This window comes from Coturnix japonica, chromosome 1 (assembly GCF_001577835.2).
Source record: "Coturnix japonica isolate 7356 chromosome 1, Coturnix japonica 2.1, whole genome shotgun sequence".
Classification (NCBI taxonomy): Eukaryota; Metazoa; Chordata; class Aves; order Galliformes; family Phasianidae; genus Coturnix; species Coturnix japonica.
The window spans coordinates 88,040,857-88,112,945 of NC_029516.1; positions in this window are offsets into that span (position 1 = coordinate 88,040,857).

Consider the following 72,089-nt stretch of genomic DNA (forward strand, 5'->3'; position numbering starts at 1 on the left):
ACAGTAAATCTAATTATCCAAAAGATAAAGACAAGATACTGATGACTGCAGATGTAACTAACGTACAATACCAGGTAGGCAATTTGATTCCCAGGGTACTCTCAGTCGCCTCAGGTTACACTCACAAGAAGTGAAAGTCACTTTAAGTATTTAAGAAAGCCACGTTCCTTCACTGTATGCATCTACCTAACAGAAGGGAATCGTTTTTATCTCGGATTCCCAAGGGAACAAGAGATCAGGATTCACACACTTTGCAAGACTTTTTGGTACAGTCAGGAGTGGTCTATCCCCACCTCAAATTCTTCAGCTTTTGAGCAACTTTTAAAACAGCAACCCTTTGCAGCGCTAAAAGGCTAAAACCATGTAGCTTTATGTACTTTAATAAAACTAAGTACTAGTGAAAGATCTACACTCCTTCTCAGAAGGAACTTAATTAGCTTGACTGCCCAGAGAACTAACTACAAAGAGAAATAAAATACTGAATTCTACAGCTCTCATAAAGCAAGTAACAGTCTTTAAGCACCTTTAGGGGAAAAAGAAGTGACTGAAATTCATTAGATTGCTAAGACTTGACCCAACAAAGAAAAAGGCTATTCCTGAATCAAAATGAAGACATAAAGATATCGGGCTGGGGAGGATAGGGGGAGGGGGGGATAGGAGGATAGGGGAGAAAAAAAAAAAGAAAAAAAAAGTATTCTAAAAATAAATATGGAATTCAAGAGCAATAACCAAAATCATAAAACTGTGACAAATACTTAGATTCATAATTTGTACTCACATGAAGGAAATACATATTTCAGTTTATAGCAAAACACTAAGAATACTATCCAGTTTTCAATGGGTTTATAAAATGATTTCTCTTGTGTTCACTTCTTTTTTGGTCTGGTTAACAATAAGCATTAATTTACTCTTTAGTGTCAATTCACCCTATGTTTCTTGGAAAATCAATGCAAGAGACAATCCTGGAGCAAGGAGTGGATTCTTTGGCACATATATCACATGGCATAAATTTTATGAAACATTTTCTGGGCTTTGGTACCACTCAAAATCTCTCTTAGCAAAGTCTGTGAGTCTTAGTGAGAATTCAAGGTGAAACTTGTTATTTGAAAAACACAGTTCTCTTTTATGAGACATTTCACAAAGCCTACAGTTTGGTTTCGATTATTCTACCAGTATTGATATACTAAAACTTATTATGAAGTGTTCTAAAAAGTTTATTAAAAAAACAACAAACCCACCATGTCGTTTTTATTAAAACATATTTAGACCACAAAAATTATTGCAGAAGTTAATGCTACCTAATTAAAAAATACATCTTGGGGCACATCTGAAAGAACGCAATTGAAGTTCCTCGCTAAGCACAGTTTCAGCATCATCTTTCTCGTGACCACTGAACCATACTTTCTGAATAACTATTTCTAAGGAATGAGCTGCATTTCAAAAAACAAACAGAGCAAAAAAATACAATAATTCTGTAATCTGAGCATAATTGCTGTATAAAATCTGCTAACTAAAAAACCAAAATAAGGCTTAAGCAGGACTTCAGGGAACCATAAGGCATATATGCTGGCTCTCTGAACCAAGATTAATTTTATCTTAAAGACTATATAGGTCATTGTCGTTAACAACTTGAATTAGAAAATCGAATTAGGGGGCTGCTACTTAACTCATAATGCTAACAGCAGTCCTTACCACTTATTGCTGTAATAAAAAGTAGCCCTCAAACTAGAGAGGGTATATGGAAGAGGTTAATAGCGCAATCATCTAAATGTACAGTTAGTACTCTGCCAAATTCACTGCATTAGATTTTATTTAGTGTTACTCAACTGCATCCTGCTTTACCAAGTGTAAAATAAATTGTGCTTTTATTGCACGCTGTAATTGTTTTTATGACTACTGCTTATTAGAAATACTTTTATTGTTTTCAGAGTAAAATATATAAAAATACTCAAAAAGTACATCTTGTTAGTCTGTTAGCTTCCTAAATATTTTGTAATAAAATGTACTTTGAAGAAGTTGAAAATTAGCTTTGCTTGCTGTACTGCACACATGTATCGGATTATAACAGTATGTAAATCAACAAATTTGACCTTCCAATTTCATTGTGTTACTATAGAAATCCATGTGATTTTCTTTTCAAGAAGCTTTTAGGTTTCTTTTCTGTAAGAAAATGTCAAATAGCTATGTTTTATACACTTTTTGTCAAATAGTCAGCGTATCTGATGGATTAAACAACCCCACCGTCAGAGCTCACCTTCAGCTAAAGGTCAGAACATGCTCAGCTTCAAGGGAAGCTGAAAGCCCCATTCATGTTCATGTTGTGGACCTTATGCTTATTGCTTTGGTTTACAGCAACCTTAGTCATTATGCTCCAGAGACCCATTTCTGTAGGGAAGTGGACCCTTACTGTGAGGATGCACAACAAATTGCAACAGAATCTAACGTTTCTGCAGTAGTGATCTGAGCAAGAATGAAGGGAGGAAACTGGAGCGTAGACATTTCTACTTCAGAATATTAATCAGATTTTCATAATATTTAGAAACTGATGTAGACCATTCTCAGACTGCCCAATACAGAATTCTATGCTCTACACCTAAAGCAAATAAACTGGCCATATCCCAGTTCCCACACCCTCTTCTCTTAGGCCCTTAAAATAAAAAGTCCAAATTTCTTTCAGCACTGTTTTCTGAGTTACCTGTGTATTCAAGACTATAATCAAGTTGAGGGTGAGAGGGAGAGGTGCAAGACTTTTTTCCTCCCTCATTAACACTGTGACAAAATAATTTTAATTCATAGGACTATAACCATCAAATACTTATAAGGAAACAAAGTCTAAGAAAGTCTTCTCTTTCCCCAAAATTTGAAGGCTTGCACAGACTTCCACTGGGCTTAGTTCATTTTCAGCCATTGTTTGACCCTCCTGCATGCTCTCTGGGTGTTATGCGACCATAAATGCACAGAATGACTTTAACCTGACAGTTTAACTTTGGAAGACGTTACTGAAATGTCCTTGTTCATCAGTCCATGGCAGTCATTTACCTGGGGAGATACAGTCTGAGAACTACAGGTCACGTTACTACACAAAGGCATAACATCCACAAAATACAAAGCATGCAGACAAAGTTACCAATGCATACAGTGAAAGATAACCTTCTTCCCCTGTCTCCAAATGAGAAACCCTGAGCAAGTGACAGATGACTGACAGGTTGGATCATGAAGCATATATTTTAGCACTCATGCCCCCTCCGCCCCCCCCTCCTTCCCATCTCCAGCAGCAAACAGCTTTGAAGTACTTACAGTGAAGCCCTAAAGATTTTCAAAAGAAAGCAACAGCTAAAAGAACAAACAACAACAACAACAACAAAAAAAACAAACAAAAAACATCAAATCAATTCAAGCAACATAGATTCTTGGTAATTTGAGTATGCAAGAATTGTAAAATTGATCTATTGTCACTCAAAACATTTTTTTGTTTTGTTTTGCTTTTAAAGTATCATGAAAGAAGAAACACCATACCCAGCAGCCCACTGCAGGCTTCATTTCAAAGCAGGGATGCTATCCTTGCAATCCCAACATGTGCTCAGGTGGTAAAGCTGTTGTGAGATACCTAACTCATTCTGATATCCACATATAATTGCAATGACTTACACCATAAGAATTTTCTGTACTAAGTATTGTTATTTTCTGCTGAGTTTTAACCTGCTAGTTGGTTTGAGGGCAAGGGGTTGTTAACACGTAGAAAGCTAAAGCAAGAATGAACTTAGGAGAAGCTCAGAGAATCTTGTTTGAGGGGCTTTAGTCCCTGCAGAAACTGCTTCACAGACTTGAAGAGAGATAAAACAACAAGCTCAGGTTTATACTCCATCATTTGCTTTCACATCTGAATAACCGTTGTACTCATAATCAGGAGGGAAATTCGGTCCTAACTAGGGAGGAGAAAGAATGTGCCGTTTTCTACTAAGGAAGTAGAAAATGTGCTATAAACAGAGGCAATCTGGGGTGGGTAGAGTAGTGACCTTATATTTTCTGAGAGACTAAATCCTGCCTGATAATGCTTATTCATGAGTATCAGCCACTGCTCGATAAATTGAGTTATGAGTACTTCCAGGTAGCAATAACATGAGTGAGAACAGCTGCCCAGTACATACGGTGGGAGGGGAACTTGGGCCTGGGAGCCTGGACCACCCCACAGTCCCATTTTGGGCTTGCTGAAGCCCAGCCATCGAGCACCCCACACCTCAGCCCTGCCTCAGTTGCTGAGAAAGCCTGGCAACCCCACATCAGGGCACCTCAATGTGGACACCTACTGCCTTGTTTTTGCGTACTGCCCATCACAAAATCTGCTTCAGTTACAGTAACACAAACATCTCCAAGGACACAACTTTGTTTTCTTAAGCTGTTCCTGAATTAATCTGAAAATGACCTAGCAAAATGGCATGATCCTTGTGAAGTTTCCAGGCAGAATATAGTTTTTTAAGCTAAAACTACAGCAAGACTTAAATGTTCATCTCCAGAGGTCCCACATGTAGTGCAGTGTTATGACAGCAAGCACCACATCCAACCACTTAAAGCAAAAGGCACGAGGAAGAAAGCCCATAGCCACATAGCCATAATACTACATTAACTCCAAACTTAATTTTGAAAGGGGGGGGGGAAACAACAGACCAACTTCTGCCTTAATTACTGAAATTCTTTCTTTCGTTTTAATTAATTAGAGGAATTGAAACATGAATTCTTAAAAGCCTCTAGCCCAATATCTCCCAAAGCGAGAGGTTTTTGTTGTTTTTTCTTTCTTTTTTTTTCCCAAGGAACATTAAATCTTGAAAACCTCCCGGCTACATAATCTGTTGGTTAATATCACTGCATAGTGCATCGTTCATATACAGCCTCGTGACTTACATGATATTTCAGGTCTCTTTTCCAACTCTGATTGCTCCAAATAAAATAACTGAACTACAGATTGCAAAAGAAAAAACATCCTCTTCTTGATAGTTTCTAAATTGACAGAAGTAAGTTACGTGCAAGCAGAAAATTTCTCTGCTTCAGATTTGTTTGATTTTGTAATATATTTTTAAAAGCAGAAACTAATGGCACCGTTAATAAAAGCTTTTTACCTTAGGAACATATTTCAGTCACATACAGAAAGGTTTTTCCAATTCTGTTTAAGTATGTAAAATGAAATGGTTCCATCCAGTGGTTATTTTTAGCACTGCAGACATGAGATCACAAAGCAAAATCCAAATCTTTGCACTGGACTAATTGTAAATAAATGACCGAACAGCATGGGAAAAAGCAGGATTTAAACTGTAGATAATTAAGAATATAATAGCACCATTAGATCACAGCTATAAAACATCTGTATAATACTTACCAGTTGAAAACATTTACTTAACATGAGCAATTTCAAACAACACAAAATGAAACTTACTGAATTTCATAATTGATTTGCAAAAAAAAAAAAAAAAAAAGTGAACCCAAATTATTCTAATGACATTCTTTTGTTTCAATTTAATTACTATCTGAGTGATAAAAAAAAAAAAAAAAAAAAAAGTATCACTGTGCTGTAAAATTATGAATATCTCAGTTTCAAAACCTGATTTTCTCTGTCCTGCAATTTATAAAGTGCAGCATCCAGAGCTCACTATGCTAAAAAAATACAAACACAGAGACAAAGAGCTTTTCTCCTAGGAGCCTCCAGCATTGATTATATTTCCTCAGTGTTTAAACTGAAAGCATCACCTCCAGATGTACTGGTTACAGATGACTGCCAGCAACTTCTGTAGCACGGATACAAGTCAGGAAAAACCCCCCTCCCTCCCCCCCCCTTTCTTTTACTTCTTTTGTTTTAAATCATTACTATGACCACTCTTCCACTGCTCTTCCAGCATTTGAAAAATATGTAACTAATGTGCCAATGGAATCTGTTTGGCATCTTAAATGAATGAGCAAATATTTCTCACACACGCACACAATGCAGGTAGTCACAAAAAGAGCCAGTGGATTTTGTTCACTTGCCCTCAAATTAGAAACATACACCAGGAACAAACTACAAGGTGCAGCAGCCATGCCACATTCCATTTAAGTAATGCACTGCAGATTTTTATGTCATGTCAGCAACTTCACCACTGTATTCATAAATATTAGATGCTGTTAACTCTTTCTGGTGTTTTGAATAACTTTCTTCTGACAGCAACAGTTCCGGCTTGCCTGTTTCAGGTCATTAAGATCAGTCAAATTCACAAGACACACAGATCATGACCTTGTCAAATCCATTCACTCAAAAGACAGCTTCAGTTAGAGAAAAAGCAGGATATGAACTGTTATTTTCTTGTTCCTTACTGTCACAGATACAGGGTCTTTGTTATTAAATAGGCAAAACATTCCCCATCCACAACTTCTCTATTCCAGCAACGCATATGGTACCACAGATCTCTTCTTCCTGCCCTGTCCTTTTCTTATACTGTTCCAAGCTGAAATTCAGAGGATTCAAGCACAGAATGAATAATGAATAAAACTTCCTTTGCATTCACTTCTTCCTATGAGCCCAGTCACCAACCTTAAAAGCTGTTTCACTAATTAGAGATCAGCAAGGAAAATCTCCCAGATGTAATGGCACTAGTGTGAGTGTTTCATAGTAGCAGCTCAGCTTTCTGAGCAGTGACAGACCACACATGGCACGTAAACAAGTCTAGAAGTATTTCTTTCAGAAGATACTCAGATAAACAGCACAGTTTGCCACAAACCACAAACCACAAACTACAACCCAAAATGTAGCCAAAGTTTCATATTTTACATTAGGACATATGGCAGATCAGAGCAGGGAAAAATTCAAGGTTGCTCAAGAGCAAGTTCAGTGTGTCCTTGCAATTTAAATGAGGATTTGTCAAGTTCAGCCACTGGGAGGTGTACATCAGTGCAGGTTTTTGCATCAGGGAGATGGAGAGAGCAAACGAAACTGCTGAAGAAACAAAACTGTACCGTAAAAGCCATTAGAAAATTAGTGGTTGTCTCCTCCAGGAGCAGGAGCTTGTCTGGGATATGGACAAACGTGAAGTCTATGCCAAAACACCCAAACTCCTAACAACAAGGCAAGGCACTCTTGTCTGTTCAGGATTGAACAAGGAGCATTTTAGGACTTGGATTATCCTGACAGCAGTAGATCTATCAAGGAGGACCTGCTGACACAATTTTTCCTTTCCACATTAATAAAAAACTCTATTACATAAGCATTAAAGTCACAACAACTACAGCTACTGTGAAACTGTAAAAATAGCCAACCAAAGACCAACATTAACCCAAATTTAGTCCCCTCATTGTATAAGCAGGTTGAATAACAAAGTTATTTACAATTCCTTGTAAGAAATTCCATAGGAGGGCTTGAGTTGGAGTGGATCTTAAAGATCATCAAGTTCCAGTCCTCCTTGAGGTGGGCAGGGCTGCCAACCACTAGATTAAGCTACCCAGCTTCCCATGCAACCTGGCCTTGGCTGTCCCCAGAGAAGGTGTACATAACAGTTCTGAGCAGCCTATGCCAGTGCCTCACCACCCTCTGAGTAAAAAAATTCTTCCTAACATTGTACTTAATCTCCCCTCTCTTTGTTTAAAGCCATTTCCCATTGTCCTATCACTATCAGACCATGTAAGACATCAGCTCCCCTCCCACAACAGCTTGCAAGCTCCAGGACCTCGCAATTCCTTCTCTACAGTGCTTGTCTAAATGAGTTTTTCTGAGTCTGTACTCATATCTCTGATTGCCCCAACCCAATCACAGCACCTTGCACATGGCCTTGTTAAACCTCATTAAGTTCACATGGGCTCACTTTCAGAGTGCATCCAGAATAGGCACTCTGAAAAATAGAGGAGATACTTGATTTCCTTCTGCTTTTACTGCTTGCTTGTAAAACTTGTGCAGCTGAAGAGTGTTGCAAAGGTAAACTAATTATTTTTGGAGAAGCTATTCAGATATTACAGTGATGAGCAATGTGAAAAACCCCCAAGGAAATGAATAATTTTTTTTTTTACTTCAGATTACAGATCTGAACATAATGCAGGAAAATAAGGCCTAAGGCCACATGTTATACAAAATAGTGAACATCTGCTCATTAAGCAAGCCCTGTCCATCTCACAAACTGAATAATGCAAGAATACTTCAGAGAAAAAAAAATTGCACGGGATAATGTAATTAAGGACTGGTGTATATCATACAGCTGAAGACAAAATTCTGCTGCAAGACATTATACTTGCTTATTAACACCACATTTTTCTCTCTCTCTCTTTTTTTTTTTTTTTTTAATATTTATTTTTAAACTGCCTGTAGCATCCCTGTATTGCTCTCAGGATCAAAACAAATCCTATAAACTTTGTCTCAATCTTGTCACAACATTTGAAACTCTAATACAATATATAGACCTCTGTCCAGTGTGGCTCCTAGGGCTTTTAGGAAGAGTTGGTAGGGAACCTCCCACACTTTAGCTAGCAAAGAGTCAAGAATGGGCAGTGTCATTCCAGGCTGTGAAAGAACACGTGCTCCTTTGGCAAGTGACTTCTCAAATTGTTCAAATCTCCCCCCACTGAACTCTGTCAAATGTGTTAGTTGTATGCTTTTCCCTCACCAAATTTCATTCTTTCCAATTTTCTGTTTCTCGTTAAAATTGCACCATCAACTCTTAGACTATCCAACCTCATCCCACTCTTCTGACATACCTAGATCTTCTACGCAAGTTTTTAGTTCCCCCTCCTGCTTTCCCTAGCCTGGACACCTTATGTCCATCTTTTTCATCCCCAGCAATACCTATCCTAAGCACCAGTTAACACTGATGCTTCCTTCGAAGACCAGTACTCCCAGCACTCGGCTCCCAAAGTGTTCCTATCTAACCAGACTTATACTGAAATATCAAGACATACTTCACCTTTTGCCCAGCTGCTGTATCACTGTGTTACCTTCTTATCACAGGTATGTTTGACAGAGTACTTTGTCTCACATTCTCTACATCTGGGTAGGGTCCAGTTCAAAATCAGTTTCAAACTCTGTTTTTACCCAGCTTTTCCTCTCCTTCCTCAAGATCTGTATTTAACATAGTCTGTGTACAGTTTAGGTTATCTCATAGGTTGCAAAACATTTACAGAAGCAAGCAATAACTAAAAAAAACACGTCTTCCAGCACACTACTGAAATCAAATATTATTTTTTAACTTAAATATTTAATAAAACTTCTAACTTCCTCCTTGAATTGAACAACTAGGGAAATTCTCACCCTCCCCCCTATGTTTTAAGACACCAAATGGCTTTAAGATATTTCAAATCATTCTCATATGCATGGCACTTAATTACCAAAACACATAAAATATGAACTTCATTGACAGATGTCAAAGAGGAAACTCCAAGTCTCAGAATGGACTACCAGTATTGCATAGAAAAGATGCATAATCCCTTGCATGGTAGTAAACAAAGCAATATGCTTTATCCCAGATGCAATGGAAACAAGTCAGAACAGCATCATGATGCTAATAGGCCTCAGAAAGAAAATGATTTTAAAAAGAAAAAGAGATGAAGCTTCTCCTCAGGTACTCTGCTTCTTACTGACATGTCTGAAATTCTGCAAGTCTTTAAAGCAGCTAATCTGAACGTTCATGTGGTGCACAGCACAAGTAAAGGAATCAGCCTGAAAACACGTGCACAAGACACACTGCATTAAAGAATAAAAAGTGAAATGATAAAAGCTGATGGGGGAACAAAGATGGAGAAAAGGACTTGAGCTCTGCCTCTCCCAAAAGGAGATTTTTCTCTATACAGGGAGGTAAAGAAAAGCATGGCAGGGATAGTAGCCTCACTAAAAGGTCCCAACCAAGCCATGGGCTCCTGTCCTCCTTAGGACAATCCTCGCTTAAATTTCAACATCCACTTTTAGAGTAAAGTGCCTCATTTTCTTAAGTAGCAGAGTCTTCAAGCACTCCATTCACCAGATGGCTGTTTGATCCCAGTACTACCTGGGACAGAGGGAAAACCTTGCTGCTCATCACTGCGACAGGCAGTGGCTCCAGCAAAGGGCCTTGGGGAAAAAGAAACAAAAAACCTAAGCTCCTAAAGACAGTTTTAACTGGTGCAACAGAAACATCTTGTTACAGTGTACTGGTGCCAGCTGCCCACCCTTGGCCACTGCAGAGGCAACAGATAGTGTCACCCTCGGGAAATCCTACTGATGGATCTGTTGGGTTTCTGTATCTCAGGGCACTTAACTTGTAGCAGAGATACACATGGTTAAGAGAGATTAACACGAGGCTTCATAATCATAGCAGCTAAGTATCTTGCATGTTTACCTTTTAAAACAAAGACCTGAATAACCGGGAAGTTATTCAGAGCATGACTGTTCAACAAACCTAGTCAAGGAAAGTGGCATTCTGCAGATCATGCAATGAAGCTGCCTGCTTCCCTCTTCTGCTTTGCTCAGTACTTCAGATTCAAACTCAAATAAAACAATCCCCTATTCCTTTTCAAGATTTCAAGCCAGAAGGCTCATAAAGTATTGTTTTTCCCTAACATGCAACTCGAAAACATCAAGTGTGTTTTTTTTGTCAGACATTCGAACACAACAGCCTGAAATCAAGACAGATACTTCAAAGAAGTGAAGAAAAAATGAATTGACTTATACTCAATATTAGACTTGAAGTTTACAATGGCCCTTATTTATCACAAGATTAGTTCATTGAAGAAAAACATTGATTCCAAACTTAGCTTTAAAACTACAGTCTTCAATAAGTTGTTGGAGCTGGGTTTCTTATTTCTATTTTTTCCCTTTCTTCAAAAGTATTCTTAAAAAAAAAAAAAAAAAAAAAAAAAAAAAAAAAAAAAAAAATTGGCTGGGAAAGCTGTCCTAATTAATATTCAGTTCAGTGATTATGCACACTCCCAAGCGACCTATCTGTGTAATAGCATCAAGTACCACCTGCTCAAACTGTTGTTTCGCAGCGAAATATTAATCCCTTGTACCTTCTGTTACCAAGCTTGGATGCCATCTGAAACTCAAAAGGGAATGATTCACCGTAGACGCTTTGTAAACTCACCAAAAATTGTAGCCTCCCCCCTCCCCCCCCCCCCCCCCCCCCCCAAAAAAAAAAAGTAGCAATTGTGTACAAATAGCTTCAAATAATGCAGTACAGAATTTGGTAGTCTCTCCCATTATGAATTTCATTTCAAAACAATAAAAACAACATTTGTGTCAGTATGAATGAAGCTGCTCCATGTTTGTTTCTTTTTTTTTTTAAAATAAAACTTTTTTTTTTTCATTAGAAAAACAGAAGGAACACAGCTACATCAAATTGCCTGCATTTTCCTTAATGAAGCAGCATTAAGATAATAGTTCATAAAAATCTATTACTTCATAAGTGTTAGAAAGGTGCATTAATTCCTTCCTTCTGCAAAAGTGTGGATTTTTTCACTAGCACAAAATACTCAACTATCTCAATTGAATACTTTCATATCAACTGCAGGTGCAAAAACGTGTGGATTTCTGCCAGCCTAGTATGAAAGCAACACCGCAAACAATACTTTGGACAACACATTTGGAGCTGCTGATGGCAGGCAAGCAGAAGGGGGGGAAAAAAAAGAAACAGTCAGATAATTGGCAGTACAACAAATCCAAAGGTCAACATCTGACTTGACTGGCTTCAGTCAAGAATCTTCCTATTTCAAACAAGACTTTTCTTGTTTGTTTGTTATAAATAAAATGCCCTCATATGCTTTCTGTCTTCTGACTACATATGTGACAGAGACCTTTAGTTCTTACTTTCAGTACATGCTGTAAGCAAATGATCTTACAGGGAGACCTGAAGACAGGAAACAAAGCAATGAAGTTGAGTGCAAAGGAAATTTTGCAAGCAAGCAAGCTACTCAGCTGCTTATATAGGAAAAAGAAAGGCAATTTAAGTTATTCTCGGTATATTCCTAAACATTTACTAAATAAAGCAACTTTCCCTCATCCCTTTTAAGCTAGTACCAGTTTGATGACAATGAACCCTACACAAATTATAAGCAAAGGATTTTACCAAAGACAATTTCTATACTTGTATTGGGCTTACATAGCAAGGTTTTGGCAGCAGAAAGGCTGCAGAGGGGCTCTTTGAGCACAGCACAACCCTACCACATATCCGACCAGAGCAGCTCCAGAGGCACTGGAGCCGTGCGCGACGCCGGGTGCGCTGTGGGAGGCCGGAGCAGAGGAAAGAAAACTGCCGTGCAACCGAGCAGGGACAGGGGTGCGAGATGAGGGAGGAAATGAGGGAGGCACCGAGAGCAGTGCAGAAGGAGCACCAAGTGCACGGCAGCAGCTTCGCGCAGCCCAGGACCCCGCAGGAACGCGGTCACAGCACGGAGCAGAGCTCCCCGTGTGGCCATAGGCGGACCTGCAGACAAACACATTAAGGATTGTGACCGTTTGCAGTATTATAATAGATGCAATATAAGTAACTACAGTATGTGGTATAAATTCAGTATATCAAAGGAATTGTTTTGTTTAAAAAGCCCTACCTGTTACACCTAATCTTTGTTCATACAAAAGCCAAACACACAAATCTTGAAAAGCAGAACCAATAAAGAAAGCAAAGAATTGAGTGCCTTTACTAACAGGATTTTTCTCCTCCCCCACAACCAAACTCCAGTATATTGCGTTCTGTGGTCCTTAGACTCCCATTTCATTTAAACGACTATTACAGCAGATTGCAGGTTAGTTGTAAAATGCACACAAAATGAAGCTGTACATTAAGATATGGCTTTATGATTTTGAGTAGAAGCAACGAAATCCAATTAATGCTACGCATAAAGCCCCTTTTTTTTTTTTTTTTCCTTTTTCCAGAAGACATAAATGGGAATTACATAGCTCTCAAAGGTTAATTGCAGTTGAATCTTTAACTGTTTCACATCTGAGCTGTGAAGGGTGGAGTTCACAAGCTAAACATACAAAGGAAAGAGAGGCTCTCACTTGCCTATGACTTGATTTAATGACTGATGGAGGGAAATAATCAGTTGTGTGCTCTCTCTCTGTGAAGTGCAAGGAAAACCACTCATGAGCAGCTCTCTCATTTTCACAGCTTCTGTCTCAAGCATTCAGGGTAAAACAGACCAGTTTCAACCTGTTGTAAATATCTTAATGTCTTAAAGCACAAAGACCGAGGGAGATGATGAAGAGGCCTTAATACCCACAGCTGTCCCATCAGAAGGGGCAGAACGGTGCAACTCAGATTTGTTCCACAATCAGTAAGGAATTGATATCAATAGTGTAATTTCTATTATCATTTGCAGATTTGGTTACTAAAAAGCCAATATCCTACACCCATATATATAGTACAGCAAATTCTGATTTGCATATTAGAATAGCTATGTTTATTTACTTTCACAGAAACATTATCAAGTCTCAAGGCAGTACTGCATTGTGGAAGGAGAAAAAGATTCAATCTGAAGTAATCTTCGAGCAAGAAAACTATTGAAATGTTCCTCTTAGCTCAGAGAAATAAAAATATTTAATATTTATTCAACAGGTTAAAATTAATTTTCCACCAAGTTTCCACTAAGATGTGTAAATGGAGTACAAGCTCTGACCTTTCAAAGCTATTCTAATAAAAACTAGAAGTTGCAAACCGAGACTTTAATAGAATAACATTAAAAGAAACTCTAGAAAAGAAATTAAATCAGTTCATATGTATTTGTTTATGCTAATTCATTCTTTTCTTTTCAGTTTTGTCTGACAATCTAATTTTAAAACTCATTTAATACTTATTGGTTCTCTGCTAATAAAAATCTTTGAAGATATTTTATGGAAATTAATTCAAGTGGAATGTTTCATTTTCAATGAAATCTTCTGTTCTCTTTGAAATTCCAGCTATCTAAGTAGAAATAGGAGTCCAGTCTGATTTGAAAATGGGAATTGTTGAGTATTTTGCCAGCACTGATAACATGACAGTTCAGGAGCTCATCATTTGAACCCACACACATGAAACACATCAAATATTGAAAGGAGTGTCTCCCTATTCCTGTACATTGCAAGCACCCACGTATTTCAATTACTTATCTGGAGAGCACTAAGCTATCTTAGTGATAGTATTGAATGTATAAGACAGTATAGAGCATAATTTTGCTGTTTGCATTTCAGTTATAGCAATTACAGTGGCAATCGTGTTTTCAGTGAACAGGTGTTCTTATACAAGCATCATCATTGTCCACCCAGTAGAGAAGAGCAGAGAACTGCTACTCATCTGTATGAAAGCTGTATTTGCTTAAAGGAGTGCCAACTTAAAGTAGCAGAAGCCATTTTACATTTAATTAATCTGCACAGTTGGATTTACATACCTCTTTTAAGAGTTTTAAACAGCTGCCCACCACCTCAGCATCTGAGCACCTGTCACATGTAAATCTACATGTAAATGTAAACGTAATGTAAATGTACTGTGGGGATCACACAGCCAAGTTCAATGCATAATTATTATGAACTAGCCTTCTGATCAGATATATTGCTGTGGTCCTTAAGATTGCTAGTGGTAAAATGATTAGGTTTGCTTTAGCTGCTTCCAAAGCAGGTCAGAGAATACAGTATCTAACCTTTCTAGCATTGAAGGTGATTTCTGTAGGATGTGTTTTCAAATTGGAAAGTATTTCAATCAAAACACATGCTAGATGAAAGTAATTTTATCACTCTTAAAGTAACCCTTGAACATCACTTATAATGGTCACAAGGACCTCTTCTTTACTTTAATCTAAAATTCCAGGTAATGCACATATTAGAAGTGCATTAAAAAGCTCTTAAGCTGATTGGATTTTTAAAGGGGCTAAAAGGTGAATAAATTGGTAGGTGTGTTACAGAGAAGTCTGAAAATTGAAGTTTCCATTTCTGAATTATTTATGAAAAGGAGCATAGTAAACATGTTGAATAGCATTTATTTTTTAACTCGTGGCATGAAATTTTTCAGCAATTTTCTCAATATAAATTCAAGCCTACCTTTCCATCAAAGCAACTTCTCACACATGTACTTTCGACAGCTCTAAAGCAAGACAAAAATATTATGCATAACACAATGCACTGTCTTTTTATCTTGGCATTACAATTAGGTAGAGCAGGGATGGAGGTCCCTGTATTATGAGCAGCACTGCCACAGATGGATGTAGTCCTTGAGACGCTCATGAAGATAACTGCCCAGAGATCCTTGGGGTGTCATACCAGATATAGTTGCTGCTAATAAAGATTGGACTGTTGACTGATACAATAAGTCACAAATGGTATTGATTAAAAAAATAATAGTCAGGAAGTGGATCTAGAAAACTTCTAGTTTTTGAAGATGTGGTACTAGATAGACATATCTCCTATGTAGTACCTTCAAAGGAAAAAAAAAAAAAAAAAAAAAAAAAAAAAAAACACTTAAAAAAAGAAAATCAACAAGCAAGACACTATCCAGAATAGTATTTCTAAAATACAAAATTGCCTTAAATGTTATGCGTTGGGTAGCACTGTTTGGTATTTATTAACTACAGAAGCTTCAGTACTTATATTTTTATTCAGTGGTTTAGTAATTGTCTTGCTTACTTGATTTAATGATTCTACTCCAACTTTTAAGCCTTGATATACTCCTGAAATACCTAATAAGACTTGAAAGCTCTTCATAGCAGTTGTCTAACAGCAACAAAGCTTTATCAAATGTCCTCACATATTACAGCTCAGCAACAGTATATCTCAGAGTCATGCTTCTAAAATGTCTGCTCCTACTCTCCAGGCTGACCAAACCCCCAGCTTTCCAATGGGAAAGCCAAAACATATGAAAAACATTAATATACTGATCTGATATGTCTAGGTTGCTTACATGCATGGGATACTCATCAAGGATGTACAAAGGCTGATTTTAAATAATCATCCCCTTGATGAGACAGGTGCAAGAATAAGGTAAGCAAACTCTCCACAGAAATACTCCACTGGAAGAGTAAGAACAATAAAGAATTGCCAATATTAAAGGTGGAAAATAAGCCATGTGAAATGATTAAGACAGTAGTCTAGATACTGCATTAAAAAAAAAAAAAAAAAAAAAAAAAAAAAAAAAAAAGCTTAAACTGATTTGGAAATAAATTCTGATAGAAAATGAATTTCATTGTTTATATGCATACACACACACATATACGTACACATATATATAGGCAATTAAATTGAAACCTGAAATACCATAGCAGACAGCAAAAAATGTTACGGAGATGTCTGTAGAATGACAGGATAATACAGTACTTATGTGCTGTACAGCATCCATTTGTGTGTATATGTATATATACATGTATATGTACACATAAATATACTACACCATGAAGAGGACACAAAATGATAGCAAGATGAAAACAGAGCAGATATATTGCCACAGATTTTAAAAGTTCACATAAAGGGCTTCTGGGATAGTTAAATAGAATAAAGAGGGGGAAATAATTTATCATTTTACTGAAAAAAACAAAAAAAAAAAAAACAAAAAAAAAAACAAAAAAAACCACTTTTGCAAATTTAAGAAAAAATACTGCTTTTTAAATTTTGGATCTGGAAGTTAAGAAACCAATGAAATTATTATTTTTTTAATTAACTGGAAACAACTGGATTCTCCAAAGTGTGTTACTAGTAAAACTCAGAAATAACTGCAAGAAAAAAAAACCCAACACTGAATGCTGTAGACCACATAGCAAGTGATTTTAAATCATGCATTCAGAAGAAAAAGCTTACTCACTATTCCAATAACAAGTGAATGGGGAATAACATTGCAAGTAGTATAATATAAGTAAAATATTTTAATCAAGAACATAAATGTTTGGGGGTGAGGCTCTCTGTTGAAACACAAGTATACAAGTTGGTTTCTCTGTTTTGCTTCAGGAGTAAAAACTGAAAAATATATGAAGAAAGTGATTACTACTTACGTCATAAGGAAATACAATAACATCTATATGCTACAAATCTACGTGTTAGAAGAGGCATTATTTTTGGAAAAGTCTTCCTACTAGGGAATAACACACAGAGAATGACTGGAAAAAAACACATGATTCAGGATAAGTGGATTCAATTTTCCTCAAAAAACAGGTTTTGGTTTTGAAAAGATATCTTCTGAATTCTAACTGGCTTAGTAGTGCCCTCATATGTATAAAACTCTATTTTCTACTGTATTTTAAGTACAAAACAGTAAAAGGAGATCACCTTAAAGGAAGGCTATAGAGTCAACTGCATTTCATCAACTAATGCAACAAACTAAGTAAAAGCTGAGTTAAATAAATGGATTTTCAATATTTGCAGCTAGAGATCTCTGAATTAGAAAACCTCAGAAATTAGCTCAGATGAAATTTAATTACTCACAGAATTACCAATGCCTTCATTAGTAACTGGCTCTTTGGTATGGATTATCACATAAATCTTTTCCCATATTATATCTAATTGAAAGTAAACTAGCCAAACCTTGGTGTAAACCCATTCAACATATACATATTAAGCCAATATTTATGCTAGATCTTATTTTCTCTGAACTCCAATATCCATTTGCAGTCTCTAATAAAGAATCAAATGCGACAGTAATGCTTGGCTGGTCTACTGCCAAAGCACTTGATGCTGAGTCCCTGCCTACCTTAAGTGTATAAATTGATGTAGCAGATCCTCTAACCCCAAATCTGAGGCAGCTACTTTTCTCTAATCACAACTTTTATGTTATGAATTAAACATTAATCTCAAGATGCATGTTTGTGAGCACAAAAGAAGACAGTGAGGAAGGTAACTCCATGGATGTGCTGGGCACACGGCAGGGGAAAATCCACACACATGTAGGACATCCCAGCAGGGTTGCAGTATGGGCTGAGCTACTGCTATGTGGTTTTGGTCACCTCAAAGACGGGCAACTTTGAACTGCTTCCAGAAACAAACTGCAGCACCAAAAGATACAAATAATTTCATGTCTTTGCATCTCTTTATTTCTCACAAACAAAGGAGCAAGAACTCTGTACAGCCACGTGTAACTGTTAGAGATGGCAGCTGCATAGAACAATAGTGACATCCCAATCTCAGGTACCACAGCAGGACAACAAGCAAGATGTTTCTACTTAAGGATACAGCCTTAGTAGCACACCTTAAGTAAGGAGCTGCTGCTTTCAGACTGAGCTGGCTTGAAAGTCCATCAGACACAAATGCTGAGCTTTATACACCGCGTGGGCAAGCAGCTACAACAGGTACTGACTTTGAGACCAGAGGTGGGAAAATAAAGAAAAATAACCAAAGCCAGCAAGGGAGGCTGAAGTTGCATCTTATTGACAGAAGGGTTATAAAACCACATGGCATCCCTCTCTCCTTGAATGCCTTTGTAAGACCTTCTCACTGTCAGAGAAAGATACTACACATTGATTGGAGCAACATCAGCTCTGGAAATTATAAAGATGCTATCAGATAATTTTCTAGTGATTTTCCACTCTAAGTGTGAGGACTCACTGGATTAAAGTGGATTAATTACAAGCAATTAATTGAAACTGATAATTTATATAGTTCATATAGAACATACAAAAATACAGTAACAAATCAGAATTTATGGTTGCGAAGTTTGTGTACTTGCACAGGAATTTTTCTAGGCATCAAATTGAAAATGGTTATGTTGGTGTTTTTTGGTTTTTTTTGGAGAAAAAGAAATCACCATCCTTAGCATACATCTGTACAAACTTTTGTTTACTTACATGGTACTTGCATTTCCTTTAATTTTTTATCCTCGTTCTCGGATCAAAGTGATTATTACCTCTCAATAAGCTAAGCTAACCTAATACAACCTCTCTAATGGACAGATTCATTTTAACCTATGACAGTTATTACTGTGAAAACAAGCAACAAGAAGAATTATAACCATTTGTTTTCATGCTTTTACAGTGTGAAGAGACTGCTGCCTTCAGAGAGCTTGCAAAGCTTTCTTACAGAAATGCTTTCTGGACTTCTCCGTAGAACTTAATTAGAATGCTTTACTTCCCAGTATAACATTTGCGGGAATCACCTTTCCAGGAATCATCTCTTCTAAACTGCTGTCTACAACATTTTCACAGTATTAACATATTTATATTACTGTATCCTGGTTCACTGAGGAAAAAAAAAACATGCCTACTGTAGGGAATCTACTTCAGCCAGGAGTTGGACGAGATGATCTCCAAAGGTCCCTGTGATTCTTGTTGTTTTCATTCTTCTTTTTCACAGAAATAAAGACACAACCTGACACAAGCTGCAGAGTTTTAAATTTGGACAGTCCTGAAGAAACATTCTCGGTGCTTCTGTCTTTGTGTTTAAGCCTAAGAATTAATAGTTCTTATCAGTTCTGGACAATACTAAAGAGCATGTAGTCTTCCCACCCCACTCCAAAACAAGAGCAGAGCACTTCAAACTTCTGTAATCTCTAATTAGAAAGTCACAGGCCTCCTCAATGACTGATCTCATGAAGGACCAGAGCATCTATCAGACAGGATTTAAGACCGGTAAGATTTATAAACTGATGGTGCTGTAGAGCATAGTACTGCAACACTCTGTTCTGCAGCGGGGTGATGGACAGCCCACTAAAACAGTCAATACACACTGATGTTGCCTGCTATATACATGCTTAAATTAACCAAAATCTTCATCTAGCACTGAAAATGCCCTCCTCATCTTTTTGAGATCATCTAAATGTGACATGTCTTACACACAACGCCCCTGAACCTTTAATTTCAGGTAGAAATTGCTATCATCATTGTGAAACTTGAAGCCTCACACATCTCACCAAGTTCTCCATGGAAGTTTACGCTACTTTAAATTAATGAGCAGTAAAAGTTTCCTGCCAGATTTATTGATCTTGTTATTGAAGGCAAATTCCACATGCACTTCAGGAACAGACATTGCATGTAAACAAGGTATTTCTTAATTTCAAACATCTAAAATGTAGTAAACCAAACTATCAGGCAATAACTGGTAAGTGCTTGGCACATACATATACACGTTTAACTGCAGTGTTACAATGAACATAATAAAATTTCCCTAGACAGCTACTTTATTATAAAGAAAGTGCTTGGGATTTATTACTAGCAATGATTGATGCCAGATGTTTTGAACACAAATTGCAGACAGAACATAAAGAGGATAAGCCTGCTTTAGACTTCAACTATGCAATTCAGTATTTCTGAGAGAAAAAGGGAAAAAAACAAAACAAAACAAAACAACAACCTACATTCTACTTAGTAATCTTTTTTTAAACTTTCACAGTTCAGACACACATGATACTATTTGCATAATCTGGGCCAAAAATAATAATAATAATAATAATAAATAAGTAAATAAGTAAAAGCAAGTAGAGACGATTTATTCACTATATTTAACACAGGCTGAGAGAACAACATCTTTCCCAGCAGCATATTAAAACAGACAATAAATCTGCATTTCCTACTTTGTACTAGGTATCTTCATACATGTATTTTTAATGCTGTGATCCTGTAAGTATCAAGTATGGAGTGCGGAACACTGTTAAATAAGATGAAAAAGCTATGAGTTACATGCATCTGAGCCAGAAATAAGCTCTCAAAGTTAAATTTTCATGTAATTAATTGTGCATATACTGGCAATTTTTAAACTGTGAATGCAAGTCTGTACTGAAATCGTGCATCATTGCACAATTATCTAATACATTTGAGACAGCTCTTTGAAAATCACTTTACCTGAACAGAGTGCTAATGAGAAGCACCTTGTTTTAATAAACTGCAAGCAAATAATGTAATTTTCATCTAATAATCTTGATTAAATGGCTACCACTGGACAGGTTCCATAACTAGTGCTGAGACAAAGATTCAAGAAATAATTCATCTCCAGAATGAGCACTGAAATGGACTACATGGGTGCAAACTTGAGTTAATGGATTTACATGCAGTTAAACAGTTCTCAGCTCCTCTTTATTCAAAGGGGGTCTAGGTTAGTTACCAACAACCTTTTAATCTTATGTCACTCGTTATCTCTATGAAGCCATTCCCATTCCTCCCTCTTCCTCTCTTCTCCTCTTCCCATACAATTCATTACGTACTAAACATATTTTGGGGAGATATCTTTCAACAGAAAAAGTAACCATACATATTCCTAGCATTATTCTGTCAGTAGAAGAGCTAACACTGTGGAAATGGGCAAACACTGAACTTGTAGCAAAGTAGTGATGATAGAACCCATGATAGGCCCACTGTTCTTATTTATTAAAGCTTTCACGCGACTTGTCTGCAGAGAGTTCTGTTTTTGAAGAGACTAAAATTGACTTCACTCTTATGTTTTCATTTATTTAAATGTTGGAAGTAAATCCTAAACAGCAGCTGAAAACTGAAAGAAACCTCACTTAAAAACAAATCTAGTTCAGCTATCCAACATATTAAACAAGCTTGTTTGAACGATGAGCATCAATGCCAGAATATCCTTTCACACATGCATTTCAGCTCACCAAGATTCAATAGCTTATGAACACGGTAACTTTTTAAAAATAAATTACATACACAAAAGTAAGACAACTCAATCCTGAAATGCTTAAATTAAAATGCAACATAAATAAGAATCCAAGATGTATTTCAATAAATATACATTAGGACACTTAGTACTTGTACAGGTTCCAGAATCAAGTGCTTTATGTGGCATGCATTCTATCATTCTTCTGACTGCCAATTTTCATTACTTTTTATGAAGCTTACTACCACGGTGACTGCCAAGAACATTTTTGAATCCTCACATTCTGTTTAAAACATCAATAACACCATATTTTTTAGATGAAAGTTATACTTAAAATATAACTTTTATTTTATTATGTATCAAGTAAATGGAGTTTTCAACTGTGCCCTGTTTTCTAATATGCAAATTTAACATTTCTAAAGAAAAAAATGGAAATTGTTATTTGTTTGTTTTTAACCACCCCTTTGAAATTAAAGGTTAATATGTTAATGAAAGAATCAATGAAAGCAATCACACTTTCCACTTCTCAAGTAAGTTTTGTAGCATCTCTCTACTAATCTTTGACTGACTACTGGATATGAGATTCAAAAGACTGCAAGCACAGAGCACAACTGCTCTTTTAATAATACAGAAGTAAAAAGATCTTATTGGAAGTTCTACTTCCATCTTAAAAAACAACATGTGGACAGGTGAATAACTGGTGAATAACAGGACAATAACTGCAGTAAGAACACATACAAGAATACCTCAAAGAAGCTATTGTTCTCTCAATCCATGGGAAGTAATTGCTAAATGTGTTGCTTAGTTAAATGAAGTCAGAAGGCCTGTTTACAAAAACATAAATTATTAGCTAGCTTTCTTTTTTTAAAGGAAAGAGACGACTTGCCATTTTTAAAGTGACTAAGGTTAACCATTCAATTAAAAACAAACAAAACAAATCCTCCTTTCAAAATGTAGTGTTGCTATCCATTAGCAAAGCAGCATAATGTCTAAGAGGCAAAGGTTAAGGACTAAATCATGTTCAATTGCTTTAAAAACAAACAAACAAAAAAACAAAAACAAAAAAACACAGTACTTTCATAGGGCAAAGCAACACACTGATAGTGTATTTTCAAAATTTATTTTAAGAACTTTATTATGAGGCCTGCATTAGTCACTTTGCATTAAGGCCAAAGCTTCAGTTCTTTCATGAAGTCTGTTTCAACTCTCCAACAAAGACAGCTAAACAAAAAGTAAGATTCTTCCTGTCAGTTCTGGGAAATTACACAGACAAAAAACATATACACATGCAAACCTCCTTTCTCTTTCACCTATGAAGTGTAATTTACTGGATTTATATAAGCAAAAGTAAGAACATCATTTCTTGATATATCATCCATGCTCATGCCTCCTAGTCTTACAAGCAAGGTACAACTTGGTCTTGAGGACAGAGGCTTTGGGCTTCTTGTTTCTATAGAAACCACTCAAGTGTCTCTAAATGCCTTTAAAGGATTCAGAAAGCAGAGCTAACCCACAGATCACTTAGTTACTTCAACACAAGTTAACTCAAGATCTGCTTGAGATGCCCAGTGAGGAAGATGTAAGAGCAGAGGAGCAACTGCAGTGCTACGCAGCATGCCTGAACACTTTTAGTTGTCCTATGTCAGTTTTTCTTTCAGACTAGGCACAGAACCTCAAATGAATGCTCTCCAGCTCTCTGCAAAAGGACATTTCACATGAGAGCAATACAGATCAGATTTATTTTACTGGAATGAGCTTCAGTTTCATTTAAAGGATATGAACTGATTACCTTAAAACAATTTAATGCATTGCACAATGCATTCTTCAAATCCCTAGAGAGATATTAAAAGTAGATAGATATTTCGTTAGTGCCTACATATTTGAAGGGGATATGAGATGTAGGAGATTTGATTCAAGTGTAAATTTTTAAGTACATAAGTGGAGTTAGTAGTATGCACTAAGAGTACAGAGTGATCCAGAAACTGATATAGGAGTTCCTGAACATAACATGTCCCCATTTTTCCCCTCCTCCCCCAGTCTCACATGTTTGCTCTCAAAAAAAAAAAAAAAAAAAAAAAAAAGAAAGTTTCCTGCATGAGAAACAGAATACAGTGATAAGACTTGTACTTAGATGCTGCTTTTGCAGACACTGACTTTGCATGTGATTTTTTCCTACTTCTGATAGCCCAGTTAATAACATGTCAATCACGTTAAATCTATCCTTGTATGTATTCTCGAAAACACTACACATTCCTGAAATGCATATACAATGATATATGCATATCAGTGCGTGCTTGTATGGTTTTTAAACAATAAGCTGCAACTTTCTGCATTTACACTGTCAGACAAAAGGACAGGTGTTTCTTTGATGGGGATTGTTTGGTTGGTTTTTTTTTGGAGTGCCACCATACTGAGATGCTCACAAATAAGGAATAGCTATTCAAATTAACCTAATACAGGAGCTCTGCAAGCCTATTTAGCCTTCCCTTTCCTTCCTCCTCTTATAGCCTATTACCTATAGGTTATTTAGCCTCCTCATAGTACACGAAGCCATTAGGCTACTTTTGCTGCTTCTAACGAGGAGGACAGAACCTAGCTAAAGATTCAAGGGGAATCACAACCTCTGAAGCCATAGGATCCAACTTTCTGCTTAAAACAGGAGCAACTTCAAAGTTAGATCAGCTTGCCAAGGGCCTTGTCCAACCAAGTATTGAACATTCCAAGTACAATTGCTCCTGAATTTCTTCAGGAAACTTGCTAGTCATCTCACACCTGGAAACTTCATATTGTTCCTCCCAACAAGCACAGATCTTATGTACTGGTAGGTTATCCCACAGGCTTTGGAGGGGCTAGGTGACCCACTAGCTAGTGAAGCTCCCTCCCCATAAAGAAGGCAGTTCCAGGCAACAGTACCACCCAGGCCCTACTCAGTATCACCATAGAGCTGTCTATCTTTATATCAGGAAACAGAAGCTCAGTTACACACATGCGCTTGGCAGATCTGGCCACACTGGAGGTGAGCCATGACACTGCACTGACAATACGTGACATCAGGATCAGCTGAAGTGTGAAATAGGAACCAATTTTGAAAGTCTTAGTCTTTACACAGAGCTTTGTTGTTTTTTGTTTGTTTGATTTTAGGAAAAAAAAAAAAATAGGAAAGGAAAGGAAACCCAAACTCAAAAGCCACTTGACATTTAGAAATGTTATATGTGTAACTGCATACACATACCAACTATAAAAAATACTGATTTATTTCATTACCTTGTCAGACAGGCACATAGTAAACAAGAGTTAGCTATTTGCTTAAAGCTGCCTTAGGACACAGCGATATGCTGAAGTTAGAAATAGGTACTATTTCCATGGGCTACATTGTATAGTTTAACAATAATTAGCTCAACAATAATTCCAAAGCTTAGTCTTCTAAATTTCTAAGTAGGTTGAATTGTTACAGTATTTTAGCACCCTATCCTTAATCAAAATCAGCTAATACAGCTCAGTCTGTGGAAAAAAAAATAATCCAAGATACCCATCATCTGCTTTTCTTCCCACATATAAGACACAGTAACCCCAGGACTGAGAAACAAAATCATTATTCATCGTTTCTGGAGTACATGTGGAGCATATGGGGGGGGAAACATATGGTGTACATATGTTTTTCCTCAGCAGTACAGACAAAAAGATTGAAAGCAGATAAATTGAATGCCTATTTTCAGCTCCAAGCATCAACCTCATGACTCTGAAATGCAGCAAAGACATTCTTTTACCATTTTTGAGTATATATTGATATAGCCTTTATATTTCAAGCTAGTAGTAATGCTAACTGAACACAACCTGTTTTATCATTGGTTATAGACAAATACAAAACAAAAACATCCCCCAGAACATTTAAATCCAAAAGTTAAGGAGATTTTCTCTAAATAGAAGAAAAGTGCTGTGAAGGTGAAAGATGTGTTTGCAGGAGGGTGATCAGAGCTCAGTTCACCAGCAGCACCCATTACTTTCTAGCACATTCAGTCTGGGCTCTGAAGTCTCTCTGCTTTAGCACGTTGTACAGCCCTTATCCTGGATCATTAAAGGAATGAAACTGTCAACACTGTACACTGACAACACTGAGAAAATAGATTCAGAAGGATCCTTTATGCATACAGAAAGATGTTTAGAAGCACACATCCAAGATCGCCAGCCCTACTGCTGCATTTTTCAGAGAGCAGATCTTTTTATTTAGTATGTTTGGGGCTTCAAAGACCGCACCTTCTTACTCTATAGTAAGAATGAAGTTCCACATACAAAGAGTCACTTATTTTGTAAGTCTAAATATTACTAGATTCTCTTATTTGTTTTCTGTCTATAGATAGCATGCAAATATCAATACTGTGAGAGAAATCATAGTTAAAATCTTAGATTACTTGACCTATGAGCAGACAATTAATGTTCTGTGATATTCCAACCATTTACTAACAAAAGAAACAAATGTAGCTACCTTAAGATATTCTTGATTTCTCATGGTTCAATGTTAAAGAGAATATATTTTTTTAATTACTTACAAGTATAAAATATGTTGAAGGGTGCTTATGGACCCATAATAGTGAAGCTGTAATATTTCGCTAACTGAGAACAATAGAATTGATGCAAAATGTGGGAAGTGACACATCTGACTAATATGCAGAAGCTCTGAATAAAAGGAAGCAGTGCCTTCCATACTTCAGTCTGCATTTGAAACCTACACAGCAACTAATGATAAGCTTCATGTAAAGAGACCAAGATACAAGCATTCTCCTGCAGATTCACAGAGCTCACATACACACACACAAAAATAATTCAATAGCTTGGTAACACGTAAAAAGAAGCAGGAATAAAATAAAAAGTTAGAAAACAAAGATTTTTTGTGTTTGAGGTTACTATTAGCATTGGAAATGGCAGTAGGACAAATGTAGTCTTTCTAACTTCCATAGCAACACACTCATACTGAAGTTATGCCACTCAGAAGTTGTTTTCTTTAAATGCAGCCATATGGCTTTAAAACTTTTTGGTTTGATGCCCAGAAACAGAATAATTATTCCTTCTTTTTATTGTCCTACTTGACTCTGAACACTGAAGCATTACAATTCCACTCAAATTATTTCAGTTTTCCTCTAGTCTTCACAGTTTCCTGCAAGGCTTTGGTCTTTACTTTTAGAGAAAGTGCTTGCTAAGAGAAACCCACAGCAAAATTAAAGATATGACCAGTGACTTTTCTCCTACAAATCCCTCATCTTCTAAACAACCTATACTTGCTATTAGAAAGTTTGTTTCTTGCTTTTATGATTTGCTACATAACTTCTAGAGGATTACAAACTCACAGTTCATTTGAAGGTTTAATTAAGGAGTCTGCAGTAATTGCATTAAGAATACACTCTCGAACAATATGCTGAATGTCTATTGCAGCAGAGAAAAATTCTACCAACACTGAACAGCAAGCATTACTGAAGTGGGCCTAACTTTAGTGTATTTCTAGCGTATATATACTCAAGCTGCACAGAAGCCTAACAAAACTAGTTAAAACTATAGAAAAATAGCAAACAGAGTATAACACTTTAGTCATATTTAAGGTTCAAATTCTCTTTCAAAGCTATGTTTTAGTAACTATAGAAAACAAACATAGGATACATGACAACACTTCTTGCTCCTTTAGAGGTATAGTAATACTGAACCAGCATCTACTTATCTATTGCTTTGTTTCAAGACAATGATTTCAAGGCTAAAAACTGCCTCAATTCTAATCCGATTAGGACTAAACATACTTCAATACACTTCTCATCCAGAACTAAAAATATCTTTTTAGATTAAAATAAATGAGTAAATAAATACCATGTTCAGTGCCTCTTGTCCACAAATTTTAAATATATTTAGAAACCTGGGAGACATCTTCCAATTATAAGTAAGCATAAAACTCTTTAAAGTTACCTTCCCAGTGTTTCTTTCCAATATACATAGTACAAATAACTTCATCATTCACCATTACTTCATAAAATAAAAGTGTTTTATACATTTTAATGTACTATCACAAGAAGACTTCAAATATGACTGGTTTTCAAGCCAAAGACTATAAGAATGAAAGCCCTGCCCTTTTTTTTTTTTTCTTCTTCTTTTTTTAAGCAGGGAAAAGAACATCTCCAGGAAATCAAATCACTTTTTCCCCCTGCACAGTTGATATCACAAAAAAGCTTTTCTGAGTATCTGATGATTAGATGCGAAATGTTCATAACTTATTCCACAGAATTGCTTTATGGGCTTTTAGGTTAGCTTTCATTATGAAGTTCCACACATGAATTTCAGCAGATGTTTCCTGCAGAACACTGTTCACAGTATGCCTAAAACTATGCCAAGCAAATATAAACTTGTTATTGTAGAAGCCAAAAAACAGTACTACTGTCTTAAGCACACCGTGGAATAGACCCACCATCAGCTACATGCTCTGGCCAGCATGATTCTTGTACTGAAATAGATAAGATAACCTGGAAGTGGAAGACGTACACCATTTCTCCCCCCTTAACAGAGCAATTTAAACTCAAGCTTAGCTTATAAGTATAATGTTTATTTCCTAAGGTTAGCCTGACAAAAAGGAATAGCTATTCACTTAACTTCAGCACCTCTTAATTACTACCTATTTCCCTCCTAACTTGACAGAATATGTAAACATTTTCCATATTTCTTAACTACCTCTAGCATAACAACACTTACTACCTCACTCTGTACTAGACCTTAGATTCAATCTTTAGAACAGAAAGATACAAATGAAAAACCTAAGAGGAAATTTCTGGGTTTTTTTTGCCTTGTGTATTTTTTGCAGCTGTTATTATGCAACAAATCAGTAAGACAGGAACACAACATGGAAAAAATATTCATACCACACAAGAAAAGCTATTTTGCAATGCTACTTCATTGCAGATATCACAGCTAAGTAAAACAAAACACCCAGGACTATAATCCATTCAGCAGCTTTTTCTCCACACCTGGAGAGCCAACACAGAGAGAACTTTATTCCAAAAGAAATTCCAGCCACAAGGCACAAGAAAACAAGCTCAAGCATCTAGATAATCCCATAAAGACCTGAGGTGATATCATTCAAACAGCATTCAGCTCCTCAACTGAAATATTTCAGATTTTGATATTCTTCTTTGACAAAAAGTTTATGCAAGTTCAGGACATCACACACCCTTGTTTCTCCAACTATATGCAATACCGAGCAAGTGAAAAAAAAAAAACCAAAACAAAAAACATTCAAAAGGCTCACATTTGTTTCCTCTTATTTTGGTCAGCAAACAACTCAGTAGTAAAATGATTTTCACTTACCTTGTCCCTGTCCACTGATTTGATGACTCCATAGCAGCAGAATAACTGCCAATATCCAGTGTGTCCAGCTGTTTAATCTGATAGTTAGTGGTCTTCCAGCCATTGCATTATCAAATACTGTAAAAAGATATATCATTTAATTTTTCAATTAAAGATGGTGTTGTAAAAAAAATATTCTTATTATTTTCATTTAAAATATTTCAAAATTATTGCAAACCATATTGTAGGAATTAAGAAAACATTAAGGAAACACGAAAAATGACAGCAGAAAAGAATGTATTTGACAAACCCATGGGTGTGGAAACCAACCAGAATAAAAGGCTCAGACATAACATTTACTAAGCCTCAGACCTCAAATTTGATCTCTAGCGTTTGATGAAGAGTATCCTTACTTTATTCAATAAAAGCTAATGCTATTTTATGCAATCAGAAGTAATTTAGAAGTAGACAAACAGTAACCTTGAGTTTTTACTCTTCCTATCTACCTCCATGAACGGGGGAAAACAGGCAACAGAAACAGGGTTTTCTTGCCTGTTTTGGCTATTTGTTTTAAGGTTCCCCACCTCCCCAGACTTCAGTGACAAAGATTTCCACTTCTTCATTTAGTCAGCAGCCCAATTATTAACACAGGTCACTAAAAGTTTTCTCATGTATTTGAGGTAGGTGCTCAGAAGTAAAATTGTCATATGCTTCAAAACTGGTTAATGAAACTAGCCTGTGCAGAAAAAAAAAATAAATCTTCAGTGCTGCAAACATCTTGAGTTTCTCATTGTGAGCTTGTTTTAAACTGACTAGAACATTTGTTATTTCAGCAGAAAAATGCCCTCCCTAATAAATACTTGGGAGCTTCTCTCCTTCCACTCCCATGCAGGTATATGGAGGGGAGAGAGAAAGAGAAGCTACAACACGTTCATTGTTTGTTTGCTTTGTTTTTCAATCCTGAGAAGAGGGGCAAAAAACTGTAAATAGCAGTCCCAAATTAAGACTGGAGCACTCAATACGAATAATCGCCTTAAAAATCATTGTTTTTAAGCCTCTTCAAATTCAAAGAAGCAGTTTTGTAAAAGCAATACCTTGGAAAAAAGATAGCTTGATAAAAGAATATTCATGAAATAGAATAACAGATACATCTGTGACTCTCAGTGTGTGCAATTATTTATCTGCTTTTCTACTACTTATTAAAAACTCTACGATTTTTTTTTTTTATTTCATCATGTCTATACATGTCTAAAGAAATTCAGACTTGCACAAAAGCCTAGCAATTCTACATACATTACACACATTACAGCCTGGTGGTTGTAACATAAATGACACAACCAAGAAAATGTTAAAATGCCATAGTCCCTCAGGAAATCTTCTAATGTTTGAGGAGCTTTTGCTTCAATATTGTTGTTGTTTCATCTGGGACAGAGCTGATTTTCTACATAGTTTCTGGTGCGATGCTGTGTTTTGGCTTTATGAAGAAAACAGTGCTGGTAGCAACACTGATGTTTTGGTTGTTGCTGAGCAGTACATTACAGAGCCAAGAACTTTTACACTTTCAGCTTCTCCTACTGTCCTGCCAGAAAGCAGGATTAGGGAGGCACAAGACACTGCAAAAGGACAGCTCACCCGAACAGGCCAAAGTGATATGCCCTAGTATATGGTACAGTGTGGAAAAAGAAACCTGTACAACTGAGGGTAATTGGTTAGAATGATGGCTGTTGCTACTCAGGGACTGACTAGATGTTGGTGAGTGGATGGTGAGCAATTATTTTGTGCCTCACTTGTTTTCTAAATGTATATTTAGTAATGTTTGGGTGTATGAATACATTAGTTATGTTTCTCTTCCTTAGAGAAGAGAAAGTCTTAGTAAATACCTTTCATCTCAAAATACTAGTTCTACTTCTTCCTTCCCCTCCTCCATCCCACTGGCAGGTGGCAAGCTAGCAAAAGGCTGTATGGCTTTTAGCTACTTGCTAAGTTAAACCACAAATAAGGAAAGGGGAAGGAAAGGAAAAGAAGCAAAAATTTTGAATTCTTATTTTGAATCTGAGAGAAATTTTCCTTACACTGCAGCAACCATCCAGTAAAGAAAAATAAAACTCAATGTAGTTTGGTGCACAGGGTGGGAAGGTGCAGAATATGTAAGAATAACATAGGACTACAATGGGAGGGGAAAAATATATATGTGTGTGTGTTATCTGCAATGTTTGTGAATTAAAACAAGCAAAGAAAAACTTGTGTCATGTTTGTAAATCTGGAAGTTCCATTTATCAAGAAAATCCAACAGGAGATTGCCATGTAAGCATAAAACTCATTCAGAGCCCAAAACACAAATCCCCTTCGGATCACAACCTTGTTTTCCACACAATAGGTTTAGGATGAGAGGGCTAACTTAAATAAACACATTTTTAATTAAAGGACAGATGTTCTCAGAAGCTACGCTACTGCAGAAGAACATAACTGTCAAGTCCATAGCAACATTTATATCGTGTGAACTGCACGCTGCTGTTGGTGCAGCCCATCTCATGAAGCAAGGAAGTGACTAACAGGCATGACAGGTTGGTAGAAGAAAATAAAAAGAACTTTTACCTCTCTTTTACCACTAGTTATCTCCTAAAAAGGGACAAGAGTATATACTAAAAATACTAATTAAAAAAGACTTTAAAATACATTTGATTTGGTTGTTGTTAGAAAAACATAAAATCAGAAAGTATACAAATTATGGCTTACAAAGGACAAAAACCTCATTAATCATTTTAAGTCATCAGGGAAATATTTTCTCTTAACACTGCTAAAAAATGAAAGCACATCAGAAAAGAAAAAACAGCAAGCTGACAGAAATGTGAAGTCTTACCTAAAGAGGTTCCTCCTCCTCTTGTTCTAAAGCAACTATTTCCTCTTCACCAGTGGAAGGGGAAAGAAAAAAAAAAAAAAAAAAAAAATAGAAAGAAAAAAGCCAGACCCACCCCTTTTTTGGTCTCTCTAATTGAGGCTCAATTACATTAACCAGCAACTCAAAACAGTTACACACAAATTTCCAGCTTTAGAAATCATAGGGCAAAGATCAATGGCTGCTATTTATTTTAGTTTTTTTTTTTTTATATATAACAATAGTTTACCTAAAAGGAAAAAGAAGAAAAATAAAAGAAGAGCTGTAAGAATGCTTACCAGTAAACAGTCAAGACAAAATGGCAAGAGTACCTTCTCTCCATTTATTGGCAATTAGCTGTAACTACTTTAGAATGAAACAGGTGCAGTCAGCTGGCAAGAAATCAGCAAACATGGATAAATCTGTTGTATCAGAAAGTGTAGCAAAGTTTGAAATTTGTCATAGTTAAGACTTTTGTAGAAGTAGCGTGGGTGATTTTCACAGTGTTATTAGAGGCTTACTGCTGTTTCCACTAAGACAAAGAGATTATTTAAAATTTTATTTGGGAATGGCAATAACTTGCATCTATTTTGCTTTTTTTCTTGTTTCTGCTTAGATTATTTTATATACTTTGGTCTGCTGTGAATCGCTGAATACCCTGACTATCTGGACTTTAGAAGTATCTTTGTTTAGAATTTTTTTCCTAAATGTTTGATAAATAACAAGCAAAAATATGATAGTTTTCTGGTAAATTTATTATTGCTTTGTGAAATTCGCTTTGGAAGGTAACCTAGTCATTTGAGTTCTCTTTGAAGTTCTGTTTTTCTCTCCGTATAGCACAGATGAAAACAAAAGGAGAAAAATAAAAGGCCAAAAATAAACCTATACAAAACATCCTTTGTACTTGGATTATTTTAATCACAGGGATTCACTGACGACTATGGAAATGTAAAGGATATATTAAAACTTTTACTATTATAGATTGAAAATTCTATGTGATTCATCTTACTGAATGAGAATCTCTGATGTACCTGAAAGAAAGGAAGATTCTGATCTTCCTTAAGTGCATGAAAATCTTTGGCATCAGCAAGTGTGTTTATATCCATGTAACTGAAATCATAACCCAGACTGATGCAGTTAGAAATAATTAAACTTATCGCTGATGTATTACATTGCCTGTTATAAAGACTGTATGCTTTAACCTCATTTCTGTTAGTGCATTACCAAAGACATTATAAATACAAGAACCCTCTGAGGGCCATCTGTGCAACCAGATACTGTCTGATGAGGACCTCGCTGCAGTATCAGAATTGTTTGCGCAGCATAATGCAGAATAGTGATAAGATTTTTCCTATTTAAATTTTTCCTGTTTAAACTCAGAAGCAATATGAGAACAGTGTATAACCTCAACTGGCTGCTGGAGGATCTCAGGGGTGCTTGGACCTAAGTTAAGTATGAAATAGGCTGAGGTGCACAGTCATGCTTATATGAGACATCTTTTCTGCTCTGCTCCCACACTCGTGCATGTTCTCTCAATCATTGCTAGAATGTATAAGTGTAATATCAGAATATGTTCTTCTGTACTTTCTAAAAATTTCTTCAGAACTATGCACACTGCCTAGGAAGCTGTGTGGTGTAACTAAACTTCCTAAAAAAGTGTTTATCAGGAGTTATTCAGAATACTAGTTAGTAATTACTGATTATTCAGTAAGGTATTAAAACATTATTTCAGTAACTTATAGTCAGGTTTGTGTTCAGTACCTTTGCAAACCTTAATATCAACTGATTCCTCTATACTCCCTTGTTAAAATTAAAAAGTAGTCAATCACTTTTATTTTTATTTTATTTTGTAGCACCAAACAATAGTATGAAGAATCACAGAATCTACCGGGACTGATCCCGAAGGGACATCTCTCATTAAAATCAAGTGTGTGCTTTATTTATTTGTTTGTTTATTGAAAGACCAAGATAACTTTCTAACATAGGTGTATATGTTATAAAACATCAGCATGTTTTGGATAAGTTTGAAATAGTCAGCTTTATTAAGCTTGCAGAAGTTTTGCTTGTACACTTATTCTTAATCCTTAATTTTCACAGATAGATTCCCTCCACTTCCAAAACATTCAAAATACCACGCTTCTCTTTATCCAATGGTTATGATTGAAGGCAAAATTGAATCCAAGTCAGCAGTGCACCCTGGCAGTCAAAAGGGCCAACTGTAACATAACAGGCATGGAAAGGCATTGTCCTGCTCTGCTCTGGTGTGGCCTCACCTTGAGCACTGAGTGCAGGTTTGGTCCTGCAGTGTAAGGAGGTCATAAAACTAGTAGAGAGTGTCCAAAGGAGGGTTATGAATTCGATGAAAGAGTGTCTTCAGGACAAAATGCATGAGGAGTGGCTGAGCTCAGAGCAGAGGAGACCGAGGGGATACCTCATGCCAGCCTGATGCTCCCCATGAGGGTGGGCAGAGGGGCAGCATTGAGCTCTTCTCTCTGGTGACAGTGACAGGACTTCAGGGAATAGCATGGAGCTGCTTTGGCAGAGGGGTTAGGAAAAAGTTTTCCGCCAGAGGGTGATTGGGCCCTGGAACAGGCTTCCTGGGACAGTGGTCATGGTTCCAGGCCTACTGCAATTCAAGAAGCACTTGGACAGTGCTCTCAGACACAAAGTTTCATTTTTGGGTGGTCCTGTGCAGAGCCAGGAGTTGGACTTGATGATCTTTGTGGATCACTTCCAAATTGGGATATTCTGTAATTCTGTGATTCATCCCTACCTACACCTGCAGGTTATGATTTTCATATCATATGAATAGTATTGGCAGGTGAGAAAAGGACTCCAAAGTCATTTAGTTCTCCCCATTCTGCCCTGAACTACAACCAGTGCTGCTTTGCCCCTTCTGAGAAAGGGATAGAGTTCTCATTACCTGTTACGAGATAGTTGCATTTACCATCAGATAATAACATTTAGTGACACAGCTGCTTGCAACACTGTACATTTTCACCTGAGCATACCTACTTTCTATGGCTATGTGAACGTTTCTCATCAACTGCAAGATGTTCTCCACCACCACCACACAAAGGGATTTAATCTTTGGTGAGCCTCAACAGTGCACAGCTTTTTTTTTTTTTTTTTTTTAAATCAATCTTCAAGGGAATTATTCACAGGATTATCACTGTTATTTTGGCCTTTGGATCTTGCTGATTATTGAAAGAGAACAAAAACAAGGATTAAATAAAACTGTGGCCAATAAATACAAGTTTCCTAATTAACAATCACTCATGCAATCTATTTTTGCATTAGCAGAATAAAATCAATTTAATTGACTTTCACTCCATAAAACCACTTGTTTTGTTTTTCTTTTCTATCTCAAATACTAAGAAATTAACAATGCATTATGAAATTCCAGATAACTGACTGTCAATACAGCATGAAGGATGAGGAAAAGGAGAGTAGAAGAGTAATATATATTCCATAAACTATTGGATCCCATGAACAAGTTAATGATGTTTGCAAGGGAGAAAATGTGAGAATCAAAAGTTTTCAAGTTGCTGAGTGATAATAATGGTGCTATCTATTGTGCATCCATCACACTGAAGAGCCTGGCACATATTTTGGACTGTTTTCATGCTTTTTTTTTATTATGATTAATAGTGGTATTGCACCCTTTGAAATAGCAGCCCATCACACAGAGAATGGTGCAATAAATTAAGTTCACATGATAACAACTTTGATCTCAGACACACGTGGGGAAAATACTCAAAGGATAAAACTAAAAACTGTAAGAAGTACCAGTTTCTGAGATAAGGGTCTATTGCAAACAGAGAACAGAGAACAAAGAGCAAGAAAAAAATGCACTGCCTAAACACAAATGCCTTTCTTTATCAACTATTATTCTGGTATCTTTTCCACATTCTCTATGTACATTAGAAAGTGCTGAGATTTAAGATGTGTTTTCTGTTGTTACACTTTGAAGGAGAAAAGAGAGTTACTATAGTAGGTAAGATAATTAAATTTCTGTAACCAAAAGGAACAAAAGGTGATGTATATCATCCTCCCATTTCTCACATCTTGGATATGCTACAATACTCTACTTCATCTCTCACATAAATCACAAGTGCACGGAGGTTGATGTAATGTAGAATCATAGAATTTCCCACGTTGGAATGGACCCATGAGGATCAAGTCCAACTCCTGGCTCCATACATAATGTATTTCTTTTCTCCCAGTTTCTACAGCATTTTGAATAACGCATCTATTCACTTTTTCTTTTAAGTATATAGAGAAAGCAAAGTTAACATAAAGACATTTTCCCAGTGACTCTTTTCCTGGTGAGAGTGAAAGTGGGGTTTCCAGTCCTCTCAAGGCAACCCAAGCATTCTAAAGATGTTTCAGTGTGCTTATGCAAATATTTGTTTGCTGCCTAGGAGGATGTACTGTTGCTATGGCTCAGATTACAAACTTTAATTCCAGCTTCATGTCTTCAGAGGAGGAATTTTATACAGGAAAAAAGTTAATTTTGGATGTGCACTCCTTCCACTGACACAGCCAGAACATATGAGGAAAAAAATCCTGCGCTCATCAGAAGAATGGGCATAGTAACAGTCTACATTAGTGTCACAAAGTATTTCTAATGATAGAAATCATTCTGAAATGCCGTACACAAGTAAGAATGGCAAAACTCTGCTAGAACTTTCTTGGGAAACCTTCTGCACATTCCTTGGAGCACATAAACAGAGTCATACTTCAGCTTCCCAGCATAGGAACAGGGCTGCACAACTCAATGATTCAGTCTCCTGCAGTAGCCAACAGACTTGCAGGCCTCAATGAACTGAGGGATAAGAGATGGTAGTTGAATTTGCCAGTCATCCCAAGTACATACAAGTAGCATGCTAAAGTTTGACTAGGTGAAAGATTCTCACCTTTCTTAACAGCCAAATATGAATGAGTAAGTGTCAGCTGAGTTGTTTAATATACATAGAATGGTCAAGTGTGCTTGAAAGAAACTTTAGTCCCTTCTGGCTTGCACTTTTTATTATTTTTGTACAGTTACAAATATAGAGTCATAGAATTATAGAATGGCCTGGGTTGAAAAGGACCACAATGATCATCTGGTTTCACCCCCCTGCTATGTGCATGGTTGCCAATCTTCAGATCAGGCTGCCCAGAGCCACATCCAGCCTAGCCTCCAGGGATGGGGCATCCACAACCTCCTTGGGCAACCTGTTCCAGTGCATCACCACCCTCTGTGTGTGAAAAACTTCCTTCTAATATCTAACCTAACTCTCCTGTCTAAGTTTAAAGTCATTTCCCCTTGTCCTATCACTATTCACACTCATAAGCAGGCATTCCCCCCTCTTGTTTATATGCTCCTTTCAAATATTGGCAGGCCACAGTGTGGTCTCCATGGAGCCTTCTCATCCCCAAGCCAAACAAGCCCAGTTCCCTCAACCTTTCCTCATAGCAGAGGTGCTCCAGCCCTTTGATCCTCTTAGTCACCCTTCCTCTGGACCCACTCCAAGGGCCACACATCCTTCCTGTCCTGGGGGCCCCAAGCCTGGATGCAGTACTGCAGATGGGGCCTCACAAGAGCTGAGTAGAGGGGGGACAATCACCCCCCTCTCCCTGCTCACCACCCCTTTTTAATGCAGCTCAGAATGCAGTTGGCATTCCAGGCTGCAAGTGCACTTTGCTGGCTCATATCCAGCTTCTTGTCTACCAGGACCCCCAAGTCCTCCTCTGCAGGGCTGCTCTCAGGTGGTTCTTCTCCGAGTGTGTATAAATATCTGGGACTGCCTTAGCCAAAGTGCAGCATCCCGCACTTGGCTTTGTTGAACCTCATTAGGTTATAATTATGTTCCCATGAGTCCAAACAAAAATATGTATCAAAATAGACATAATAATGTTTCACATAATTTTTAAGAAAAACTCACCTGCTTAACCAATAATCTTGGGGAAAAAAAAAAAAAAATCAGGAAAAAGTAATTCGGAAGAATGAGACCATTCAATAATTCACTTAATTTTATGAATGGAAGCACCAACAGAGATGGGAATAGTTTACTTTTTATCTGTTATGTATGCAAAATCCAAGTAACACTAAACATGGTAGCTAATATGAAAGTTAATGTTCCTCCTTCACCAGTAATGTCATACCTTCATATATTCAGAAAGTGCATGATTTACCAAACAGCTTTTTGAAAGTAGTCTGACAGTTTTTAATATTTATTGTAATTACATTTACATGTCTTTTTAAAGGGTAACTCTCCAGCACTTAGCTGTCTGGACTTGTTAAGGGTAAAAAGCATGATAGCTAATACATTTTAAAATCCTCTATAAATTCTTTGAATGGCTTTCCTATGCATAATGATGTTATACCTAATGACTTAAAAGACCTGATACACCAAGGCTACAAACAGATATGTGATTTCAGGAAAGATGTCTGCTGAGAGGCTAAAAAGTCTTTTCTTGTGTCTAGGATTCTGGAGACATGTTAAATCTATCCTTCACCCAGTATTTTATATATTTAAATCTAGGCTCTAGTTATCACATTTCTCTGACAGATTGTTTTTGTTTAGGGAGTGGAAAGGGAAGAAAATGTTTCTGCATCCACTACTTTGGATCTATTGATGTAGGACATTTGCCATATGTTTACTGAAAAGCTTGAACATTCTTTGAGGCACTGGATTTCAGAAGTCATAATGGAAGCTACTTTCTACATCTTGTCAAAAATAGGTAAGAAAGGAGAAACAAATACATTGAAACTCAACTTTGTGTGATTTAATACTAGGTTTTCCTCACGGCATCCTAAATCCCAGAAGACAATATGAATCAAATCCCATGAAATTGTAAGGTGCCAGGTAGAACTCATTAAGAAATTATGCTGATTGAGATCATGCTAATAGATACCATGGAAAAAAAAACACTAAAACAAAACAAAGAAATCAATGTTTGAGCATCAGTACAACATAATACAAGCAGTAGCTCATTTTGACATCTTGGCTGAGTTTGTTTTTGACTAAGATTAGCATTATTTTTTCCCCTTACTCCTGATTTAATCCCTGATGTCAAGTTACACATTTTCATCTTGTCCACTATGGGTGACTTCTTCCTCAACTCTGGTTGGTGCCACATCGCTTATTTCTCTCTCTTGCACAGTTTTTCTCTCTTGCACTCTTGCACAGTGGCACCCACATTCTTTTTTTATGTGATTTTCTCTCCCTCACAGTAACCTAAATATGCAAATAAGCATAACCAGAGGCTTATTAAATACTGCAGGTATGATACTTGGATAAATAAATGTGTAGGCTCCATTTATTTATTTATTTATTTAAAAGCAAAAATTCAGACTGCTTCCTCCTTCTCTCTCAAGTTGTCATTTGTTGTTTCTTACAATTTCTAGCTGACTCTGTAGCAGGTTCTCCAACTTCAAAGTTTAAGGAGATCTTCCTCAGCTTTTTCAGTGAGCTGAACCATGGATAAAGACTTCAGCTGTTGGCAATTCCACATGTTCATTAAGCTCAGTTATTCCATAGGGGGAAAAAAAATTAAAGGGAGTTGCTGTCAGACAAACCATTTTCCCACTGCTCAGACAGCCAACAAAGAAAATCACCAGCTCAAAATGTTCTTTAAACAGATAAGTTGGCTCCAGTTTTGTAGATACATTAAGCAATTTCAAATGCTTCATGTGGAAGTGTCTCATGACCTCCCTCAGTTGTTAATTATAGTCCATATAAAAAAATAATCAATGGAAGACAAAAAGAGGTAAGAACACCCACCTAGCACTTGAATTTGCTCACAACTGGGTATCAGAATGTACTCCTACTGTAGCTGAGTAAAAACTTGGTAAGAAATTTCATCTATCAAGTTATTTATTTTCCTTATCAATTCTACATGACTGGATATATGATTGCATTTTTTTTTCCACAGTAATTCTAAAGTTTGTTTATAACCTGCTAAATTTAGGAATTATGGGTTAAAAGAATGCTCAGTATTTGCATTTTTTCCTCCTATTTTAATTTGGAGAACTCTACTGACTTCTACACAGATACCGTTCATTCATTCTGAAATCAGAGAAAATGGTGTTGATGAAGTTTATTACTATTCAAAGAAGCAGCACCATAAATAATCTATCAGAGGTTTGAGTGACATGAAGATCAGGTGGGAGTCCTCTATAAAGATGAAGAGATCATTTAAGAGAGGAAGAACCTGCATGTACACCTAATTTCTTCATGCTAACCAAAAAAGAAGCATATAAGCCTGTTGTTTTATATTTTCTTTAGTAGGAGTATGAGACTCCATTTGCATATAGGTTATTAAAGCTACTAAGCAAGACTGACAATTTAATATACATTATAACCACTAATTATACCAATGTCCTTATGAAAACACTATGTCCATATTAATTATTCTGTTTCCTCTCACTCGTTTTTTTATAGAGTCTTGGATGGGCAAACACAGGTAAAAACCTTCTACTTGCACCAAAATTGATCTCCAGCAGAACAGACCTATTTCTCACTGCCCAGAATGAGACAGAAGACAAATGAATTAATTGCTTTCATAAATTTATCTCTGTACTTCTGGATTAAACTTTAGGAGTGCCAAAAAGCAACCACCCATGCACTTGCTATCTCCAGCTGCCTAAAGATGCCTGAGAAACAGTATAACCTGTACCAATCATAAAGAATGACCTGGAATGTGATACTGAACATGTAACTCAACAATCAATTTCCATCAATCTCCATAACGTTAGGAATAACATGCAGTTGATTTTCCACAAGTATTTTAATTCATTAGCAATATTTACTCCAGGTTAAATCCAAAACACATGACCCAATAGCAACAGCTTCAAATAGTGATCCATATCTTCAGAATGTAGGATTATTTCTCCTGATTTACAGCTAGTACCCTGATTATTACTGTCCTAAGATTTTGCAATGAAATTAGAGACTACTTCTGCAATCCTAAAGGCCCACATCAGTTTCCATCTTGACTATTAGTGTTCCATCCTGACCATAAATTCTTTATCTGTAAACATGTGTATGCAATGGATACCTTTCCTCTTATTCATGGGAAATGTCATCTGAAGTTATGAAGACTGCAGATGAAAGGCTTCTGCTGTGTTGGTTGCAGTGATATTAAATTTAGAAGGCTGGGTTTTCTTTGAAATATGCATGTAGGGAAGTGTCACCAAGCTTGTTTGCTTTTTGCATTACATTTCCAAACACTAATCACAACTATTTTTAATGCCTAACTTTCCCTTACCATTAAATCAACGTAATTGAATATATGATACTAATCCTGGATTAATAAAGGAAGTCTGCAATTTCTGATTTACATTCTGCACTCTATTATATTTAGGAGCTAATCTGTTTTGTATATTGTTATCCATAATTTGAAATAAAAGACTGGCGTTTTTACTCCCTAAGCTGTCCGTACCACAAAATCAACGAGCAGAACTCCTCGATCCTTTCTCCACAAGAGCTCCTCACTTCGGCTTTGCCATCAAGGGAAGCCCAGAGCAGCCTAACGGGGAGCAAGAAACAGCTTTGCGCCCTTGTCCCAGCAGCTGTTCTGCCCCCCACCAGGCCGAGGCCGCCCCCCGAGTTACCTTGTGGTGACTGAGGGGGAGGCTGCCCGCGGAGGGGCGGCCCGAGGAGATTTCACAACCTCCAGGGCCGCGTAGGCAGAGCAGGGACGGCCCGGCTCCTCCCCGCAGCATTCAGCCCCGGTGCGCATCGCCGCGGCTCCTTGCTCACCCCCGGCCTCTCACGGGCACTGCCCTGGGCAGAAGGCGAGCTTGGGTGGCAGGCAGGTCTTGGGGAGTCCCCTCCCCGGAAGAAGCATCGCACTGTCTGCTCACCCAGAGCGATAAGTCTCCTTCGAAGGGGCGAGGGACATCGCCCCCCCGCCCCCCTTCCCCCTAGACCCCCCTCCTTTTTTTTCCCCCTTGTCATCTCTTCTAAGGAAATGCCGCTCCTGAGTCCCGTGCCCGCTACTTCCCTGCCGGCATCCTCCTCCTCCTGCCACCCCCCTTCGCCTTCTTCCCCGAGCCGGAGTGCTGCTGGCAGCCTCCCGTGGCGCCGGCAGGGGAGTAGCGGAGAGTGCCCGACCCCAGCCCCGGCTCTTACCTGGGCATCGCCGCAGCAAAGCCCGAGATGCGCTCCGGGGAGAGCCTGGGGGTGCTGCCGGCAGAAGTTTATCAGGGAAAGGCAGCGTGCAGACCTTGCTGAAATTAAAGTGCCCTCCACCCCCAGCCCTCTGAGTCCGCAGTCGACAGCTCAGTCAGTTCAGGCAGTTTCTTGTTCTGTTAAGAAAAAAAAAAAAATAAAGGAAAACGAAAGCGGGTGTAACAGGCGAGCGAGAGGAAAGCAGCCGCTCCTATGGGCTTCTGGCGGTGCAATTATTACAGCTGAAGGGAGGAGTTAGTTTAATTACAGGCCGTGCTCCCAGGAAATGTGCCCTCGTGGACGCACGCACGGGCGGGGGCGGAAAGTTGCTGCGCTCCGGAGGGTGGCGGCGCAGCTTCAGCACCGCGGACAGCAGCGGGACAACCCGGCTTGCCCCGGCAAACAGTCCGGAGCGCTGGGGGCTGCGAAGTTGGCCCGTGATTCCTCCCTGCCATTTAGAGAGTGAATTCTCCAGCCTTCATAGTTTCATAGTTTCATAGTTTCGTGCGGGTTGGAAGGGACCTTAGAGATCATCGAGTCCAGCCCCTCGTCAGCTGAATGTAGGTGTCCGGTCATGACCATTCCAAGAGTCACTAAAATTCTGGCAATACGCACATGTTGTATTTTAATGCATAGATGTTGACTAGTCAGTGATTTCCATACAAAACTCTGCGTCTGACTATATCTAAACTGTGAGGTCACCTTACTTCTCATTTACCTTCCCTTCTCCTTGCTCCATAGGTACAGGTGCCTCAGTGGTGCCTTATATGACTTGTATGTCAACTCAGGAAGCTTTTATGGACCTCGCTCAAACACTGAAGTATGATTTGATCTCCTTCAAATTTAGAAAACTGCTGTTTAGATTTTAAGGCTTCAACAAAAAAAAGAAGCAAAAGTTTTATGAGGAGCAGTCAGTAAGAAGCATGAGTATTAGCCCCTTTGTATTAAAAGAGATGAGTATTAAAGAAGCTGGATAAGAACTGACACCTAAATGTCTCCCAAGTGGAAGGGAGAGACAACACCTTCTGTAAATCTCGGAGAGAAAAAATAATCCAGAAATGAAATATTTATCATTTTTTCCCGTATTTAATACAATATTAAATAAGCATCTGAAGTGTTGTAGAGTAAGCGTTGAAACAGGAATGGGTCTCACTTATTTTGGAAAATAGTAATTGATACACGAAAGTGAGAAAGGGAATTTGATTTACTAAATATTCATAAAAATATTAAACAAGCCATGAGTTGCTGCTTGTTAGAAGTAGTTTAGAGACTGGGAAAATAAATAAATAAATGAAAGAAGGCTTGGGAAAAGATTGTTAATGATAAAGGCAGACAGGAGGAAGGCAAAGTGAATCTTAAAAATGGTACTGCAAGGCTGTTCTCTTCATCAAAATGTGTATGATCTACTCATGTGTGTGCTTCTTTGAAATGCACATATGACATGAGAATATAAATTACAACTGTGGTAGTGGAAAGCAATATGACAGGCTGGCTGGATGGAAAAACACTCAACTTTTTTCGTTAGGTAAGAAATTGTATATGTAATTATATATACAGATGCATACATCTACATATATACGTACACAACAAAACCTAACGCCACTAATTTATGACACTTTGTAAAATGAAACAAAACAAATATAGACCCTGAAAACGTATGATTTAAGATGCAGACAGTTACATAAGATTATAAAAGAGGTTTACAGAGTAGTAATATACTTAAAATCGTGCAAGCTTTCCCAACAACAGCCTGAAAGCAGGTGTGCCAATTAGTCTGGTCACAGATTGTGCAGTAACGACAGAGTCCTCTTTAGTGAAAGTGTCTTGGAGCATATCCAGTACTAGTACATGACAGTGAATATGACAGTGTTGAAATCAAGGCTGCTATGGCTTTCTGTTCATAAGTCACCTTGCTATACAGATGGTCTGAGAGATGAAGCATAGAGAAAGAAAGCTAAAATGCTAGTGGCAGAAGTCATGAACTGAGTATGACCAACTGCGAGAAGAAATATGTGACATATTCTGCTGTGGCAGAGAAGAGTTTCTTTCCTTCCCCATGCTTACCACACATTCACAGTCAGGATGCTTGTTTAGGGCAGTAAACAGTTTGGTATGCAGGATAATAATAATAATACAGGATATTCAAGTCCTTATTGTTAACCTTTCACATTGCAGGCAAAATTGGTCTAGTACAGACTGAATTATTGGCATCCATCATCTCAGTGCGCTTTGTATAGCACAACATTTTTTTGCTCAGGTAGTACAAATTAAAGTTAAGCAAGGTCCATGGCAGTGAGCAAGGGAGGGAGGGAGGGAGGGAGGAGACAAAAAGAAAACTATTCTAATAGTGGTCCAGCCTATTCTTAGTATATGTAGCATTTCTTGTTCAAGTCCTCCTAGAAGAGTCTAGATTAGGCAGGTATCAGCAGCTGTCTGTTCAGAACAAAGATGAGATGCTCAGCTTTATGTGCCAGTCATCTGTGCTGATACATAATCTATTCAAGAAAATTATTATCATCCTACTTCTACTGGGGAAAAAAATAGTTCTGAACAGATTTTCTTTTTTTTCAGATATTAGTATTACTAAGCAGTGAGAAATGCCAAAGATCACCACTTGTAGTCAAAATAGGAAGATCAGCTAGAGCAACTGTCTTTCAATAAGTTGATACATAACTATCTGCATAAATTTCAAAAAGGCTGAATTTCATGCAAAAGCATTTGGCACAATGAAATGGATTTTAATTTTGGCAGTGATCTCAGCAGGATTAGAATATTATTAAAAAGATTTTAGTAGGCATGGCATAGGAACATGTCAACAGAATGGGAGGAGGATGGAGAACAGGCCATACATGTAACAACATCTCTAATTAAGCCTATGAAAAAAAATTATGCAAGTCACTACCATAATTGCTGTGATTCACATTTTCTTTTTAAGAGAGATATCAACTAAACCCTTTATTTTCCCCCACTTAGCCAGATTTACATTCCACCAGCCCAAAGAGGGGCATTTGACTCTCCCTGTAGTAAACTGATGGTATGAATAAGAGCAAAACCATTGTTTGTGGTATCATAGTCACATTAGTATAAAATATTTGATTACCAGGAGAAAATAAGAGGTCATTTACCATTTTCAAATAACTCAACCTAAAAAATTCAGACTTTGAATAACAATTTGATTTGAGTTGTGTCAAGATCAGTTACACTACAAACAACAGTACTGCCTAATTACTAATATAATTGTGCTTTTGTTTGAAAATTAACCTCATTATGCCCCTATGGGTGCTATGGCAAAAAAGGTTAAGTATTTAGATTACTTTGTACCTAGAATCTGACCTAGATTCTCAGTATCATAATGCCAGACCAATTTGTAATTGATTTTATATCACCATTGATTCTTACAACAATGTAAGTCTTCATACAATTGAGTCACAGAGGACAAAAAAAAATCTGTCAGAAAGATACAGAGGCATCCATCAAAGATACATTTCAATCAAATGGACAATGCACTTCTTTAAAAGTTGTAATTGTATTCAAGGGGATGACATTTAGCAGTCAACGATTGTAGGTTATTGAAATATTCTGTGAGTGTGGCTCCACTTACAATTGGAAAGAAAAACCACAAACAAAACTGCAGGGAATAAAGAAATTGAATTTTGGTCTCAATTATTATTATTTTTTTTAATGTTCAATAGTAACAAATTGACCTTAATTACTATCACAACTACCAATTTTGGAAACAGGGCTTAATCAAAAGACACATGCAGAATAAACTCATAATCTATAAACTGACGGACTTCAAAGTATTGCGGCTGTAATTGACCTACATAAACATAAGTGAGTCAGTACATACTTAGTAGAACAGGCAATATTTTTTGTAAGTGCATGGCTTTATTGAAAAAAAAAAAGTAATAATATATTCTCTGGTATGTTTAAAACTAAGAGATACACATGCAACATATTACAGTTATTTTATCTTTAGTTTTTTTTATTTAGCAGAGGGTTGTTAGAGTACTATCGTTAGGCTGTGGTTGGACTTGACGATCTTTGAGGTCTTTTCCAACCTGGGTAATTCTATGATTCTATGATTTCATTAATACTATATAAGACTAAACTCTGGAGATAAAACTGCAGTTATATTGGGTGGGCATTTTCCACACTGTTATGTCCTGGGATCTAAAGCAATATGTTTACATTTAGCAGTAAGGCCTTTTTTATCCATGTTACTACTTCCTTTAAGGCAAAATCTGACTATAAAATAATAATATTTTTTTTCCCCCCTTTTTAATTTCAGAAAGGATGAGGAAGAGTAGAAGTTGAAAGCCATGGCTCAAAGTTCTACTGAACTGAGATTTTTATTACAGATTCTGTCTGTACATTGAATTTAGCTGTTAAGTAAAGAAGTGGGAAGAGAGGAGACAGAGAACAAGATCCTTGCCTGACAGCAGTTGTTAGACCAGCACTCCTGATTATCGTAATGGGCTCACTTGTCAAATGCCTTTCATACCAAAAGCAAAGCTGTTAGATGTGAAGTTGAGACTGCCGATTTTTTTCTCCCAAGATAAAGCACTTCCTCCCCTCCAACCGCTGGATGAACATTAAAAGCATTTTAGTGCTTGAAACAATTTTATTTCCAGGAGGATAACATAGCATCTAGCTGTCTTTACTGGATCTGAACACTTTATTCTTAGCTTCAAATAATGAGTCAGCATGTAAGATTTCCTACAGAATTTACTAGCAACAATGATACAGTTTTATCTCTTTTGACCAATGGCATTCTCAAATAAGCTCTAGTTCTTTCTTTGCATTTTGTAAAGAGATTGAATGTTTTACCAACTGAATTGAAAGCCTTTAAACACCTTTTCAGCTCGTCATTGGCAAAGTTCCTGTAAAAAAATCAAATGTTCATGGAGTTTCTGTATCAGTTATTAATCCGACCCCTACACAGTGACAACATGAACATTTGAATTTTTTAAATTAAATAACAACAACAGCAATAAATTTCCTCTACTGCCTCAGAGGCAAAAATTTTGAACAGCAGAAAAGGAAGAAAGCCTTTTGGTCCATTTCAAATAATGATTTCTCTACACGTTCTCCAGGACAGGGCTGCTGCAAGAGTGCCTGTTCCAGCTTGGATGGCAGAGTACTGTACTGTAGCAAATACAAATGTCTGCTATGCTAAAAGGGAAAGAATCTCACTGATTCCTTGTCTTGTTGTGCTAGAAAAAAAAAATGTTACAGCGAACAGATGGACAAGTGTTGAAAATTTTAATAAGTGAAAAAACAAATGATTGCTCTTAATAAGGGTTGTTTAGGCAGCTACTACTTGTAGTGGTGGAAAGATAATGATTTTAGGCATCACAGAGATGAAAATAAGAAGATGCTTCAAGAAAGAAGAAAGCTATGAAACTTCTGTTGTTTTACAGTAAGCAATGCTCAGTGAAGACAGTTATTCAGAGGGTTTGTGGAAGCCCCATTGGCAGTGGATTAGGAAATCTATGAACATGTATGTCTGAAGGACATATTAACCTAATGAGGTTCAACAAGGCCAAGTGCAAGATCTTACATTTGGGCTGGTGCAGTCCCAAGTATTTACACAGACTGAAGAAAGATCTTGAGAGCAGCCCTGTGGAGAAGGACTTGGAGGTCCTGTTAGACAAGAAGCTGGACATGAGCCAGCAGTGTGCACTTGTAGTCTGGAAAGCCAACTGTATTCTGGGCTGCGTTAAAAAGGGGTGGTGAGCACAGAGAGAGAAGTGACTGTCCCTCTCTATCTAGTTCTTGTTAGGAACTGGATACTGCATCCAGAACTGGGGCCCCCAGCAAAAGAAAGACCCTGAGCTCTTGGAATGAGTCCAGAGGAGGGTGACTGAGATGATCAGGGGACTGGAGCACCTCTCCTATGACGAAAGGTTGAGGGAACTGGGCTTGTTTAGCTTGGAGAAGAGAAGGCTCCTGGGGGATATCATTATGGCCTTCCAATACTTGAAGGGACTAAACAGGAGGGGGAACAGCTGTTTACAAGGATGGATAGTGATAGGACAAAAGGGAATAGTTTTAAATTGAGACGGGTGGTTTAGGTTAGATATTAGGATCAGAATTTTCACTCAGAAGGTGGTGACTCACTGGAACAGGTTACCCAAGGAGGCTGTGTATGCCCCATCCCTTCAGGCATTCTAGGCCAGGCTGGATGTGGCTCTGGACAGCCTGGTCTGGTGGTTGGTGACCCTGCACATAGCAGGGGGAGGTGAAACCTGATGATCATTGTGGTCCTTTTCAACCCAGGCCATTCTGTGATTCTATGATATATATGAAATATAGCACTGCAAAACATGATGATTGTGACATTTAATGGTTATTACAAATATGTTTTATATATGTTTTTCCTCACCTCTTTATTTTTAAAGGGTTGTTTTGAAACAACAGCAGTATTGCTAAGACAATATTCAGAAACTTAAAAATACACCAAAGAAGTAGAAGACTCAATAGACTGAGTTGTACTTGATTTTTTTTTTAATTAATTATTTTAGGCTATTACTCAATATACTACTTACACTTCCAGACACACACAAATAAATTTCTAGAAGAAAGAGTGTTGATTTTTTTTGTGCGTTAAACAGAGAAAGTTGATTTTCTTCTTTTGTGCAAGTTATTTCAGGTACCTATGTATTAGCTACCTCAGTTCAAGGACAGGAAAGAATAATGTTTGTATGTTTCATAGATTTGACAAAATAAATTTTTCTCTACTGCATATGGAGAAAGGGCAAATTTCCAATTCCATGTTAGAGCAGAGATAAGTACAGAGTTCTGAATCTCACTATTGCTAGAGATTTATTGGAAAATAGAAATGTTAAGTATTCTTTCCTATTACTATTATTGTTTTATAATTACTATTACTAGTATTATTACTATTGTTGTTCCCTATTAATATTATTATTCCCTATTATATATTCCCTAATTTATTACAGAGCCAAGTTATGATGCGTTTCTGAGGTGTTCCTATTAGTATTTAAACTATCAAAGGACCTGGAACCCACGTCAATTCTTTAAGATGTGCTGTTGTCTTTGTGAGCACACAATGCAAAAATTCTAAGTGTGGTATTCCATTACAGATACTGCAGGACACCAGGCTACTTTCAGAATTTAAAAGGACTATAAATAAACATCTTAAGGGATAATAAAGAGAAGGGATAGACATAATGGGGAAAATAATCCCTCTGAAAGCGAAACTAGATTTTCAATGATTTTTATAAACCATTTTTAGATCGAGGCAACAAAGAGAAAGAGCTAGTACATTCAAAGAAACCTGAATCCCTTTTGCTACCGTTCCCTAAGAGAGAAACTCAAATACCATTAATATCTTTCTGAAAGACAGAGAGTTGGAAATGCAGCATTACTCTTATTCATTTTGTCCTTTAATTGAAAGACAAGTGGTTGCACTAGGTTTTCTTATTTTACATATTATACACATACATATATGTATACATATATACATATATACATATCTTAATACATGTATACAAAGTTGCAAAAGGATTAATTCTGCAAAATAGTACAACAAAAATTTTTGGAAAAAAAATCAATACCAACAGAATTCTAGGGAATAAAGTTTTTGAAAAATATCTTAAGTTTTGGAACAATTACTTGAGAGTGACAGATGAAAAGAATGAATCAATAGAAAGCTTTGAGGAAGGTACCATAGGAATTAACAAATATTTACTTCAAAAATATTACTGTGTTGTGTATGGCAGGCAAAACCAATGGAACCAGTCATCATAAAATGGAAAAGAACATAACATAACACTCAGTAATGGCCTTGATTTGAAGAAGCTGTGATGATTCGTGCTCTATCTGAAAAAATTGTTTACATCTTCAACTCTACTCAGCATACACTCAGGTTTCGATGATCTGGTGCCTCACAATTGACTTAGTGCATTTTTGAGATATTTGACTTTCTTCCATTCACTTTACTTAGCTAATTAGAAATAAAAAAATAAAATAAAATAAAATAAAATAAAATAAAATAAAATAAAATAAAATAAAATAAAATAAAATAAAATAAAAATAAAAATAAAAAAAGGATTGTTTAGACTTTATTATTCCTCCTTCTGAGTATATACCAGTGAAAGACCAAGTTGGGAGAATCTTTCGGAAAACTTTGTGAAAATAGCTACAGATTACCAGACTAATTGGGGAACATGTGAGTACTGTTTCCCAAGTTTTCTAGTCCACTATGTAAACTCATTTATTTTCATCTACTAACATTGGCTTACATATATACTAATCTCACAATCTATAGCAATTCCTCAAGTATATTTTAAAAGTCCCCTTCCCTTGTGTCAAAAATAATTCTATACTGCCTCAGGCAACTTCTCCATACTTTCCTTTTAACAAGTGTTTGAGAAGTCATTTTGCTCTCATTTCCTGATAAATTCTCAGTTGTATTCTTGGTATATTTTAGTCAGGTTTTCCCTCTTACCAAAGGATGAACACCTCTCTTTGAATTTGTTAATTGTTTTCTACTTTCTGCTGGTGTTTCCCTTTTTCTCGTCATCCTCTTGACCTCAGAGTTGCTGAAACTCTACAATTAGATTAGACAGGCCCAAATCATTCTCACAGCAGCTGATACAACAGTTTTGCTGTTTGTGTCCAAAAGCATGCTTGGATTCTCATGTTACCATATGAATTCCACTAGTGGTAGCTGTGTATGGATGGATGTAACCATCTTTTCATACAAACCAAGGTATGAAAATAATGCAAACCAGAACAAATAGGACTTGTTTTTGGAGCCAGTCACAGGCTACATACAAGCCTCTGTAAAGGATGTATTCAAAACATTTTTCATTATCCTGGGAATAATACTACAAATAAAAGAGTGGAGCCAGCAAAGTCAGAACAGTAATATAACCCAGTTATTAGGAATGGATTGTTATAAATGACACTGTGATGGAGATTACAACTGGTAAGGAATTAACCCTTCCATTTCAAGTACTCTATATTTTTAATGCAAGACAACTAGTAAAATTAGCAAGCTGGAGTGAGAAAAAGGATTTCATATAGATTGACAAACTTCTATTTTAGCATCTTCTCTCTTTAGTGAAGAAACAGTTTAAGGTTCACCCAAGAATGCTCTCTAACCCCCACTGCTTATATTTCACAAATATTTTAAAGGGATAGGAGCTTTAGAACTAGGTGCTCATTAAGAGTCCTTTTCTGCATTTCATTAGTGTTGAAATAGTAAAGTGAAGGCTTTGTAAGGAAAACATCTCCTGAAACTACAGCTGGTAAGAGAAACAGAAGTTAAAAGTCGATAACACAACTGAATGAGATGGTAAAAACTATTAATTAATTGCAGTTCAGTGAGCACCCTTCACCAATATGTAGGTATGGCAGTTTTATGCACACTAACCTGCTAATTAAAAAATAATAATAATGAATTCAGCAGTGGTGGAAGAAGTAATTTTAATATCTATTATTTGTGTCTATCTTCTGACTGTGTCTTGCAAATGGGAAATCTATCACTAATCTTAATAGAAGAGATTTCATGGAATGTTAAATCTTTTTCTCTTTTTCTTAAAGAGACATGCAATTTAAATTTTGCATTCTTAGCAGTGATTCTTCATCCACCTCACTGACCCTCTGCCATTAATGTAGGGGCAGGATCACAGAGATTCTTGGGCTCTAGCACTGTTGTATTCACATTTCAATTCCTGTGACTGTGACAGTTCTGTTTTGTATACATGAGAGCTACATGTAGATTGCTTGAGCTCTTTCCAAAATCCAGGAACAAAATCACCATCCACATTTCCTATTAATTCTTTTGCATTTAGCCAGAAAATGAAAAATCCATTATCTGAAGAGCTCTGAAGAGCTGATATTGTTGAATATAGGATATTATACAAATCAGATATTTCAGCTCAGTCAGCCTAGCAGATGTAGTCTGAATACCAATAAATAATGAATATATGAATACCCTATTTTTGTGAAGCCATTACTTCATCTATTATAGTAAGGTAAAATAATTTCCATGATTTTACTGATGTAAAACAATATTTTATAAACATTAAGGATTTCAAGCCTGAAAGATAAGTGTCATTAAACAGAAAAATAGAGTACAGTGTTCCTAAGTTATAGTGAAAGTTAATTAATTAATAAACACTATCAGGAACTGTCAAGGAACATAGGATTATCCACAGCAAATGTGTATCTTCAGAACTGCAACAACTGTGAATAAAAAAAGAATATAAAGCAGGGTGTTCTCCTGCAGTCAGCTATGCTTGTAATGATGATTGCTCTAAAAAATAAATTCCAGAAAACTAGAACTAGATCAATATAAAGAAAACAATAGACAAGCTTGATCTTACTAATTATTTCCTTCCTTCCTTCCTTCCTTCCTTCCTTCCTTCCTTCCTTCCTTCCTTCCTTCCTTCCTTCCTTCCTTCCTTCCTTTCCTTCCTTCCTTCCTTCCTTTGTCCCGACTTCCTTCCTTCCTTCCTCCCTTCCTCCCTTCCTTCCTTCCTTCCTTCCTTCCTTCCTTCCTTCCTTCCTTCCTTCCTTCCTCCCTTCCTTCCTCCCTTCCTCCCTTCCTCCCTTCCTTCTTCCCTTCCTCCCTTCCTTCTTCCCTTCCTCCCTTCCTCCCTTCCTCCCTCCCTTCCTCCCTTCCTCCCTTCCTTCTTTCCTTCCTCCCTTCCTCCCTTCCTTCTTTCCTTCCTCTCTTCCTCTCTTCCTCCCTTGCTCCCTTCCTTCCTCCCTTCCTCCCTTCCTTCCCTCCTTCCCTCTTTCTCTCTTTCTTTCAAATCCTTCCTTCATCAGTGAAACTGTTTTCATTTCAATCAATCAGTTTTCTTCCTTTTGCTCTTCCCATTATCTACTCCATTGCAGGGAAGGAGACAGAGAATGAGAGACTCTGCGGGTGTTTGGCTGCTCTCTTTATATAAACCAATCCTATTGTCACAGGTTTTTGAAAAAAAATTTTAAACTAGTGGATTTATTTCCCTGACAAAAGCAAATACCCACTGTTAAATTTATCCAGTTAGTTCTACTTGCATAAACTGATATTTTTAGTACAGGAACAAAGAGATGAATCCTTTCAGTGCCTACCTGAAACACAGTCTAAACAGTAACTGGACTCTGAGTAACTTTAATCTTGTTAGTTTGGGTACCTGTAGCTAACTACTCAGAGCAGCATTGAAACTTTAGCTGTATTAAATCACTTGGGCCACAGGAGAGGTACCCAGCCAGGTAAAACTTGAGTCTCCTCTCTATGTAACCAGATGAACACAAGAAACTTCACTTTAGAATCTCAGGGCAGCAACAACCTCAGCAACAACAGAGCACAGAATGGCTCTGTACATGCTCTCTCACAACACATAACTATACAATTTGTTCTACACATTTCTCTATTTGCAAAAACCTTCTTTCCACATGCAAGAATCATAAGGCAAGAAAAAATATTTGCTCTCTCTAGAAGTCTGTGAAGTTCTCATTAAATTTCTGGAGTAATCATTCAGATATTTGGAGAAAGAACCGGGTCATTGCAGATATTGCAGGCAAGATTGTTTGTAACCACTTACTGGTTCCCAAAAGGTCATTGACTGCTACAGTGTCTATTAAAATCCAATTTTATATGACATCTTAAAGCTGTGTTGGGCAATAAATGGCTAGATTTAAGGTGTTTTTCCAAAGAGAAGGGGCAGATGTGCATTGCAGACCAGTAAGACTGCAATAAACTGAAGTACACTATCAATCTGCTGAATTAAAGCAGGGGTTTTTATCTATTGCACTTGCTGTAATAGAGATAACAGTTGTCAGAGGAAAAGTATAGGATTATCAGTCTTGATAACTATTACAATAATAAATATTAATGAATAAGACAGCCTCACCTCTGTCCCTGAAAAGGTGATATGAAACCTTGTCCTAGATGCCTTCTCCATGGAAGAGAAGAAGGTCATCAGGAATAGTCAGCATGGATTCACCAAGGGAAAATCATGCTCAACCAACCCTGCAGCCTTCTGTGATGGCATCACCAGCTGGGTAGATGTGGGGAGAGCAGTGGATGTCATCTACCTTGACTTCAGCTAGGCTTTTGGTACTGTCCCCATGACGTCCAGGTAATGAAACTGAGAAAGTGTGGGATAGATGATTGGATGGTGAGGTGGGTTGAGAACTGGCTGATGGGCCAAGCTCAGAGTGTGATGATCAGCAACACAGAGTCTGGTTGGAGAACTCTGACTAGCAATGTTCCCGAGGGGTCAGTGCTGGGTCTGGTCTTATTCAGTGTCTTATTGTTGATCTTGATGAAGGGATAGTGTCCACCCTCAGTAAGTACACCAGTGACACAAAGTTGGAAGGAGTGGCTGATACGCCTGAAGGCTGTGCTGCCATTTAGCAAGACCTGGACAGGCTGGAGAGCTGAGCAAAAATAAGCCAGGTGATGTTTAACAAAAGCAACTGTAGAGTCTTGCACCTGGGAAATAATAACCACAAGTATCAGTAGTGGCTGGGGTAGGACCTTTTGGAGAGGAGCTCTGTGGAGAATGATCTGAGGGCCCAGTGGATGACAGGTTGGCAGTGTACCCTGGTGGCAAAAAAGGCCAATGGGACTGAGGGGTGCATTAAAAGGAATGTGGCCAGCAGGTCAAGGGAGGTGATCCTCCTCTGCTCTACCTCACCTGGAGTACTATATCCAGTTCTAGGCTCCCAAGTACAAGAAAGACAAAGATTTCCTAGAAAGAGTCCAGCAGAGAGCCACAGGGAAGATACAGGGCCTGGAACATCTCCCCTGTGAAGAAAGGCTGGCTGACCTGTGTATGTTCAGCCTTGAGTAAAGAAGACTCAGAGGATGTGATTAATGTTTATAAACATCTTAAGTGCGGGAGTCAAGGAGATACGGCCAACCTCTTTTAAGCTATCTTAGGACGAGGGAAAATGGCCATGAACTGGAGCATAGGAAGTTCCACACCAATATGCAAAGGAACTTCTTCATAGTAAGGGTGATGGATCACTGAAACAGGCTGCCCAGGGAGGTTATGGATTCTCCTTCAATGGAGATATTCAAAACCCACTTGGATGCCTACCTAAGCAGCCTGCTGTAGGGAGCCTGCTTTGCAGGGGGGCTGGGCTCAGTGATCCCTAGAGGTCCCTTCTGGACCCTAAAATTTTGTGATTCTGTGATTCTGACACAGTTCTTGAGAACTGATATCTAATTGATTGCAGGTGGGCCTGCAAAATATTTTACTATTACTCTTTTCTTTCAATGGACTCTGTCATAAATGACCACTGTCATAAACATGGGCCTGAAGAATGGATGTAGGCAAAGGCTGAAATCTCTCAAGATTCTTCTCCCACCATCCTGTGATGCAAGAGATCCTTAGATCCATTTCTGCAAGCTGCTGGGAAGCCGCCTGTTTGTGATTATTAGAATATGAACAATCATTTTCAAGAATGGTTATCCAAGCAGTCCTTTAATGATTTGCAGTAATCCATATACTCCCTGGTACAGTCTTGTTTCCCTCCATCTACACAAAAAAGACAGTAGTAATTGATCAAAGAAGTTATTTATTTATTTATTTATTTATTTATTTATTTATTTATTTTACCAGTCTGTTGACTTGTAGCTCCAGGAACAGCAAAGCATATGGAACCAAGTGTTGCATTATGTTCTTTCATACCTGAACACATACTTGATGTGTATTAACATTTGAACTCTGGAACATGTCTTCCTGTGAATGGGGCATCAGTAACATTTTTGTCCTTTGTGGGTTCTCTGGTACTCAGTATGGCGTTGAGCTAAAAGTGCCTGTTCTCTAGCACCTATTAACATAAGATGTGTAAGCTACTGTCTCTAACATGGAATCTTTGTTAAAATAAGAGTTAAATGTCAAAAGGAATGGTTGTGGAGAGGAATAGCTCAAAACTGTAACCAACACTGTCAAAAAAAAGTAGGGTTTCCTACTGTCTACAGGAAGGTAGCCCTCAACATGAATATTTATGCTTAATTTGATAAGTTTTACATCTTTGTTGCTTAATTATTGCAATGTTACTAAGGCCCAAAGTTACACCTTTCACCAGTAAAGAAACTATATCAATGAGGAAGTAAAGAAGCAAACATTTCCAACAAATCACTTCTCACTAATGGCAGCATAAATCAGTGGTTACTCAGCTGACTTCAATGAATCTACTTTACATTTACACTGCTGAAGTCAAGCATGAAATTTGTCCCAGTGATTTATTCCATAGATGAGATAAATCTAGGCTACACTCAGTTCTGCACTTAGAAAATGGTTCATAATTGAAAAATTCTTAGTACTTGAAGATAAAATTCATGGTTGAAGAGTGTTTCCTGAGGAAAAAAAATAAAAAAATTAAAAAAAAATTAAAATGTTTCAAGAATTGCATTACAATGAAGAGCCAGAAATGTGCTGCTACCAGTGACTTCAAGTGTGTTTGTTGTAGTTATGAATCAATTCTTGGGGCTTGGCTGGTAGAGAATAGCTCTGTAAAGCTGACTGTTGCTTACATTTTAATGAAGGATTCATGCACCATAATTCCTGTATCTGTAGTAAAATTTCACAGAACAGCACGAAAATTTTGAACTACGAGACAAATTTGATGAAGAAAATGGAATAAGTCCAGAATATAAATCAATTAATTTCGTCATAATTACATAGGCATTATGAAAGTAAAGAAGGCAAAGCCAGGCTCTTCTCATAGAAATCCAGAAAAGAGGAGGCCATGGACAGCAGAAACTGAAATGCAGAATATTCAACTTAAATGGGAAAAAAAGAGTACACAACAAGGCAAATTAGACATTTTCGCCCTCAACTGACAACAGTCTCCACCCTTTTCAGTCATTGTGTAAAAGATTCTCTGCAACAAAGTTCAGAAGAAATTTACATACCCATCTGGGTAAAATATAAAATTCATTAACACCTTATCTTGTAGATGAATATTGCAAATTTAAAACCTTTCTTCTTGTGAAAATCTGCAGTCTTTCTTCTTTTTTTTTTTTTTTTTCTGTAGTGTGAATTGATGTTTCCCATTTTTTACTTTAAGCGTTTGGTGGGAAATGTATAATTTGCACTTCAAAGACTCATTCCAGATTAGTGTGTGCTTTGCTGCTGCAGGAAAGTCTTATAATTGTATCATTAAAGTCAAGCGATTTCCATATATTCAGAGTGACAAGCTTCCATTCATTTAATTCTGTAGGAAGAATTACATATTGTTCAGCACAGCATTTTTGCATGTTTCATTCTCTAGTCTATTTATTTATCCATACAAATAATGAACTGGGTATCTATTACAACATAAAGTTTCCTGTGCATGTGAAATAATTTACAAAAAAAAAAAAATAATAATAATAATCTTGAAATGGGATGTTAAAATAAACCATATTTAATGGCCCAAAATAATCCACTCAAAATAAGTATTCCTGACACAAGCCACTACTTTATACAGTGAAGCTTTAAATCCATGTGGTAACACACCAAACCCTGACCATTATTTACTCATCCAGTATTCCTGATGGAGAATGTTCCATCATGATGATTTTGGATGAGGAGTCATCAGAGTATGCACCAAGTTCACTCACTGTCAAAAATGAGTTCTCCCCTATCTGTTTACAGTGCAGTTCTGAAATAGCGCAGTGTCTCAGAAATGTTCTGTCTTCTGTTTCTTGTCCTGTGCAGAGAATATTTCTTCACAAAAGGATTTGGAAAGCTAATGTGCTATACAGCACTGTCACAGCACAGAGATTAGAAGGCCTTGCTCTCAGCTGCTAAACCTCTGCCAGAGCTCAAAGCCAGATTGTTCACACCATGACATGTGTCATTCCTGACTCTGCTGTGCAGGAACTTAACATCGCCTGTACAGCAACATGTACCCAGAACAGAGAGACCATCATCATTTGATAATAGCTGTCTCCCATCTATATGGAAATACATTAAATAAACAAATAAAACAGGCATTGCTGCCTAGGAAGACAGGGAAAACCAAATACATCCTTCTGAAATTACCAATACCGGGGAGTGTTATTTGCAAGAAACTCTGTGATGGTATGGATCAAAGGAACATTATGGTGCACTGTGGGTCACACTAAGCCTCATGGCACTGAAGCTGGGGGCAGCAGTGGCCAGTGGACTCCCCCCTTCCCTGACCATCCTGTCCCACAACCCCTCAAGCTGAACTGTGTTGATCTGGAGATGGTTAGCAGGGTGGGACACAGGCATAGTTGGGAAGGAACATGGTCCATATGGTGCCCAGGCCAAGGGCAAGGCCAGGGCTTATGGCTGCCCCAGCATGAGCCTCTCTCTGCCTGTCTGACATCCCTGAGACTGTGCCCATTGCCACAGGGCTTTATTCTTCAGGCACCGGGTCACTGATCTGCCACCCAAGTTGATGTGCAATGTTTTATTAAGCTTTTTAAGCTTTGATTCTGTGTTGTCCATGACAGCTTAATGCTACCATCCTCCCCAACACAGCATTCAATTACCAGAAGTAGTGAGGAATTAGAGCTCTCCTGCCTGCTCAGTATTGCTGATTTGAATGCGATCACTCTGTTCTCAGAGATGGGAATTACCACAGATCTGATTTTCCTATTGCACTGATGGGTCTCCTCTCAGTAAAAACTGCAAGCAAAGAAGTTACACAAGCAGCAGAAGAGAACCGCCCCCGTGTTTTTATTTCCATTACTTGCTAAGTGAATTATCTGCTTCAGTGATTAGAGGTTGCCAAGCACTTTAGCTTTGGGGAGGGCAGGTGGGGATGAGAGAATGGATCTTGGCACCAGCTGTGGTGAGCACCCCTCACTGGGAGGCAGTGTGTCCTTATCACTCCTCTCCTCTCCTCAGGCTGGTGAGGCTGTGATGTGTGAACCTGTATCACCACATCCAGACTATCAGCGGTTATGCGCAGGGCATCTCCGGGTGGGTTCACATTGCTCAAATGGAGGTTGTGCCCCATATGCATTCATCTCAAGTTATCTAAAAATCCTCTACTGCTTTAACTGTAAAATCAAGTGCTTTGATTCCAGCAGTGCCCTTGGTCAACAGGTGGCCTATGAGATGATTTTCTCTGGCTGGAATGAATGATCAAGTAACAAGAAATCTGGAAAGTGTGTGGGAAAAGGGGGAAAACAAATTCTGTTAACAGAACACTTTTTGGGGCAGGTTATATATAGTAAAACTATGTCCAGGCACATAATATGTTTGGTAACTATAAAAGGCAGTGAATGCAGAGATTTTGTTTGATGTAAAGGTTTTAATTTGACATCAGCTCTAGTGAAGTTTGTCTTAACTTGAAATCCCAGTTGTACTTATATTAAAAAAAAATTAAAAAATCATAGAAAGAAAAGCACAAAAACCTCTGAGAGCTCTAATAGTAAAAAACATTTTTAGCTGAAAGAGATTATTAAGGGTAAACACTTATTGGAGAATCCCTTAATAGTAAAAAACTTTTTTATTATTTTTTCACTGAGAACTCTGTACTTTTGCAAGTACTTTTATTTCCCCCATTTTTAAATAGCAAGTGCTTCACAAGTCTTAATGCATTTACAGAATTTCTGGGAGACAGAGGTGTACTACTGATTTTCAATTTACAGTTGGAGAACAGAGCCAGAGTAAGAGAATGTGAAATACTTTATCCATAGCTGAGACTGAATTGTCATTTCTGGGTTGCTAGGCCAGTACCCTAAATATCAGGGTGTACTTTCTACTACTATAGTTTTGTTCCTGATTATGAATAGTCCTAGGTAGAAGCACTAATAGAATTTCATCAAGAAATTGCAGGATGTTCTTCTCTTCTTCCCTGAGGAGCCAATGCTGAGATCTCCTTCTATTCTTCCTTAAAATGTCCAGGAGATACAATAGCATTGCTCATTGACAGCTGAACTGCTTTCAGTAGTTTCTGCTACTCAGCATTTTAAGTCAGAGCAGAAAAGTCTGTTCTGGAAATTTTGGTCTTTGATGTGTCTCCCAAGCCATTGAAAATAAATAAATAAATAAATAAATAAAAACAGCTATGACGGGTTTTTATCTCCAACATGGTTTTGATCTAGACTAACTCAGCCGTGTAAAGCAACTTTTGGACACGGGATACAGGACCCACAGGGCTAGTAGGGTAAAATTCTTTCCCAAGTGCTGAGCAAACAGAGTGGTGTTCAGGAATAAGTGACACTTAAAACCAAATAAAAGACTACCAATACCTTGTTATAGATCCACTTAGGTCAGCAGAGGCTTTAGCGTGGGCTGGCAATAGAAGCTTCTCTCTCACCAATATGCAATAAAATTCTTTTTTTTGTTTTCCTGGTAACTAGGGCTCTGCAGAATCTTCTGCTGATATATAGGAGTTTAAGATACACTGTTAGCTTTTTGAAATAATGTTATGCTCAATAAGAAAAGCACTATCTGAAACTAGGACAAAGGCCTGAAACCAAGGATGAGCTCATGGTTTTAGTAAAAATATGTATATTTATAGGGCATATGGGGCCTTTATGTTAAAAAAAAAAAAACAGTAGCCCCTTTGCAAGAAATACAGGCAAAACATCAGTCAGAATCACATCTTCTCCCTTTGTGAGACAACACCTGGCCTGGGATTTGATTTTGTGAAGTTGGTGGCTAGATACGTTTATTTACAAAAGCAGATGAATGGATTACAGCCTATTACATGTAGCTTATTACATGTAGCTATGAATGTACAGTTGTACATTCATGCTCATTCATATACACTACTAGTGTCCTTGCTTCTGTTCCCCATATTCATCCTGGCCCCACAAGAAAACATCTCTTGTAACAACAGGAGTCACAGTAGCTCCAAATTAGATGGTGTTTTGCTACTGTCAGGAAACACTATGAAGAAGGAACACAGACAGTGGAGATTCTGTAGGAATTGCCACAAATCTGTCTTGAGGAGCAGTCTGAAGAAAGTGCTATAAATCCTTACTAACTGATGATTGTTATGGACCCACTGTCTCTAGCCATCACTAGCAAAGGAATCATGGCGCCATTAGTAGCAATGGGGTGAGTGAGAATATCTACTCAAAATGTTGCAGCTTTTGTTTCCTGGCCTTCTATAAACACACCTGAATTCATCACTTCCTTCAAACACATTTTTTGTCATTCCCTTAGAGAAAAAAAAACAATATAAGAATATACAAATGGTGTGTTTGCACTGCCTTTTTCTTTTTGCTGCAGCATTTTCTGTGGTATGGTATTCTCCACAGGCACTATACACAGCACAATTATAGCATACCTGTAAAGGTCATATTTTTCCTATACTCCTAATTTCTGAACTTTTCTACAGCTCTACTGCATTCTTTATCATCTGTTCCCCCTGTCTGTAGGTTAAAGTGTGCGTGTGTGTTTTTAAAGTCTTTCTTTTTACTAGGTAAAACAAAACCATATACATTTATGGAATAAATTATATTGTTTGTGACTAGGACTTATATGGTTAAACTCTTAGCGTTCATACACATACTGTTTATGAATTCTTAACACAAGTGGATGTAATCAGGGCTAGTCATTGCTTGCACTGATAATTTTAGCACTTCTACTTAAATAAATTAATTAATTAAAAACTGATTATTATGATCAGTCTCTTGGAATTTGTTTTGTATTTTCCTCTCTTTTTGTTTTTACAAGCTGCATGACCCTAATAAGATAAAAGGAATCTGTACTGCAAAAACTGCTTTCTGCTTTCTTCCTCTTTCAGGAATTAAAACTCCTTCACTGTATTGCAGATAATTGAAAAATAAAATTATGAGCTCATTCTAACTCAAAAAAAAGAAAACTCTTGCAGCACTATTCAATCTGGGAAGCCTGAAAGATAAGAAGAGCTGTTATGCAGCATTCAGATAAGGTCCTTTGCAGTGTTCTGCAATCAGGCAAAATTTTTGTTCATTCTAATAGAAATTTGCAGAAGGCTAGAGTGCTTTTATATTAAAAACTTACACATATGGAAAGCACAGACATAGGAAAGGAAGCTGTTAAACAAGTATCTATCTAATAGAGTCTGACAGAAAACAGTGAGGTACAGGGAGTAGAACTACCGCCATCTTTACTAGCTGTGTTGCCCTGGATCTGGAAAGTGGTGTAAGGCCATAACATAAGCCAAATTAATAGAGAGCCAAAAAGTTCATAGAGATCAGCACGGTGAAATGTATCATAAAATTCCAAGATCACTATTGAATGAATGCTTGTTTATTTATATGCACCTACTTTATGAATGCTTTCTTGCCGTAGAATGGTTTACTCTAAACAAATATATACACATGTTTATATCAGCTTCAATAAAAATCTTACAGTTTTGAAATCAGAATTGCTGTTAGTAAACTTTTTAACTTGTCCCAGAAAATGTTGGAATGCCACAGTACACTTAAAATCAAATCTTATGTTTTGCTTCTGTTTTTGTATTTTTTTCACTGTTGAATGGCAGCTGAGTAGCAATAGCTCCTACTGTCACATCATAATAACTGAAATATTCTCTTATTAGTATTCCCTTTCTAAAATCAACAGGAAAAATTGGATTTTATCTTCAGATGGAAAAAATCTGTAGCAAGATTAATTCACCATAGAAGAAAATCTTTTATGTTGTTTGGAAATACGCCTCCTGTACTGGCTGTAATGAAAACACCGTGAGAGGCACATCGACAGGCATCTTTGTATTGATTCACAAAACTCCTGCTATTTACCATCTAGCTGTAATTTCAAAGCACATCTGAAATACAGACTGAAGGTGCTCTTTCACAGATATTTCTTTCTTGCAGTAAAACCAGACCATTCCCATCCTCTCCTTCATTTAATCTTCCCGGAATTATTCCATACAACTGTTTGGAAATAGGTGCAATAAGACTGATTTATTTGATTTTCTGAGTTAAAAAATATTTCAGAGATATCATATTTTTACCATGTGAGGTTTTTGTGTTTTTTGTTGTTGTTGTTGTTGTTATTGTACTTTTTCCATTTATCTCACCTTCCCTCTTTAATGGTATTCTGATAGAATTGAGAAAGCAATAAATTATGGTGAGGGAGGGGGAAAGAAATTGTCAAGATGGGATGTTTCAGGCCAGCTTGTCAACTTAATAAAAACAGTCAGAATAGAAAATGTAAGTGGTGAAGAGTTTTGCCTATGGAAAGCTGACATCAATGCTGAGTGCAAACTGTTCCAGCCACAGAAGAGATTTCTGAACTTAAATCAGGCTTACAGTCTATTCAACAGCTGTGGTAGCATGACCCCTTACAAGCTGGATTCGGGACAGGTAACTGTAGGCACAGTAATCAGGGGTTCAGCTGAATGAAAATGATGGTTTGTGAGTGCCTCCTATGACCTGTATTTCAGAATTAAGCCAGGTCTGAAAAAGTTCTTTGATGTTTTTATTTTATTTTTATTTATTTATATTTATATTATAGAAAAACAAGAAAAGTTAACTATGCATACTTCTAAATAAGCACTCATCAACAAATCTTCACAATGTTAGGGATGTAATGCTTTACAGCATATGCATGCAAAGTAGATAATTACTGTCTTATTTCCTTTTTCTTGCCATTCTGAAAATTTCACTTTGTTTTGCTAAACTTTTAAGCAGGAAAATATGGAAAAGGAATGACAAAGGAAAAAAAATTGAAGTGTGACCCTTAGCAAGTTGAAAGATGTGCAGGATGGATTTAATGATATTGTCTGTAAAGACTGCAGTGTCAAAGCACAGTGAAAAAAAAAATAAAAAATTGTGAGCTGCTTCAGAATAGGCACATAATAGACATTTAAACTCCTAAACTTTGCAATATGCAAGCATATAATTAGGAAAGTACTATGTAATAAACACCAATTAAGGCAGAACCATAACAAGCAGCATAACAAAATGAACCCTAAAGCAAAAGACCAAAACTGTGTGCATACTGGAAAATAACAGGAATTCAAAACAGCGTGTGTGTAACTGAGTGCCTGAAAAAATATATTTGTCAGAGGAAAGGATGCCGTAACAACAGTATTCTTCTTACAGAATTCTCCAACTGCAAAAGAAAAGAAGTGAGAGTAAGAAAACAAACAGTCAATTATTTTAAATGAGAAGTTTTGGTCTGTCCACTGACAAATGGAAATCAAATAATTTAGGTAGCAAGAAAAATATGTTTTCTCTTGCCAGTGAGGATTTACTGATCATCTTCTTTCTGTGTCTTTCCTGCCCACAGCTATGCAAAACAATGAGAGCAACAGCCTACATCCTATAGTACATGCTGCACCAGCTTTCTAACTGGTATCAATCCATCTTCTTCACATTCCATTTTGCTAACACAGCACACTCCTAGCTATCATACCTAAAACACAGAAATATCTTTCATTTTCCAAAATATAGACTCCTTGCCTCCTTTGTCAAATAGAGAAAGATACCATTCTTGTGAGGACTTTAACCTGATTTCAGGAGTAACCACAACAGTGGTAAAAATCACACCACCTGGTATCCATACTGGAGTCGTGCCCATAAAACTTATATTAAAACCATGATCTATTACAAGTAACAAAATTTTAATCATTAATGAAAAATGTGTGAATTAACCAATGGCTTTTTACAGATTAATTATTAAAGGAACAGTACTTCTGTTTCATCTAACATCAGCATTGCAACTTTGGTCTCCTGTGGAGGCAGATAGCCAATGACCTAGCAAATTCCCCTCCCAGATCTCTGCAAAGTGATGGCATCAGCTATAATAACAACAGTAAGAAAGAAGGGAAAAATGGAAGAAGGGCAAGATGCAAGGGATGTAGTTTAATTATCTGGCACCTTCATTAAATCTGGGAATATTTCTCAGCAATAAATTGTTCCTCCTTTGATCACCCTATCCTATTTGGGAGGGTATTTATCAGCCCAGAGACACAGTGGCAATTCCTCAGTGCATCCTTGGCTGCAAATTAAAGAATATCTGATGACTGTTATGTGTCACCCTGCTGCCTCAAAGAATACAGTTACCCTGATTCCCTTTCTTTATTCCTGACAACCATTTCGCAGCCACTTAGCTAAACTTAACCAAGAGAAATTTAGATTGGATATAAGGAAGAAGATTTTTAAATAAGAGTGGTAAGGCACTGGAAGAGGTTGCCCAGAGAGGTGGTGGATGCCCCATCCCTGGGGACACCCAAGGTAAGGCCGGTTGGGGCTCTGAGCAACCTTCCTGTGGGTGTCCCTGTTCATTGCAGGGAAGTTGGACTAGATGACCTTAAAAGGTCCCTTCCAACTCAAATAATTCCATGATTCTAAAATATTAGAGTTCTGATAGGGTTTTTGTTTGTTTGTTTGTTTGATTGGGGTTTTTTTACAGAACAGGGTCTCTATAGAATTAAAAGCCATTAGAGAAAATAAAATATTATTCTCAAAAATATTGATCAGTATAAATTATGCATGGCTCATTTTGAATTACTTCAATTACACAATATTCTCCTCTTGCTGGTGGGAATAAATTAATTATAACATTAGGAGCCATTGTACAAAGGTTAAAAACAGGCATGCATGCATTCAATCTACAGGGAACTAAAAAGTTTAGGTTAATGAAATGTCTGAGGAAAAGTCTTATTAATTAGCAAGTTCGCAGCATTCTTCGCAGCTGTAATTTAGAGATGCCAAACTGTTATATATATTAACACTGTAGGCAAAAGCTGTATCTCAATCTAGAGAATCATTTCATGCTTATTTCTTTTTTCTTTAAATTGTGGGTCTTTTTCCTACTGATTTTTATGATAGAAAGCCAAATAGAATCTTCAAAGCCCTTGAGATAATGAGATAAAACAGCTGAAAGAACTCTAGTTCTATTTATCTTTTTAAAATGTTAGCCTTATTTTTTAAAACGAATGGCATTTTCAAAGTCTCAGTAACATTGTACCTGAAATAACTACTTGTTCATAGAGTTCTTCTCTTTATTTGCTTTAGATTTGATGTTGGTATAGCCTGTTATTTTCTTCTTGATCTTTTTTTTTTCTTTTCTTTTTTTTCTTTTTTCTTTTTTTCAGTGAGAGAACTGTGAATACTGGGCTCATTCAAACCCACTGGACCAACAAGAGTCTTCCCATTGACTCTGCTGAATACTGTATAAAATGAATTCTGTATAAAACACAGTGAAGCGTGGAGTGAGAAGTACTGAGACTATCTTACCACACTGCTCCTTCTTTCAGCTATGAAATGAAGCTCATTCATAAGTAGATTTTCTAATGGTTTGTTTTTACTCCTTTCTACCTTTGCATTTTGAAGAATGTCAGTAATGTTCATTGTGACAGTTTCTTTGAGATGGACACTTGTAATTTTTAAGCAGAACATTTATTCCATGTCTGCACACCATTTCTAATAACCAAGCAGTTAAGTAGCATTTGTGGTTCTGTGGGTTGTGTTTATTAGGAAGATAAATCAGTCTTAGAGGTAGAAACAGGAGTGGGTGAGCTGCCAGAGATTTGCGCCCAGTTCCAGGGATGGGGACTTCTTGTTCTGTGCATGAGTGGGCAAGGGAAGGAGGAGCTGCCCACCAAGCCAAGTTTGGGTGGCATGGCTCCCAGATAAAAGCATACTAGGGTGGAGAGCAGAGCTTACTGGAGGTGGCATCTCTTCAGTTGGCAGATCAGGATCCAGCTTTTAACTTTAAAGATCGCTCATCTGAACTGGGATGAACGCTATCTGGCTCAGTCCTGGATGCAGCTATGTTTATGCATAATGCTCTGCCTTGGTGGATAGGTCTGTCCTAAGTCATTCAAAGTTCTTTGTACAGATAACTCTGCTCTCCCTCCTTTTCACTCAACTTGTACCAGAGCTTGCTTTTCTCATTATTTTTATTTTCTCTCTTTCTGAAAGTCTCCCTACATTCTTCTTTATTTCTGTCATTTTACACTGCTGATTAGGTTGAAGATTTACCTTTTTTTTTCACTCCATTCTTCAGGACATGTCATCACTCTCCTGCTGGCAGTTACACTGCCCTCAAGTCTTCATGTTTACTAACATATTCCAATAGAGATGACATAATTTATCTGGAGCAATTAAAACAGTACGCCTATCACTTAAAGTACACAGACAGACCAAGCAGCAATTGTATTTGTAAGAAAGGCAAAAGCCTGAATAGTTACTAGCAGGTATCTGCCAGTTTTCTCAGTGACCAGTTGTACTTTGTCCACATTGCTCTGCATTTAGTATATCAGTCCTCAGGGGAGTATTTCAGTCAGGGATGTACGTCAGCTTCAGTTCCAGTCTTGACACCTACTTGGACATACTGGATTAAGTCTTTGTCATTTTCTTTTCCTGTAAAGAGGTTTATCTGTGTATTTTCTTCCTGCCCTCTCCAATCTTACCCACTCAAAAACAAAAAAGAACAAAATAAGTCCGACAAAAGCAACCAATAACCCATAATCTTTTTTGAGTTGCTGAACAGCTGGTAAATAACCTTGATCAGGAGTCAGTTGGGCTTTGTTTCATTCATTGATACTACTTTTCTTTCTTTCCTTCATTATATTTAATGGAATTTAGATACTGATATGACAAAGAACAACTAGAAAAAGAGCAACAAAAATAGGTTAGATTCAAAAGCTATTAAGAAAATCTGTTCTGTTTGCAGAAGCAAGGGCGTATGGACAAGATACAATATAAATTATTGCAAGTACTTCACTTGGTAGAGCTGCATCATCTGACAACCTGACCCTTTATTGTATTTTTGAAAAATTCATTCTAGTTTTGGACATTTCATAACAGTTAGGGCTTTCTGTTGTAATGATTTCACAGTAAATCTGGTAACTTTGCTGATTAAAGCAATTTTGGTCCTTATTTTATTTCAGAAAGAATGGAGGACAAAAATGCAAAAAGGAAAAAAAAAACGAAGTGGATTTTTAATAGATTAAGTATTGATTATTAAGAATTGTCTAGGGATTCTATTGGCAAGTTAACAATAACTTATATGAAGGCTGAAAAGTTTATTGCATATATATGCATATACAGTCTACTACCTTCAGTGAAACCAAGTTCAGGTGGAGATCGATTAAACAGACAAGCAGAGTTACACTGTTTCTGGAAATTTTCCTGTTTATATGTATCTCTATAACTCTCTATAACTTCCTGAAGGGAGGTTGTAGTGAGCTGGGGGTTGGCCTCTTCTCTCGTGTAACTGGTGATAGGACTAGAGGGAATGGCTTCAAGCTGCACCAGGGGAGATTCAGGCTGGACATTAGGAAATATTACTTCTCAGAATGGGTGGTGAGGCACTGGAATGGACTGCAAGGGAGGTGGTGGAATCACTGACCCTGGGAGTGTTCAAAGAACGATTGGATGTTGTGCTGAGGGACATGGTTTAGTGAGAGCTTTTGGTAATAGGTAAACAGTTGGACTGAATGATCTTTTAGGTCTTTTCCAACTTTGGTGATTCTATGATTCTATGATCTCTTCAATAAGATGGAGATGCCAGGATCCTGTGCGTTTTTCTAGTCAAAACATTGGGAATATTCAAAATTCAGCTATTTTAAGTTACCACAATTTGCATCATACACACTACTACACCTTCAATATTGTAAGTAAAGATCTGCAACTTTTTGTTTCCTTAAGGAAAATTAGTTAGAAAATAAATAAATAAATAAAAATAGACAAATAAACAAATAAATAGAAACCTTTAAAGTGAAAGAATTGTTTTGGATAAACACTGAAAAGCCAAATCCCCATCTGCTCTGCATCTACAGTGAAGTTGTCTTGCTATAATTTGTAGGAAAAGAGGAGTTTCTTGGCATTCAGTCTATAACAATACATGCACCTCAGGTTGAGCAGTATGTCATGCCCTCTTCTTTCCCCTTAGGCTTGTGAAAAATACAAACTAAGAGTATCCTTATGCACAGAATAGATGGGTGGGAGGAAGAAGAATGCTAGAGCCTTTAGAAACCCGTTGCTTCCTTTTGCTGTGTATTTATTTCTTAATTGTAACAAACACATAGGTTTGCATAGTATGCCCAAACTAAATGCTCTATGGTTTTGAGCACTACAGAAATCACTGTTCTTCAAGCAAAATATACTTAATTTCCTGAGACTGCATTTATGCTCCTGTTTAAGTCCTTGGTAAGTTCTCACCTTAACCAATCACTCTGTAACACCTGGAGTTTAAGTGCTCTACCAATCCAAGCTCTAAAAGCTTTTTTAAAGTTGAGTCCTTACTCAGCAAAGTGCCTCAGATCTCCAGTCAGTATAGCTTCCCAGAACACAAGGAAAGCTGGGGACATTTTTTGGCATTATCCACATAATAAGATAATAAATATTGTGTTGCATAGCTAGCAGGTGCGTTTTCTATTAGAACACAACCGATGTCTATTCTGCATATATATATATACTCTTACTCACTATTCTGCATATATATATACTCTTACTGTTTCTCATTCTTCTCCTGCAGAATGCTTTGGGAGTCTCTAAATCTCTCTGTTCCCGAGAAAGGCTACAAAAGTGATAAAAATGAGGTAGATGCATCATGCTCTGCGGCTCGACAGTAATTATATTACAGACCACTTTTGGACTTCTCAAGGGAATAGGGGGTCCAAAAACATATGGATTGCATTTCACTGATATAAATCCCCGTGTGTTCAAGGAACACTGCTCATTTAAGTTTTATCTACAAAGCTGGTTGTCATCAACCTCTTTGGCTTGTATTCATCTTTTGCATTTTACCCTTTCCCCTTACAGCAGATGAGCAGCTACAGGTAGATGAGATAAAAGCTTCATCCACTCCTGCTCTGAGCCATCCGACAGCTCTTGTATTCAAGTCACTTAGAAACAATGGTTATGTTAATAAGCTTTGCTGAGACTCTGGACATTTTAACTTGGGTTTTAGGGAAAGGTCTTATTGCATAAAAGTTCCAAGAGATACAGATACATAATGCATGAGAATGTCATATTTGTGTTCATTTTTTATGAAGTATGCCTTCTGACATTAGTGGTGATCTTCATAATGCCTTATCTGGGGTTTTGGGAGTTTCTGTTCCATCACCCTGACCTCAGAGCTAAATTACTCACAGTGACACAATTACAACGCTACTCTTTTCAGCTGGAAATCAGAATTTAAAACAAACACAACTTCAAAATCTTTTGAATCAGTTTGCAAACCATGGTCATTGAGATTTCAGGTTTTCTCTTTTTTCCCATGCTGTGACACATTCATTGGAATTATGATAGACTAGCTGTAGCTGGAGTTTGCTGACAGATGCAAGACAGTCAGTAAAATCAGTCTAGTCTGCCAATTGCTTATGATATAAATTTCCCTATTTGAAACAGTCTCCATGACTAAATATTGTATTTGACACAGATTGATATGCTTAAAAACACATTCATAAATTGTAGTTTAATTCAGTAGTGCTCTATTGAGCTGGGGTTGTTCCATCTAGGGAAGAAAAGGCTTTTGGGAGACCTCACTGCAGCCTTTCAATACATAAAGGAACATTATGAACAGGAGAGACACTGACATTTTACACCATCTGATAATGATAGGACAAAGGGGAATGATTTAAAACTAAAAGAAGGGAGATTTAGATTAGATATTATAGGGAAATTCTTTGCTCAGATAGCAATGAGGAGCTGGCACAGCTGCCCAGAGGAGCTGTGGTGCCCCATCCCTGGAGGTGCTCAAAGCCAGGTTGGATGGGGCCCTGGGCAGCCTGAGCTGGTGGGGGGCAGTGTGGACTTTGAAGTCCCTTCCAACCTAAATCATTCTCAGGTTCTGTGTAATATTAATTCTATGTAATATTGGCTTAACTTTCTGCAACAATATTTAGAGCAAATAAGCTTTGTTACCCAAAGTATTTGAAGAATGATCAGATTTCCTTTTGCTGACTCATCTTAAAAAGATTTCTGACTCCATTGTCTGATGTAACAGAAAAAACTCTACAAATATAAGCCTCTGTCCTTTGAATACCAGGCAGCACAAAAGAGAAGCGTTTGTGTTGTGATCGAGTTTTGTGCATGCTGCAGTTTCCTTAACAAGATTAACCCTATGCTGACATGCCTAGCTACAGTGAAAGGAATAATTTGTTTTCTGTTGTTGTTAAGTTATAGTTTATGAGAAAAGGCTGCCCTCTTCTGACAACTTTTTTATTTCTTCTAAATTCTTAACACCATTTTCTCATTTCCAATTATACTTTATTGTTTGTTTCTCTGAAGGTTGCACTGGTGGGATCATTATCCCTTTCCAGTCTGAGGGAAACGGAACAATAAAAGAGATGTAAAAGTAAGAAGCATAAATACAGTTTGCAATTAACATGCAAACTGCATGTAACCAGTAAGTGTGATAAAAATCAGCATCCTTCCACTACTCAAACCACCAAATGAGGAGGTATGCAGGTATCTGGTATTCTGAGGCATGGTAGAAATATCATCTGCCACAGGTGTTGCACTTTCACTTCTTAAGTGTGCCATCTTCAAATTTCTTAGGCACACATAGTATAGATACCTTTATCCACAGCACTATGGCAGTATCTGCCTGAGCCTTTGGGTCTGAATTAGGCCTGTGCTTCTGATGCAACCTTTCCTACTCAACCACATCTAATTTGCATTGCAGAGCCATCTCTGAGCACACCGAGTGGGTTGCTCTGATTTTAAATTAAATGGCCATAGCCCCCATCTGCAGCTGCATTGAAGTTGAAGCAGGTCAGCTGGGAGCTGAGCTTATTTAAAAGTTACCACATTACTTTTCTTAGGGCATAAAGATATTTATTAATGTTTCTTTTCTATAGTCCTATAGTACACAGAAAGATACAAGTGTTGAAATTAAAAAGGGAATTCCATGTCACAGTGCAAAGCCTCTCTCATGGCTGCAGTGAAGCCAGAGCTCTGCAGCAGTAGGTATACAGGCTTCTTTTTTATGTGAAAAGAAAAACAATTCAGTTGGAATTTGGAACAAACAAACACAGACTTTTAAGAGTAAGCTCATTTAACTAATTGATGATTTTATGTAAAAATAGAACAACAACACAACAAATGTATCAATGGCATCTGAAGTAAGGACTGCTACCTAAGTGCCCCTCTCTCACTGAATGCTCCCCTTGATAGGCTTTCCCTTTCTTTCCCCTTTCTTTCCTTCCTCTTCCTTCCTTTCCCCTCCCCTCCTCCCCTCCTTCTCTCTGCTCCTCTTCTCTCTTCTTTTTTAACAGAAGGTAGAATCCTTCTTGGTAGTTTGTGTGCGAGGCTTGTCCCAAGCATTAGGTGTGCATCAGTTATGCCCACTAGGCTGAAGGGAGAGGTGTGTGAATGACTTCAAGGTATTGATTAGCTAGAAGGGGCCGTATCAAATTGTTCAGATTTTGATTTGCT